This window comes from Ambystoma mexicanum, chromosome 5p (assembly GCF_040938575.1).
Source record: "Ambystoma mexicanum isolate Mex_15411 chromosome 5p, UKY_AmexF1_1, whole genome shotgun sequence".
In the NCBI taxonomy this organism is placed as follows: Eukaryota; Metazoa; Chordata; class Amphibia; order Caudata; family Ambystomatidae; genus Ambystoma; species Ambystoma mexicanum.
In genome coordinates, this window is record NC_090930.1 from 498962311 (window position 1) to 499034399 (window position 72089).

Genomic DNA, 72089 nt, shown 5'->3' on the forward strand with positions numbered 1-72089 from the left:
AAGGATCAGTTGTGCAGTCTAGAAGTGAATAATGCCAGAAACAAGGTGGGAATGTCTAATTTTGAAATTAGTTAAATGTGCCAGCAGGTAGGTTGCTGAGTGTGTCCTCAAATTAATCATAATGCGAGAAGAGAATGGGAAGTGTACTCGTATGCTCATTCATTGAACAAGATCTACAATGCTAGTCTGATAAAAGCACCAATGCAGCATAAGAGAATCCACACCCATTTGTTCGTCGAGTGTGTTTTAGTGAAGAAAATGTACATTGAGACAAGACCTGAGAAATACAGAATTATACTGTGAAAAATATTCTTGGCAATGTTTAGAAGTTAAAAGGAAATTGACCCAGTCATATAAGGACTGGTTAGAGAGGCACAAATATGAAATGGCACTCAAAGAAAGGCAGGTTATGTTACTAACCGTATTATTCTCTGTTCTGGAAGTTAATTGAGAGTGGGGAAAGGGTGAGTGAGGAGGTTGTGCCAAATCCTATACAGGAACAAAACTGGGTTGATGCCTACTCTGCAAAGTCCAATAATAGTTCTGTAGTAAGAAACTACATATATTGGCAAGATCTTCCAGACTGGGAGAGAAGGTTTTCAAGGGAGGACATAGAGGCAATTATAATGAAGGCAAAAAACTCAAGGGCTGCTGGACCAGATGGAATGTCCAATAGACTACTACAATAGACTACTAAAAGAAAAAACGGAAATGTGCGATGATATACTATTTAGGTTATTTCTGAGCATAATTAAGGAGAATAAGAGTCCAGGCTCATGGCATACTTCATAGTTAGTGCCAATCCATAAGAAAGGAGTTACGATTGACCCACTAAATTAGCGGCCAATTACTGGCCAATAGCACTGATGGGTGTACGCAGTAAAATCCTAGCATCAATTACAACACCGCTCGAAATGGGCAAGGGAGGCTGGATATGTTAGAAAGCAGCAAATAGGATTCAGATTAGGAATGGGTAGAATTCTAAATGACACTACTCCATGCAAGAGCCGCAAAGAAGGAGGCCCCTATTTAGCATCCTTAGATTTAAGTGTGTCATTTGATAAAGTGGTAAGTTCAACCCTTTCGTAACAGCATGGGCATGCAATTGGGATTACTCAAGATGATCATGATGCTGCGTGACAATTCAAAAATAAGGATAAGGCTGGGTAAGCAGGGGCTGCTGTCCATAGAGATTGATTCTAAGATAGGATTGAGATAAGGCTATGGATTAGCCCCAACACCTTTTCATTTTGTATCTATCACATTTGGGAGATAATTTTGAGCATGCACAATCTTTCCCTGTGAAACTGGGCAATTTCAATCTATCGTGGCTGTCCTATGAGGGTGACATTATCATCGTTGACTCAACCCAAATAGGACTACGGAGAAAATTGACAGCACTCACTAAATACTTAGAAGATAATCATCTGAAACTAAATGAGCACAAGTAAAAAAATTAAATTAAAAAAAGAATATTTAAAAATCAGAAGAAAAGAAGGAATTTCTCCTGGCATACAAATAAAGTACCACTAGAGCAGGCTCATTCCATCACATGCTTGAGCTTCTTAATAAAAGCGGTTACAGTGGGAAGAACTACTGATCAAAGCAAAATTACTGATAGCACATATGAAGATGATAAAGCACTCATTCTGCCAATTTAACTATTATAAAATGAAAGCCATGCCAAAATTAACTTATGGACTGGAACTTATGCAGCACAAGAAATGGAAGGCCTTAAAGAAATTGAACGTCTACTGTGGAGACCTTTGTTGAATGGTCCTTAATCCTTGTTGGTACTAATAATGAGAAATATGTTAGGTCTGGCCTCACTCTCTGCTCTGGTATGGTGGCGTAGGTTGAATTCAATGAGTATGATTCTCACACTGCCAAAAAACTCCATGTTTGAAGTCCTGAAAGAAGTATGTTGCATGAACAATGTAGTGGAGGAAGGCAGTTTTATGAAGGAGGGTATAGACTTTTTAAACCAAATAGGATCAAAAAAGGGCAAACTGACAGAGAGTCCGAATAAAGCACACGCACAGACATGTGTACTATGATTGGTCATTGAACAGGGATCAAATCGATAGATATAAATCCTATAAAGATTTCACAAACATACATAGTAAAAGGGTCAAATTCCCTTCAATTATTGTCAAATTTCCCTCAGCTAAGAATCAAACAACTCTTATTGGATTGCATCTAACTCTGATACCCACACTGGACAGGGTAGGATTAGTATCAGGTAATATTGTCCCCACAAATAATGTTGCCATTTATATAGTCACCAGGAAACAGCATAGGTGACATTATTTGTGGGGTCCATATATGGGGTAAATGGGAGAAGGGGTTGCGGCGGTGTCCCCTGCTCCCTTTAAAAAAATTTGGGCGTTGCAGGGGTGTCTCCCGCAGGTTCCATATGTTAATAACGGGGACATTAACAAATGGAACCATAGGATTGTGGTTGAACCTGAGAAAAGAACTCAGATTGTGTTGCTTCTGAGGGGAAAGTCGAACTGAATCAATTAAGCCTTTACTAACTGGATGTGGAGGAACACAAACTATGTGTTTTAAACACTCCCAAGGCGCTATGCAATATGACAGCATACTGAATGCAGAATGATTTATATTTCTAATATGTTTTTTAACCTTGATTGTAATAATTGGTGTCAATAATTGGAAAGGATCATATTATATTGTATGTTGTGATGATTTGAATATTGTATGGTTTGTAAAATAAATTGTGAAAGGTTTGTAATAAACCAAACACACACAAAGAATTATGCCAGATTTATATTTAATTCTAAAATTATTGTTGGCAGCGAAGTGGTTTATCGCAGGAGTATGGAAACCGAGTGAACCCCCTTCAACCCCATGAAAATTATGTGGATGTTGAGACTATGGGAAATGGTCACAATGGAACGGTTGTCATAGTTTTCAAGGCAAAGCACTACTTTTTCAAGGATGGTGGGCACCATTTATAAGGGAGTCAGTCAAGGACCAGCAAAATCGTATGTGCTCTGTCAGGATACGAATGTTAGGTCTGTTTGTTTTGCTTTGGTTTGGAGATGGAGAATAAAGGATGAGAGGAAACAGGCCAGGTGAGGGGCAGAGGGGAAACATGAGGTATACTGTTGTCTATTATTGTGCTGAGTTGCATAAAAAAAGAGAAAAACAACTCACATATTTCAATAAGAGAGCTTGAGGTGAAATGGGCCACCATCAATACATCTGCGGGACCCTGGGTTCGTTATTGCATCCTTCCCTCACCGCTAGTGCTGTCCTGGCCCACCACTATCAGTGAAGTCACAGGACACTGCACCCATGACCTGAGTGCAGCAGGCCTCAATATCCTCAGTGTAACACTTGGATCCTGAATCACTATTCGATGCCGCACTGCATTGGAAGGGACCGCTCTCGAGGTGCGCTGCAGGAGCAGCACACCCAGACCCTCCGGAACAACAAGCCACATCAAGGTAAACCCATCGGGGCTTTCTGCATCGAGCAACTGACTAATGCATTTGGTCGCTTTATCTCAGTTATTACACTGCATTCTATCCATTGATAACGTGATGATTTACACGTACTGCACAGATTTATATTGCATCTTTACATATTTATCGTTGTATGACCATCCTGAACCCCAGCCGTGACAGATGCCAAAGATGGCCGCACAAATTGTCTCCACGTCTGCGACTGCAACTAAGATCATCCCAGCTGCATGAGCCTATCAAGTAACAGCTACCTTTATTAGCCAGTGGGACCGACCGGCAGGCGTTAGCCGGCACCTTCCCAGAAGGCACCTCACAAAAGGCAACTGCCCTGGGCCTGTCCAGGGTCATACAGGTGTACTGGCACCACCCACTGGCTATCTGAAAATCTCATGATTGGGTTGCCCTTCCGGCGAATCGCAGTAAGAGCTCTAAGTTACCACAATAAAGTAATCTATGCGTACTATGCTGCACGTTGCTCCAATTAGTCATCCTGCATCTGGAACATTATTGACTGCCCATATTTCTTGGACTCGCACCCTGCGCCACTAACGTGCCAAAAACAGATCTAATTATTGATCTCTGTGATCATGAGCAACTAGTAACTACATGTCAGCAGTTCCCATCATCACCCACCCATTGCATTGCTACCTCAGTAGCCTCCTACATTGCCTGTCTTCTGTTCTTGACCCGGAGAAGACGCTGAACCTGCACGCACGATTCTCACCTCCTGCACTCCGAACATCCGACTTAGTGAGCATTATATGACCCTCTACTTTCCTTCAAACATGCTCTGAGCAATTATTCCTCTATGTTTCACCGTACCGGAGCGAACGTTCAGGTGAACCTGTACTAACTTTGTTACACACTTGCATCTATCGACATTATTGTTTAACCGCCATTGCTTTATTAGTTAACATAGGATCCTAGCACTATAGCTATCTGTAGCCTGTATGCTGACAAAACGATCTACCTGCTACCACGCTGCCTACATGTCTGCAATACTGTAACCATACTACCTGCATTGATTGTTATGACCACACTAGCCATAGCATACTTTATTGACTCTAGCTGAATAATCATCCAGTCATGGGAATACTTCCTAGACCTGTTATTGACCAACTACCTTTGAATGTGTAAAGTTCACCTTCTTACTACTGACCCATACTGCAGGTACTATAGAAACTGTTACACACTGCATTGACTCACCTATTACTGTGCCCACACTGCAGGTACTATAGGAACTGTTCGAATCTTCTTACTTTTGTGGCCACCTTTGTATATATGAGTTAAGGCCTCTGCTATGTCCACAATCTAAACTCCTACAGCTCACATCATCATCATCTCCTCCCTCCTTGCCCTAACCATCATGGCTTCAATTTGGAACAGGTCCCCGCTAGTAAGGGAAGTAAACACCTTCACTGTTCACGAGAAAGCTGCACCATTATCCACAAGAACAACACTACCCCCATCCAACCTAACCAAACCCACGTACTTCCTACCCCCCCAAATCCTTAGTCAAAGGACAACTGGCATCAGTAGGAACAATGCTCTAGACTCATCAGATTGCCAACAGATTTCACACTTAACTAATAAGCCCAACTCCAACCAACCATGTCCTACCAACTGGAGAAACCATAGACTTTGTTCCAGACTGCCTAGACTGCCATCCACCTACATAAATGGGCACTCTCAACCATTGCCAAATTACCTTAACCGCTCCAAATCACCACCATCCACAAATACTAAACCCTCAGCTAGCACGACCCGTGCCTCTTGAACGTCTGCCACTGCTAGCAAAGACATTACCAACAATACAATCAAGGAAACTCCTAAAATCAAGGGAGCCCTTATCAATGTCAGATCTCTTGCTGCCCATGCACCAGACATTTTGGATATCATTACCTGTAACAAACCTGACTTCTTAGTAGTCACTGACACATGGCTCCACAAAGTCGCTGGACATGCCTTGGCTCTAGCAGTCCCAGCCAACTATAACATCATTAGGAAAGATAGGGAAACCTCCAAAGGAGGTGGCCTAGCAATCATCTGTAAATCAAACCAAACTATCAAAGAGATAGAACCCATGATACTTCCGTCAGCAGAGTTACTCACAGAGAAAATGGGGCTAACCCCATAACGAACTATTACTCTATATGCAATCTACAGACCCCCTAGACCACTAGGAACATTTGAAGAAGATATAGCATCTCTCCTCAACACCAACGTTAAACCTGGAACCCAAATTCTCCTACTCAGAGACTTCAACCTGGGCCTCAATCAACCGAAAGATTCCAATGCCACTATTCTAGCAAACACCATTGCTGAAGCAGGCCTTACTATCAGGAACACTGAATCTACTCACTCTAAAGGCCGCACTTTGGATTGTGTCACAGATATTAACTGTATCTCATGCATCACTGCCACCGAACCTTATGTCTGGACAGACCATCACTTGATCTCGTTCACCATCCAAGACAACCCCCAACCCAATATAACGAAGCCTATAGCTCCACCAGCCCTAACAAGATGCAAAAAGAATATAACAATCACTAACCTCCTACCTCTGATTCAGCCCATTACCAACCCTACCCACCTCCCCACTTATCCCACTGAACTGGTTGATCTGTACAATAACACCATTCACACAGCTTTAGACATCATCGCTCCCATGAAACGGAGCAAAGAGAAACCCTTGGCTCATCTCAATTCCTGGTTTACGCCTAGCATAAAAACCTTGTGCAAAGAAAAAAGACAGGCAGAAACTAGATGGAGAAAGAACCCTTCGACCGAGAATAAAAACCTTTTTACCTCTCTCGCTGACAGATACAAAAAAGAACTCATACAAACAAAAAAAGAAACCTTTAACGAAAGAATAAAAAAAACCAGCTCAAGTACTAGAGAAATCTTCTCAATACTTAGAGAATTAGAATCCCCAATCGCTCCTACCGACTCATATACCAAAATAAAACCTGGTGTACGAACATACAAAATGCCCTATGCAACAAAATCAGCATGCTCCAAGATAAACTATCAGCCAAAAAAAAAACCCTTCACAAGATTGCGCTTGTGACTCAAGAAGCCATCTTGCAAGAACTTGATAACAACCAAGACAAGCCACACAAACAATCAAATTGAGGTCAATGGGCCTCATTATAGGTTTGGCAGTAGCCGTGCCTTTATTAAGGGCACGGCTACTGCCAAACTCGCAACCGGCCCGGCACCCGCGAATGGGCCATTACCGGCCCATTACGAGATGAATGGGCCAGTAACTGCCCATTTGCAGGTGCCGGTATGGCCAGCCTCCCGATCCCCATTCTGCTCCATAGGGCAGAATGGGGTTCGGGAGTATGGTTGCACCGGCACCGTTAATAATGGTGCTGGTGCAATCACGAGTTCTGCTCACGGGTGCCGATCTGCACGCATGGTCAGACCACGTGTGCAGTCTGGTACCGGAAAGCAGAACTCGTAATGTGGCAGAGAGGTAACAACACCGCCGGTAGCACTACCGGCGCCATTGTTGCCTTTCCGTCATATTCGTAATGAGACCCAATATCAACATTGGAGGCTGAAAATATCATTACATCACTCAAGCCTTCCAGGTGCCTGGGTGATACTTGCCCAGCACCCATCATTAAAGAAGCTGCAAACAACCTAGCCCCATTCGTCATGACCTTCATTAACTCCTCCTTCGAATCCTGCTCTGTCCCAACTAAGCTCAAAGATGCCTAGGTATTACCCCTATTTAAAAAAACCTGACCTAGACCCCAATGTCCCCACCAATTTTAGGCCAATTACAACAGTACCATTTCTCCTTAAAATCTTAGATAGAGATGCCTATTTACAGATTCTGGCCTATCTGGAGACCAACAATTTATTAGGCACCCGACAATCCGGATTCAGGCCAAGTCACGGAACTGAGGCGGCCCTTCTTGTTTCAAGAACCAACTGGATGACCATAAAGATAAAGGCAAAATCTCAATCCTGCTATTATTAGACTTGCCCGCTGCATTTGATTTGGTTGACCATAAAGTGTTATGCAATCACCTCAAATTGGCTGCCAACTTCTCCAAAGAGGCCACTACATGAATAAACAATTTTCTAGACAACAGAACCATTAGAGTCTTTTCACCTTCCTCAGCACCTGACCAGTACCTATCACCTGTGGCATACTTCAGGGGTCTTGTGTCTCCCACACTTTATATAATATTTTTACAAAGCCACTCTTTGATCTTTTGGACAATCTGGGTGTCTCATACACTAATTATACTGACGACATACGAGAAAGCTACAAATCTCATAAACAAAATTTACCAAATCATTCAAACCTGGATGGCCAACTGATCTACTAAGAGACTAAGCAAACTCCCCTATCAATATAAATCCTTCACCATTTATGGTATTAAAATCAAAGTTGCTAAGGAAGTTAAGACCTTAGGTTTCTACTTATATTCAGCTCTTAACCTTAACAAACAAGTAAATACTACAACATATGCAACTAGTTACATGTGCAAACTAATCTACGCATGTAGACTATTCCTGGATACTGAAATCTGCATCACGATTGCACAGGCGCTAATCCTCTCCAATTTGGATTACTGCAATGCACTCTATCTAGGCACCAGTAAACACAATACGAATAAACTTCAAACCGTCCAAAACAATGCCTTAAGAGCGGCCCTAGGGATCCCCAGAGGCCAGCATATTTCCGACCAAAGACAATCTGCCAATTGGCTAGCCATCAGGACAGATTTAAACTCAAAGCACTGAACCAGACATACAAATGCCTCAACAACAAATCCTCAATATACCTAACAGAGAGGTTTACCAAACATACCTCCGAATGCCCTATTAGAAGGGCTCAATCTAACAGTATCAGAATCCCTAGCTTTAAGCTAAAAAGAACTGGAAGATCCAGCTTTCCAGTCTTAGCAGCACAACTCCTTTAAGACCAGTACCAAACATTAGCTACACTCTAATGACCTATGATGTCCCTAGCCATGATTTGCATATATGTATATTACTGTACCTAGACTGTACCTGCATATATGACCTTTGACGTCACTAGCCATGTTTTGTACATATGTATATTACTGTACCTACCCTGTGCATGCATATATTCCAGTAACATATACTGCACTTTGCTTTATCCTGTTCACTTCTTCATTCTTATCTCGTACCTGTAACTGCAATATTTCTTTGCACCTTGTTTTATTCCGTACTTCTTTTGCTCATCTTGTAAGCGTAACCACAACTGTAACTGTAACCATAATCTTTGCAAGCGCCCAGAAGCATGGCAGCCCGGCGCGCTCTATAAATAAATCAAGAATACAACAATACAAACAATCCATCCTTTCAAGTGCATAATGAATTATGCTGTGCCCAACACTGGTGGTGCACCTTCTGAACCCTGGCTCCATTCTTGAGTGCTGTCCTGCCCCAACACAATCAGCATAGTAATGGAACTCTGAGTCTATCCCTGCACCCTGCCATAAACAGCAATAGAACTGCCCATGTAACCAGAGGCAACCCTTGCACATGCACCTTGAGTGCACCATGCATCAATTCAAAAAGTGCAGCCCTGTGATCCTGACTCCATCCTGGCACCCGTACTCTGAGTGACATACGGCTCCAACACCATCAGTACATCCCTGCTTACTGACTCCATACTGAACCCCAAACTCTGGTTGCCACAATACCGTAACACCATCAGCACAACCCATGACTCCAAGTTTATCCTTGCACCTGTGCCCTGAGTGTCAACCAGCTCCAAAGTTATCTGTGAAATCCTGAACTCTGAGTTTATCCTTGCATCCTCACCCTGAGTGCCATATTGCCCAAGCACCATCAATGCAACCCTGGCACATAGCCTAGTAGATGTACTCTGAGTGACGCCCTTCCCAACACTGAGTCCATTTTGGACCTGCACCATGAATGCTGCCTTGCCTCAACATCATCATTGTAGCCCCAGGAGTAAGAGGCCATCCTTGCACCCAGAACCTGAGTGTCACCTTGCCATAACACCATCATTACAGCCATGGGACCCTGGGTTTATCCTTGCACATGTATCCTGAATGCATCCTCCCTTAACATTATCAATGCAGAGATTGTGGCCCTTGGTCCAACTTTGGATGCACAACTTGAGTGCCAACCTGCCCAAACACCATCAGCAGAGCACTAGGACACTGAGTCCATTCTTAAACTCACACCGTGAGTGCAACCCTGATGAACAGTACAGACCCAAGACCCTGAGTCCATCCCTGCACCTGAACCTTGTTGGTCACACTGCCCCAAAACAAAGAGCATAGCTCCAGGACCCAGAGGATTACCTTGCATCTGCACTCTGGCTACAAACATGCCCCAACACCATCAGAGCAACCTGTCCCAACTATGTCAGTGCATCCCTTTGGCCCTGTGTTCATCCTTGCACATCCACTCTACGGTCACCCTGCCTAAACACCATAAGTAAAGCTCCTGCACCTTGAATATACCCTTGAAGCAGCACCCTGAGTACCATCCTGCCCGACCATCATTGCACTCACATCCTCACAGCTATACAGGCACAACACCATCAGATCAGGCCTGGGATACTGAGTACATTCTTACACATGCAAACTGAGTCCACCATGCAACAAGACTATCAGCACATACCTGGAACCACAAATGTATTCATGCAATTGCTACCTGCAGGCCACCCTGCCCAACACCATCAGTGCAGACCTGCGATTGATCCTGATTTCATACTTGTACACCCAGAGTGACCCATCTGCATTAACACCATCAGTGCGACCCCGGGACACTGGGTCCATCCTTTCATCCACATCCTTAGTGCTGTCCTCCCTCAATATCCATTAGTACAGTCCTGGAGCACAGTCCTTTGCCCCCAGATCCTGTGGATATCACCGTATGGGAAAATGTCAACTCCTTGATAAACAATTGAGGTAGTTGGCGTTCAGGAACGCTGGTTGGTCTTCACTGCATGGCCGTGGCTTTACCTACTGAGATTGAGGTAATCGATTATTTATCTGTGTTAGGCAGAATCCTGTGCAGTGCCCTTAGGGACCACTACACACAATTAAGACTACAAGTGGTAATACAAGTTCACCTTTGGTACAAACCTGTACTACTATGTTAAAGTGGTAGCAGTAGCGGAGCAGCCAGGATTATCTCAAGAGTATATGAGCAGTAGCAGAGATTACACAAAGGGACCACAATTACTGTGACTCAAGCAAACACTGACTCAAGGTTTCAGGTAAAAAATATAAGTACATTTACTTTTAAACCATCTGTAAAACACAACACTTCTATAAATTCAAAACCACACGTAAAATACACTACAAAACAACCAATTCTCTTGGCACAGAATAACTCAAGGTAAGTGCCTTATGTTGTGGCAGACCGGTGTTGTGAAACAAAAGGTGTTACCAGGAATACATATGCAATCACTTTTTGACAGCTCGGTCGTACTAAAGAAACTCGTATCCGCAGCAAGAAATGTTACCGGGGCAAAAACACACTTAGCACCTGGGCTACCCAGAGAGAGTTGGGGTCAAAAATCATAGGCAATACTTTTGTCAAGGCAGACAGAATCAGAGAACACTCGCTGACAGAAATACAAAAGTCAATAGGCCAGAGCCAGTGTCAAGTGGAACCGGGTTCCTGTTGTCGAGGATCACACAGTCAGACAGTTCAAGATTCAACGTTGCCAGGAGTACTTGGATATTGTCAACAGAGGAAGCAAAAGTTATAAGAGGCAAGGAAGACAAGGGCAAGACTTGGAGGAGGAGAAAAGGGATTCACCTTAGTTCCTCGAAGCAGAACACAGTACCTTATTCAAGGAAGAAGCTGGTGCCACGGCAGTTGTTCTTGGTAGTTTCCTGCAGACCCACGGTTCCTGGTGTTTTGTCGTGGAGACGAGAAGGAGGACGTCTGGAGGGGTCTGCACCACTCAGGGATGAGGCCAGCAGCAGCGACGGTGAATAAAAGGTGCGCTCCTTTAAAACAGGAGAGGCTCTTCAGATGGCTATCCGGACCACTACAGCAGGATGCAGCTATTTCGACCACGAAGGGGATCCTCTGGCTGTGGAAGATAAGCTGGTTGACCCCACCAGGCTCAAGGGAAGAAGAATCCCGACTGGATCTTCTCTGGTCGTCGAAGGGTAGATAGCTCAGGACTGAAACAGGACTTCACTGGGATGGGGTAGTTGCAGCAGCCGTCTTCTTCTCCACTTCTCTTTGGTTCCTTGTAGTTCCAGTGGCGACTCTGACTTCCAGCCCAAGAGTCCTGTCTTTTATGCCAAAATCCCCCATTCACACAGCCTGGCTGTCAATCACGCAGCAGGGGGGTTGTTGAGCCCAGACAACCACCTCAGTCAATCATGGCAAAGTGCGAATGGGTTTCCTAGGATACCCTGTGTAGGGGGTGACTAGTTAATGGCAACTTTACCTGTTTCTGGGGGACAGTAGTCAGCCCCAGAAAAAGGAGTCATTGGGAAGTCTTAGAGACAACCCTGTGTTACTGCACTGAAGGTGCTGTGTAACACACACAACAAGTTGGGCTCATGGAGTGGTGTGCTCCAGAGTCCACGATCACACAATAAGTAGAAATGCACATGACAAAACACAGGTAAGAGTGGGAAAAAGAGGCACACTCTTACCAAGTGGAAAAAATCTACTCCAGAAATCCAGCAAATCTGCTGGGGGACTCACTAGGTGAGGGAAATTAGCCGTAGAATGAGAATTCTCCGTAACAATATGGCCGATATTTTATGGGATCGACCCAGGTTTTAGACATTCTCATTGAATTTCTCATAAACGTAATTTCTTTTATATTCAGTTACAGATATTTACTGATCTAGATACATTTTTTAATATTACCAAGCAGAGCCTAATCTGTAGGTATACTCAAACATGATAGCACACATGAAAATACTTTGCTAATATAAAACATTGCAGACAAGGAAATACTACCAGGGAGGCCTTTGAAAATGTAAAGAAATCAGGCCTCATAGGTTAAGAATGTAGATGTTTCCTAAATACAATATACAAACAAGCATTGGAAATACCAATAGTATTGGCTTTTGTGTAGGCATAGGAAAGGCATTTACCAGGCACTGCATTAGTGGGCCATCGATGGCAGCAGCTGCAAAATGATGCATGTACCTGGACATATAATAGCAGTGCCTGGCAAATACCTAATTCCTATAAACACGCCCAAATTGTTGGCTTTGCCAAAGCTTGTTTTTAACAGGACTTCAATGTAGGACGCGCATTGTGCTTATAAATTGAGTGGCTAAAGCCAGACCTGGTTAAGAGGTTTTTATTCCACCATTATTGTGTTCACAGCTTCAATTAAGTCATTAACTTTGAGAAGACTGCTTTGAAGAAACAATGGAGTGAACTTTGAGCTCAAGGTTTGATGGTAAATATTGTGATGGGGACTCTAGCGAGTCCCAGGAACCCATAATAATAACCAGGTCAACTGTAGTCCTGACTGCACACAATTCATTGTTAGAGGATGACCAAAACGTTAGTGTTATTTCTCAAAGTGCTCAGGAGCTGAATGCTTCTATACCATCCATTATGATTGTTGAAAAGCATTGTGTGCATATTGCGATAGAAATGGATATCGACATCATTGAATCTAAAAAGAGGGAACTGTCCTGTCACAATGTCTAACCTGGCTGATGAAGTCTTGGGTAAAAATGTCAACACATAACTTTTTTGTTTTTAACGGGTTTACACAGACATCTTTGAATAAAGACGTATCATCATGTTCCACCCAGGCTCTGCATCGACGAGTTGCGTTGCATCCTGACCCGGTGTTTGGAAATCCAAGATACGCTCCTCACCTTGTTTCCTCACCCCTTGGTGTGTACTTTATTTTTGGTGGGTTTCCTATTTTGGGTGTTTGTGCCAGTATGTGGCACGCCCCTTATCTGTGGGTGGCAGCTCTAGATGGAAGGATGTTGGTTGTGGTGGAAGAATGCTGTGTGTGAATGCCATGTGGTTGACTGCAGTGGCTGTGTACCTGTGTGTGTTGGGTTGTGTCTTAGTGTGCATGTGCTCCTTTGTGCATGCTGATTTTGGTGTGCATGATCTTCAGTATGAAAGGGAGTTGTGGTGTATGACTGTTTGTAGGAAGAGAGATGTTATAATGTGAGTTATCGGAATACATGCTGATGGAATGTTGGTGTATGTAGGATTGACAGCTCAGGTGAATTTTGAGTGAGTGTTGTGTGTGTGTTTCATGAATGTCAGTTGGGGGCCTGAGCTGGATGTGAGAGGATGACCGGTGGGTCTGACCCTTGTCTATCCCTCAATATCCTATGGTGTCTGCCTGTCTACCTACTATGTTCATACATTCAAATAACTGAAGCAGTACATGTGGGTTGGGGTCTATTTGACCTAAAACATTTGACCTAAACACATTTGGTGTAATTTATTTGACCTTTTTTCAGATTAAAATGCAGGTGGACCCCCAGCAATCCCACCCCACTTCCCCTGAGCCTAATCTATACCCTTAGCCACCCCGTATATATTTAATTCAATGAAACAACTTTGTTAAAGGGACGTTATGGTTAAGTTGCACTAATAAAAACCTTTGAAATTCACTGAAAAAACTTTGTTAAAGGGACATTATGGTTAAGTTGGACTAATCAAAACCTACGAAATGTAATGAAAAAACTTTGTTAAAGGGGCATTATGGTTAAGTTGCACTAATAAAAACCTATCAAATTCAATGAAAGAACTTTGTTAAAGGGACATTATGGTTAAGTTGCACTGATAAAAACTTATGAAATTCACTGAAAAAATGTTGTTAAAGGGTCGTTATGGTTAAATTGGACTAATAAAAACCTATGAAATTCAATGAAAACACTTTGTTAAAGGGACGTTATGGTTACAAGTAAATGTCCGAGTCTATAATCAGTTTGCCAAATTAAGTGCAGATTCGTAAAATGGCACCTCATTTATAAGCCTTTACATTATTTTGGGACCCCCTATAATTTTGCCCCCTCTTAACAGAATCCCATCAAACTTTGTAGACTCATTTGGAAACAGGTCAGGAATATGAGTGCTGTTTCATTAAGTGGGGCCAAAGTTATAAGCCATCCAAGAACTGCTCTTCACCACCCTCTAATCCAGAGGTGTCTGTGAACTTCACAGGACTGTTCGCGAGCATCAGGACAGTTTGTGGACTTTTGCGGTGAAAAACACCTGTTTTTTTGCTTCTTGCAGCCATATCCCATCCTCATCACCCCTCACCTCCCCAGAGATTGTTTGCTAAGTTTGACGAATCCAAGATGGCGGGCGCATCGAGATAATGTGACGCACCTCACGCTTCACTCCAACCAGTCAGCTAACACGTCGTCTGTCCCCGGACATGACGTAAGCCAATTGGCCAATCGGTGTCCTGTCCGCTTAGCGAACAGGGAAGTGGGTCCGCGGAGCGGACATAGATATCACTAATTTTTTGTACTTACATTTTGCTTGTTTTAAAAAAAAACTACTGGACGGATTTACACCAAATTAACAAAACAAAAGCACGCTTTCGGGACCAACCCGCCGCTCCTTCCACAAATTTGGTGGAAATCCGTCCAGCGGTTTGGGCTGTAGGCATGAGCACATTTTTTTCCCATTATGCCTATGAAAAGAAAATGTGGGACCCCCCATAACTTTGCACCCTCTAGATGGAGCGAAGTTATAAGCTGTCCAAAAAGTGCTCTTCCTGCGTTTAGCAACTTAACCATAACTACATGGCCGCTACCGCAAGCCATGTAATACAATTTGACCGAAAAAAGGTTTTAAAAAAAATCAATCAAATGTTTTAGGTGAAATGTTTTTAGGTCGATTATGCTAATACCTACATATGTACGTATTTATAATAAAGTATCCTGGATCAACTCTGATGGCTCCACAGCGGGTCTTTATACTAATGGGCCAAGCACACAGGACTATCTGGAGGAAAGTACAGTCCAAAGCGTTTGCCCTAATCCACTGCTACTGCTTTATATCCGAAGCAGACCTATGATGTAAGGATCTATCCTCAAGGTCATTGTGAATTAAATTTTTAGTGATGTGGGATTAACATTTTTGAAGTGATGTGAAGTTCAATCTTTGGGGTTTAAGCCATGGTCGTGTTGTGTTGTGTTGTGTTGTGTGGTGTTTAAGTGTTCTGGCTCATCAATATTTGAATTACATTGTTGTCAGCTTATAACTACCACCTACATTTTTGTTGGTGATAGAAGGGTTAAAGGAAATTGTTTTATTTTAGATTTGGGTAATTTTTAAATGCACTTGTGGTTAGATTGCCAGGTGCAATGAGGATAGATCCTTACACTATAGTTCTGCACCATATATAAAGCAGCAGCAGTGGATTAGAGCAAACACTCTGGAATGTCCTCCAGATAGGTATAGTAGAAGGGACATTAAAAAGAGGTAAAGGGAAAAATAAAGAGGAAAGGGATTTATGCTGCTGGGACTGCCTCTTCATAGAGTAAATTGTGCAGTAGATATTGGGACTGCCTCTTCATGGTGTTGATTGTGCACTACAAGAAATGTTATGGATTGCCCGCCACATGGGCATTTGAAAAGGATTTAGGTGTGATGCATCTAGGATGTATGTATATATGTTGGCTAACCGGGTTTCATGTTGTTTTGTTCTCATTGATAATAATAAGTAAGAAAGTTCATACCACATATATAGTTTCATGGTGCTACCATTGTGAAAAGAGGTAAATAATATGAGGCCAGGGAACCCAAAGGAAACACACCAAACACTGGTTACAAAGGTACATACAAAGTACTTTATTTTAAGGTCAAGCAATGACAAAGTCAAATGACAGGTCAGATAGCTATTGGACCTCAGTGCAACACAACGAACTTCAACGGGGTTCGATGTATTCAGTGAGAGACTGTACATTGGGACATTCAGGCTTTTATACATTTCTCCAGCCTGTTGTCCAACCCCTTCACGGGTTAACCATTCCATGAATGTATAACAGGTCGAGGGTCTCTGCCAGGTCAACTCTAATTTATTCATTAGTATGCATTCAGATCAGTTCCGTTGATACAGGTAATCCATTTACATGCAGGTCAACAGAAGGACAAGGTCTCAGTTCACGACCCTAACAAGTGGCCTGCAGGCAAGTTGTATATTAGCTGTACGGAGGTCATGCCGACCAGGTTCTGTTCGGAATGGCATCACCCACCATTTTGATGTTCAGGGTGACTTTTACACAGCAAGAGAACCTAAAATGGCGGTTTGATTCAAGATGGCGACTTACATCAATTTTTAAGGTCAAGACCTTGCCGTAGAGAGTTATTTGCGTACAGTTTTATGCGACTTGGCGTAGGCCAATATACATACAATCGTTTACACTAGGAGGCATAATTTAATATCCAGTTTGACACCAGGGGCACCTCATCTGTGTGAATTTGTTATATGTTGTAGGGAAGATGAAACTGCTGACGTGGTGTGGTGTGTGTGTGGTTTTCTGTATGCTTAAGGGTTATGTGTGCATGCATGCGAGTGGGACTGCACCTGGGTGTATGTGGCACAGGTGGAGGATGAATGCACATGGTTTGCTTCCTGTGTTAACATGTTAGGTGTGACATGGCACCACCTGTGTGAGAGGTATGCATACATGTGTTTTATTGCTGCCTCGTTCTACCTATTCCGCTTGTGCAGATTTGAGTGTTGTTAATTCATGCAGAGAAGGTGTGCTGTGTGAGCGCATGTGTGTGTGTTTGGTGATGTTTAGTGATGGTTGCAAGTGCACGAGGATGGATGTGGTGTTGTGACGGCTGTGTGTATTGCAAGTGTTTTTTTTCCCTGCGGTTCATATTTTGTTGGGATTGACTGATAAGGGTAATGATTGGGAGCTGATTGCAAAGATTACCAAGATCAAATATGTATAGTATTCTGTGCGGGATTCTGGGAACAGGACCCTGTAAGTCCTAATGTAAAGTATATAGCATGTAATTAACCCAGGCCTAAAGTTTACAGCATTTTGAGAGGGGCTGTTGGTGGTCAGGAGACATCTGGCTTCAGTACTAAGTATTAAAGTGAGAGAGTGAACACTGAGAGAGTGTTCACAATTCCTGTTGTGTTGAATGGTAATGTTGTCCAGGCTTCTGTTAAACAAATGCCTGAAGTAAGGAACCCAACGCCACATGGCTCTGGAAAAAAGAAAATTGCACATTGTATCTTCCAGTAATAGGGGGAGCGAAAACAGGCTGCTGGTGGAAAGTCACTTTAAAGAGGGCAATGCTTTGTGTTTGAATAAATCTAACATGTTAACACAGGAACAGAGGTTCCCTATCTGAGATTTATATCCACAAAGAATATTGAGAGGATATTGACAGGGTATATTCTCCAGATCCTTTGCAAACAGACCGGGATAAGTGGGACATAAGCTCACGAATCGTGTATGAGACTATTTCAAGAGACGGCTTACCATTATGATAGCTGGGTTTTGACATATTAGAATATTCCGACACACAATCTGCATTAATTACTGACTTTATTGTTTCGGGGACGCAAGATATTGTGTTTTATTTAACAATGGGCAAAATAACAACTGGGAAGTCCTCTTTGGATGTGATAAGAAGGTGCTAAACCAGGACCCGAGGGACTGGCCATGGGTGACGACGACTCTCAACAGTTTAGGGAAGCAGCAAGGTTTGAGAGTCCAGACAAATCTTTAGACAAACAACTAAATTGATGATCCTTTCTTGGAACAAGCAGGGCAATACATCCTTGTTTACGAACTATGAGTTAGCTATGAAATCTCTTGATATGGTTATGTTTCAAGAGACTTGTTGGTTTATCAGCCTACCTATGACGGCTATGAGATTTTTATACAGTTACCTTGAAAGAGTAGTAGAGATCATCCTTCCCGTGGCCTGTAACCGCTATTAAGTCTGGAAGAGGCATGAAAGCCAGTAGTGTGTTGGATTCTCTATTTGGGGGGCTGCTTGTGGAAATCAGGTTGGGCGAAGAGGACAGTGTGAGGCATGTACTCTGTGTAAACTTTTACTGGCATAGTGGCATTAGCAGTGTTGATTGCTTCCTGGAGGATTTATCGTGGCATATTTTAACTCGGGAACAAAATCATATGGATGGATCAGTGCTGCTAGCTGAGTACCTTAACTTTCAATGTCCAATGTTGGGGGTTGAGGAGGACGAGTTTGGCTTCTCAATCCTTCCTGGAACATATTTGGTTAAGGACTTTAGTCAAGGTGAAATGGTCCTCCTGCCTTACTTCCATGGATTTGAAAATGTTAAATGGAGTTATACCGGGAGATATTCTGTGTCACTCAACTTAGCATAGAGGTTCAACTGAATACATTTGGATTGAATTTGTGTGGTGCAGCCATATGCAGGTGGTGCAAACATCCCTCAGTGACCATAATGTGCTGTGTGCTGGGTTTAAAATGTATATTGGAATATCGGATAAAGGGACTCCGGTGGAGCTTGTGGTTAACACCAGTAGAACAAGAACTACATGGAAAGATGGGCTCATTGGCCTCTTTAATAGGGAAGTTGCAGCGTTGTTGGGCCAGTGTACTTATGAGTGAAAACTAACATTTATCTCATGTAATTATGAGAGGTCTGTGGCTGACATGATAAATGGGAGTGTTTTAAAGACAAAAGGAAACCATGGGTTGCAGCCTACGGTAAAGACTCATTGTCATATTTACAATTCTGATATCGCATTGGCTAAAAAGGATATGAGATCTAAAATTAGGGACATCGATAGGCCTGGAATAAACTTACTAGCTAAAATTCCCTTAATCAAAAAGGTTAAGCTAGGATTTAAAAATTGGAAGAAGAAACTTCTTTCAGTCCTGCTTCAAAGGGACGCAGGATTTATGTTAGGGATCCTCAAAAGTAGGAAGGTCAGTGAGTTCTGGGAGGGAATTAATGCTCACAAGACCAGTCAGGCGATTTATCAGATTAATTGTGTGACTGGGGAGGATTTGGTTTCCTACTTTGAGGCCCTATGTTAGGCCAACTGTGTAGAAGGAGAGTCCCTACAGTGTGGACTCCCTGGGAATGCACCAAATTAGAATTGGAAGTGAATATAGAATTGATCCAGGAAGTAAAAAATCATATTAGTTATTCCAAGGCTCCCAGACCAAACTATTTGTCCACCAAGGTATTTAAAGGGGGGTCCTGCCTCTTGAGCTTCCATTTTGTATGTATTATTCAAAGAAATCATGGGTTTGCAGCGCTTCCCAGAAAGTTGGCGTACATCTTACGTAATTACTAAATATTAGACGGGTTCAAAGACCGAGCTTAGAAACTATCGTCCTATTTCATCATGGATGCTGATAGCAAGGTCTTTGCATCCCTCTTATTGATCCATCTTGAGAACTCGATCCTTAGTGTTGGTCGATTAAATAAATGTTAAACATGGTTCAGGAATGGCCACATTACCTTGATGAATGGCTTTGTGGTAAAAAAATCTACAAAAACTAAAGTGGTCTAAGCGGTACTCATCCATCTTTGTTGCCTTGATTGACCTTTCAGCAGCTTTTAATGGTTTATAGTGATAATATCGAATAGAAAAATGTCGAAAGTCATAATTTCGAAAAAATTATGTTGAAAAAAAAAATCGAATTTCTTTTTCACTACGTTTTTTACTCACGAAACCCCCAAAAAATATATAAATAAAAAATAAAGAATTTGCTTTTTTTTTCCCGCCATTATTTTTTCAAAATTATTGACTTTCAACTTTTTTTTCTCGATATTATGAATGAACACCGCTTTTGATAGGGTCAATCCGCCTCATATGTGGTCTATGTTGGTGCACTGGGGTATCCCAGATGGGTTATTAAGACTCATAATTGGTCGAATTAAAAACTCTACCATAAATGTTCGTCTGAGCAAAGAAGGGTTACTTTCGTTCAAAATAGAAACAAGGTCAGGCCTGAGGCAGGGATGTATTTTTGCTAATTTAATTTATATGTATAAGATGCAGGGGAGTATTTTTCACCGGCCTATTTCGTCCTTCCTAAGTTGGGCCAGATGAGTATTGTATTGTGAGCCTACACTGATGACTTCTTACTTTTCATTGCACCCCATTAGGTCTTCAGAAACTTCTTTGCACATTTCAGGGCTTTGCAAATTATAATTATTAACTCTATGAAGTCTAGGATTTTACAAATATTGAATGGTAGAAAGAAGATCTTTTGCCATCTGCAGAAAGCCAAGATTAGCACCATGTTGACGCTTAAAGCTCAAACCCTTGCAAATCAGATGATTAGACTGAAGTGTGAATATGGAAGATTCGCTTTGAAACCATTGATACATTTTATGAAGGTAAAGCGGTCCCTAAAATCAAAAAATATGTAGTAGAACTGTTACATTCTTGCGCATTGGAGTTGTTAGATAAGCTATAAGCGATGATTTAGCGCAAAGCCTTGAGAATTGCCAATACTGTCAGTCTAGAAAAATGGATACCTCTACTGTGTGACCGCAAACGTATTTTGATGGCCGTGGGCCAACCGTCTCATGCACGATATGACAGGATACATGTTTTCGAGTTTGCCAATGAACAGTCATTTTAATGTAACAAGAATCGCCATTTTGTTTTATAACCATGGCTCATTGCTTTCTGTTCTTATTGCTTCGCAGTATATTTTCTGCTTACACTGCTCGACTGTAAAACATTGTTGTCTGCACGTAAAAGGACAAGGCCGCAGGGCCGCGAGGATAACAAGAGTTTGTTGAAACACAACGTAGGCAGCGCCAGGAAGAATGCCCGTCTCCCTCCCGAATGTAGCCTTGAAGCAGAGCTGCAGGGCATTTAATCATTTCGCAGCTGCCAGTCAGTCTCGTTATATGGTAGAATATGTTAGAATAATACAGCTAAATGCTTGAATTATGCTCTTCTTACGGCCGCCCTTTGCTGAGCCCCGTTAGAGCGTGTCGGCTCCCAGGACACGAATAGCACCTCATAGATAGCAAGGTCTGGAATGCAACTCTTCCCCCCTGTATGTAGCTCACTTCCAAGAACAGAAGCGCTGTGTTCTGTTCAACAACTGAAAGATGCCTCCGCACTCACAAATTGCAAATTGTTACTAGAATAGATGTTTGAAGGTGTCATAGTTGTCGAAAATGTCCATCATCACACCAAGTTCAAAGAAACCCAATAAAGGGGGGTGTTAAACATGTCATAGCTGATTGTTTGATATGCATTTTGTATATATGTAACTGATGTACGTAATTCACTCTCTTGCGTCCCTCGCGGTCTAGAGATACACGTCGCGGGGCGTGAGACCGAGTTGGCCAACTGAGACTTTTGCTTTGCAATAAACCCTAGCTTTGGGAATACAATCTTGTGTCTGGCGTATCTATAGTGTGTGGTGACTCGCCTTTTTTCCATAGTCGTAAGGGACCCCTAGGGGCCCCTTTCAAGATGGCACCCGAATAGGGACCCTCCCCCACTTGTTCCATCGCATAACGTTGTAATTGAATAAGGTGGAGAACGGCAAAGACGGGACGATCGAGCCGGGATCAAGAGGTGTTCGGGGGCGCCCGGTAGAAGTGATGAGAGACTCCTTTGCAGATCTGCACACATCTGATCCCTGATTGACGTGCCTGGCTAGAGAACAAGGAGGCAAGGGTCCCGAAACGAGGCGGAAGCCAAGAAACGCAGACACAATGTCATTTGGTGCATCAGTATACGACGACTTGATTTATCAGTTGAGTCATTCCCCGATTCAAAGTAATTCTGATATTGGTTGAGAGTTGACTTTGCAAAATCAAACGCCCTAGGTAAGGTTGATTAACCAGGGGGAAGGTTGAAACATGCCTGGGGTATTGTCCACCCTAGCAGGGTTTTTCCGCTGTGGTAGACAATCTTTGGAAGATGGCCAAATTGTACCACCTGGGGGAACGCCGGCGTATGAGATGTATGTGAAGTACGGAGTGGGTGAGATAATATTCTGTGAGACTTGGCATAGGCAAACCAGAAAGCAACAAGACCATCAGTGGCCGATTAATGGTAGTTTTGAGATAGCGAGAATAGATAACTTGGAAAGGGTGTTGATAAGAAAGAAAGCATTTGAGACTATTAAAGACTGGAGAAGGAGAGCAATGCTCCGATTTAGAAGTAGAGCGAAGCATGCACGCAGGCATGAATCGAAGGTGAAGTAGCGGAAGAGAAAGAAGAGGAGGAGTGGACTGAGAGTCTAAGAAGGGCAGGTAGGCGCGACCAGTTTAATATAGAAAAAATATATCCACAACGAGAATTACACATAGCAGATGAATTGAGAGAAAACATATTGACCCATACAAAACAAGGCCCAAGATCAGAAGTGAGGCCAGACACGTCAGTAGCTATTGCCCAAACCCCGCCCGTAGCCCAAGCTCTCCCTGCGGTAGCTCAAGCCCTCCCACAGCCACAGACCGTGCACGTAACACTTCGTATTAGCCAACTAGGCCCGCAACAGCACTTCCTGTTCCCATTGTCCCATCCGCACCTCCCGCCTCAGACACAGACTCGGTACCGTCCGTTCCTCCCGGGTTGAAGTTGAAACCAAGGGTGCAAGAGGCAGGACTGAACAACGGGGATGCACAAGGGTAACTCGCAGCGCGATCAGCAAAGAAAGGAAGGTGGAATTGCAGCAACAGGCAGAGATGTATATAGACGGGAATGATGGGACGGCAGCATTGGCCTCGATGTACGACTTCCAAAGAAGCAACGAAAGACAGGTAGTGTTGGAATGCATGGGTGAATATTTGGTGGAGAAATGGAAACAGTTAATTGGGAAATTACCACCGCAGCGATTGTTAGATTTGAATGCATTAGCACACTGTAGGGAGAGGGATGAAGAAGTGAGAGAACATGTATATGGACTTTTTGAACTTAAAGATGAATTGAATAATGATTATGCCGAAATGTTTACTACACCTGGGTACAGGAGTAAGGATATCGGGAGACATCGGAAGGGGAAAAAGGGGTCACATAATAAACGGCAGCAGTTACCATCACTGGGGCAGAAGGAAATGGTGGACGAATTATCGATGCTAAACCAGATGGGGGCAGACTTGAAAGAATGTCTATTGAAAACACAGGTACTACTGGAGCAGGTAGTAGGACACAATAGAGGGAGAGGGAACGCACAAGGAAGGAGTAATTCGAATATGCATGGGGGTATAGTGGGACCAAATCAGTGTGCGTATTGTAAGGAGGAAGGACGTTGGCGAGCGCAATGTCTGCATCTGCAGAATAGAAATGGGTCTGGTCAGAGGAGACAGCATAGAGGGCACCAAGGAGCGAATGGACCAAATAGGAATAGTATACAGCAGCACCACAATAACGGAGGTAATCAAAACCAAGGCCAAAACCAAAATGCCCCTAACCAGAGTCAGGGACAGCAAAATCAACAGTATGGAAACCAGAGTGGGGGAAATAGAGGAAAGAGTGGGATAGTTTTCGATACACAGCCAAACACTTATTACTGTAACAGCAATGATTACACATCGGACGCTGTGTTATTTCTCCAATAGGACAGCCCAGGACAGGGGTCGGAACCAGTGTCTATTCCCGTGAATCAGAGAGGACCCTACGTAGAAATGAGAGTCGGGAATAAGGAGCACCGCTTTCTTGTAGACACAGGAGCGCAGAATTGTTTAATAGACCACCACTTGGTTCCGGATATACCACTGTCAGGGCAAAAGAATGTTTCTGTAGGGTTCGCAGGTACACCAGTCATAAACCCAGTGTCCAAACTATACCATTTACTGAATATTGTCCTTTCCTGTTAACAGAAAATTTTGGGGAGAACCTGTTGGGATTAAATTTGTTGAAAAAATTAGGTTCCGTTATACATTGCATGGCAGATGGGGTGTTCCTAACGATTTGGCCACACGATGCCACTGTGTCAGAATTCATGTCCGAAACTTTACCAGGAGAACTAAGTAAAGTGCCAACTTGTATATGGGCAATGCATGAGAATGATGTAGGATGCTTAAAGATAGAGCCAGTAAAGATCATTTTGAAAGAAGGTGTTACCCTACCGCGAATTCCCCAATACAGAATTTCGTCTGAAGGTGAGAAAGGATTGAAGAGTATTGTTACAGATTTGGTGAAACTAGGGGTAATTGAAGAAATTACAGGCAGTACATGCAACAGCCCGATTCTTCCAGTTTATAAAAAAGGAGGCAATGAAGTACCATACCATTTTATAATTGATTTGCGTGCATTAAACAAGGTAGTAGATCCACAATTTCCTTTAGTGCCAGATGTCACTACAATATTGACAATGATACCTGTTTCAGCAGAATATTTTAGTGTAGTGGATTTGAAAAACGCGTTCTTCAGCATTCCAGTGGACAAGGACAGCAGATATTTGTTTGCGTTCACATTAGGAGGACGATCATTTACATTCACGCAGATTCCGCAAGGTTACACGGAAAGTCCAAGTATTTACAGTAGAGCATTAAAAGAGCAGTTAGACATGCTAGAATTACCAGTGGGTTGTGTACTCTTGCAATACATAGACGATCTATTGTTAGCTGCAGACACAGAGGAGATTTGTAAAGAAAGCACTGTATTATTACTGTCACACCTAGCGGCACATGGCCATAAAGCTAGTTTGAAGACATTTCAATATAATCGAAAGGAGGTGGCCTATTTGGGCTACCTACTTTCGAAAGAAGGGAGAAGGCTAACGCCAGAACGCATAGAAAGTATTTCTTGTATGCCTATTCCAAAGACACAAAAAGGAGTCAGAGCCATAATAGGCATGGCTTCATATTGCCGACAATGGATTGGTAATTTTGCGTTAATTGTGAAAACGATGGTGAATTTGACAAAAAAAAATGCGGTTATGCCGTTACAGTGGGATGAGGAATGTCAGAAAGCATTTGGACAATTGAAAACTGCATTATGCTCAGCTCCAGTTTTGGGCACGCCAAATTATGAGAAGGTTTTTAGACTGTTTGTGTGTGAAAGTGAAGGATGTGCATTGGCGGTTTTGACACAGGAACAAGGTGGAAGAAATAGGCCATGCAGCTATTTTTCTTCTGCGCTCGATCCTGTAGCGCGCGCACTACCACGATGTTTGCGATCTGTCGCGTCGGCTGCTGCGTCAGTGAAACAAACGGAAGGGATGGTATTGGGCCACACTTTAATTCTGATGGTGCCACATGCCATAGACGTTCTATTAAATAGGACACAGACGCAACACCTCACCTCTGCTAGATTGACAAGATATGAGATTATCTTGTTTGCGCCCCATATCCAAATTATGAGGTGTAGCGCTTTGAATCCTGCAGAATTAATGCCACTACCCATAAAAGAAATTGGGGAGGATGAATCACCCCCCCACAATTGTTTAATGGTCACTGAGGAGGAAACCAAGGGGAGAGTTGATTTAAGTGATACCCCACAGAAAGAGCCGGATGGAGATTTATTTTGTGACGGCTCATGTTTTAAATTACCAGATGGCACGACAACTGTTGCATATGCTATCACTACCCTAGAGAGCGTTGTAGAAAGCAAAAGAGTCCCCTACTTTTCGGCACAAGCCGCAGAGATAATAGGATTAACCAGAGCCTGCGAGATTTCTGAAAATTTGAATGTGAATATATATACTGATAGCCAGTATGCTTTTGGGGTGGTTCATAACTTTGGTCGAATCTGGGCTGAGAGAGGTTTCTTGACATCACATGGTGCCAGAATTCAACATGGCCCTTTGATTGTACGATTACTGTCTGCACACACGCTTCCAAAATGCCTAGCAATAGTGAAATGCGAGGCACACAAAAAGGTAACATGCAAAGTAGTAGAGGGAAACGCGTTTGCAAACAGAATTGCGAAACAAACTGCCTCTGATTTAAATACCAAAATGATGACGGTTCAGACTGAGGAAGTACCCTGTATGATAGAAAATGGAGTTTCCACTGTCAAAGAAATGCAGGCCGAAGCTACGGCCGATGAAATACAAGGGTGAGCAGAGGGCTCTGCTGAGTTAGATCTGGAAGGTTGTTGGGTAGACAAGGGAACTAGAAACTGGATGTTGCCAAATTCCTATGTGACTGCAATGGTCACAATGGCCCGCAGCCCTACCCACATCTGTGTGAAAAAGATAATACAGCACCTATCCACAGTATGGCAGAATGTAAACATAAAGAAGAATGCAGAGAGGTTGATGCAGAACTGTATCACGTGTTTACAACACAATGTAGGAAAGGGAACAGTGACTCCAATAGGCAGTTTGGCCCGCCCTCTATGCCTTTTGAGGTGATCCATTTTGATTTCATAGAGATGGAGAGATGCCAAAACTTAAAATACGTCTTGGTGGTGATCTGTGCATTCAGTAAGTGAGTGGAGGCATATCCCTTGAAGGACTGCACAGCAATGAGCACGGCAAAAGTAATGCTTAAGGAATACTTTTCCAGATTTGGCTTGCTCCGTGTCCCATGGTCCGATAATGGACCACATTTTGTGGGCACAGTGGTGTTACAGATATGTGCGGGTCTTCAGATTGATAAGAGATTCCATAGTTCAAGGCATCCGAGTTCAGCCGATCTTGTGGAGAGGCACAACAGGATTCTCAAATCAAAAATTAGCAAAATATGTGCAGGAAGCAAGTTGAGTTGGGTGGATGCACTACCAATAGCACTATTATGCATGTGTACGTCTGTACAGGCTAAAACTGGGCACTCCCCGTACGAGATCGTAATGGGGAGGCCGGCATATGTATGGTGCGCACCACAGCCAAAACGACTTAGTGAGGTAGAACATCCTGTGCTTAGTACTTATTGTGGCCTTTTAATGCAGAAATTGCGTTTGATTCATCAGCAGGCGCAGGAGGCGCTACCAGTGAGAAACACCAGTCCGGGGCACGCGCTGGAGCCAGGAGACTGAGTGCTGCTAAAGAATTTTGAAAGAAAGTCATCGGTAGCACCCAGGTGGCGTGGGCCCTATCAAGTACTCTTGGCAATGCAGACGGCGATACGGGTGGATGGGAGGAAGTCGTGGATCCATGCCACCCATGCCAAAAAGATTCCAACTTCACTGTAAGTCTTGCCTGACCCAGATGACCGGAAAGAGACAGCGGTCCCAGAAACGAGGAGGGAAGAAACTGCTGACAGTAAGCAGCCACCAAATCTGTCCAAACGAGAAGTGAAACTCGAAACAAAGCCTGAGACAATTGCCAAAAAGGGGGAAGGGCAAAGAGTGCCCCCAGCGTTGCCCAGCAGAATCGACATCACTGTTGGCCGACACAAAATCTGCCTAACAAATACCAGCAGAAACAAACCGTGTACCCCTTTGGCGTCCACCAGCACTTGCCAGCACGCCAAAGACTGAATCTGCATCACTGGCGCGGTGCACACCAGCACCTGCAGTAGCCCCACAGGCTGACTTTGAGCCTGAATCTGGAAGTGCACCGGCACTGTTCACGGATCACACGATACCAGGAGCGAGGCGATACAATTTGCACCCTCAAAAGACAAAGTGATCCACAGTTCTTTGGTGTTTATGTCAACCTCTGGTTCTGCTCATGGACGTAGAAGGAACTAGAGGTGTAGAGGAGAGAAGCGTGAGAATCGTGCAAGTCGGACAATTCAAGACTCGCGGCTCCTCGGTGCTATCATAAAAAGTACATGTGCCAGGAACCAGAGCGGACAAGCTGGGCGCACATGGTACTAAGGCAATGAGATAACTGATCAAAGGTCCTCTGAGCAGTATGAGAAAGGACAAGTGATCTTGCCTAAAAATAAATAAGCAAATCCAGGCTATAAAGGACTGGCAGAACTGAACTGTGACAATTCCGTTGAATTTATTGACATCAGAGCAAGCGCGACGAAGAGAGATATCCACGACTAACTGTAATAAGGAAGATGAAGGACGATGAGAAAAATGTCGGAACCGGCTCCAGCCTCCTCCTGCACCACTGCTGAGAATGAGTCAATTATAAAGACTGTAAGCTTAAGAAAAATGCATGGTAAAACGAATTGTATACTGGCACTGACAATAATTATGAGCTTCATGAGCGTGGTAGCACCAATAACGACAGCCTTAATATTATGGTATGTGGAATCGATACACCCATTGGAAATGTTTTTACCGATAGTTAATATATCCACTACTGAAAGCCCGGTTCACGTGATTACTTATACCCTGCCCCCAATGGAAGAAAGACACAGTGAAGGTTTCGTGAATAACACGTTGTTATTAATCATGAACATGACACCTGCAATTCTGAAGAAAACAAATTCCTGGGTATGTGCCCTTTACCACAGCATGCTGGGAAAGGAATAGGGTGGTATGTACAGCCATTACCATTAATTAAGTTCTGCATGTAGTGCATCTTTAGGTGCAATGTTCTATGGGAAATGGAATGAGAGTAGAACGGGTCAATTAGACAGAACCAACATGACTGAGTTTGAGGAAGTAATAATGAAGCCTGTGGGTTGTTCCATGTTCCATAAAGCACAAGTAATGGCCCCAGAGCCCACGAGGAAAAGTACACGAAAGATAACATGACAAAATAGACAAGATAGATTGTCCCCACCAGAAAAGACATCTGTAATGACGTTTCGTGTAAGAACAGAAGGGGACAAAGATGCAATCCCCCCATCTTACACAGTGAATTATAGCCCAAGACTTGTCCCTTTTTGTCTAAAAAAGAAAGGCTCTTTTTCAGTTGGAACATATACTGGGTGCATGAATACAGTGGTATTGGAATGGGAAATAGAACCAGTATATGTGGGAGATCCAGTTTATTTTATATGTGGAGAGAAAGCATATCCTTGGTTGCCCAGAAACTGGGGAGGTACATGTTACCTAGGTCTACTGTTCCCAGGAGTATTCCTCTTAGAAACAGCAGACATGGCCAGACTATCCAGAACTAGAGTCAAAAGGACTGACGAGGTTGTTTTGATAGCAACTGATGTAGCAAATTCATTGATTCCAGGCTTAGGGCAGATAGTGAACTCCTATACTATAAGGCAGCTGCCCAGAATACTAAAAAATACCATAAACACAACGACAGATATACTATTTAATATGACGTTGGAACAAAGAGGAGTCAGGTTTATGATGCTGCAAAATAGAATGACTCTCGATGTAATCCTGGTTGATCGGGGGAGAATTTGCAAAATAGTGGGGTCAGCGTGTTGTGTATATGTCGATGACTATTCCCCTACGATCTTTGAAGCGATAAAGAAAATGCATGTCCTAAGCTCCGAACTCCCTACTGAAGAAGGAGGCTGGGGAATAGCGTCTTGGTTTTGGGGAATATTACGTTCTTGGGGATGGAAGTTGATTTCAATATTGGTAGTTGTGTTTGGAATATTCCTAACATGCTGTTGTTGCATACATTGCCTACCAATAGTTTGCGCTGAGGTAACTGGGGGATGTACGGAGGGATGTATGGATATGATGACAAAGAAAAAACAACCTCATGATCAAGCTGACCAAGACACAAATGAGATGAAAACAGTAAAAGAATTGATGGCTATAGATATTAATGAAGACAATGATGTTTACGATAGCATGCAAAATTCAGTCATAAGTACTTCAGACTCATCATCACTAGAGGAGGTTTCAATAAATAGATGAGACGTTTGGCATATGGCCAAAGGAGGGTTTGTCAGTCTAGAAAAATGGATACATCTACTCTGTGACCGCAAACGTATTTTGATGGCCGTGGGCCAACCGTCTCATGCACGATATGACAGAATATAGGTTTTCGAGTTTCTGTTCTTATTGCTTCGCATTATATTTTCTGCTTACACTGCTCGACTGTAAAACATTGTTGTCTGCACGTAAAAGGACAAGGCCGCAGGGCCGCGAGGATAACAAGAGTTTGTTGAAACACAACGTAGGCAGCGCCAGGAAGAATGCCTGGCTCCTTCCTGAATGTAGCCTTGAAGCAGAGCTGCAGGGCATTTAATCATTTCACAGCTGCCAGCCAGTCTCGTTATATGGTAGAATATGTTAGAATAATGCAGCTAAAGGCTTGAATTATGCTCTTCTTACGGCCCCCCTTTTCTGAGCCCCGTTAGAGCGTGTCGGCTCCCAGGACACGAATAGCACCACATAGATAGCAAGGTCTGGAATGCAACTCTTCCCCCCGTATGTAGCTCGCTTCCAAGAACAGAAGCGTTGTGTTCTGTTCAACAACTGAAAGATGCCTCTGCACTCACAAATTGCAAATTGTTACAAGAATAGATGTTTGAAGGTATCATAGTTGTCGAAAATGTCCATCATCAAAGAAACCCAATAAAGGGGGGTATTAAACATGTCATAGCTGATTGTTTGATATGCATTTTGTATATATGTAACTGATGTACGTAATTCACTCTCTTGCTTCCCTCGAGGTCTAGAGATACACGTCGCGGGGCGTGAGTCCGAGTTGGCCAACTGAGACTTTTGCTTTGCAATAAACCCTATCTTTGGGAATACAACCTTGTGTCTGGCGTATCTATCGTGTGTGGTGACTCGCCTTGTTTCCATAGACGTAAGGGACCCCTAGGGGCCCCTTTCAATACAGTTTCAGTGGCCACTCTTCATTATAAACTTGGACTTAAGTCCCTCCAAGTCAGAGTTAATCTGAGACTTTTAGCATTGTATCAGAGTTTTTTATTCCCTATTGACAATTCTATTCATGAAGATTTGGCTTGTGTTTGGAGTTTGAATCGAGTGCACTTTTAATCTATTTTTAAAGATCAATCTGACTGTTTACTTGCAGAATGTAGGAGAAAAATAAAAGGATCTTGGAGCGAACCCAGAAGGAGTGAAATCAGCTTTTTATCAATTAGATTGGTGTAACACTGTTGACAAATATCATGGGTATATCTCTTTAAACCATCTGAGTCATGAGCATAAAAGGCTTGGAGTAGTTGCACCATACCTGAGTATTTTTCCCAATCATCATTCTAGAGAGGACTTTGTACGCTTTAGGCAGAATCTCTTTCCTACAAGGGAAGGATTTCTTAGGCGCAAGCTGATGCTTCAGGAAAATGCCTCTTGATGGTTTTGTGATAATAGTGATGATCAGGAAACTGTGAAGCACCTGTTAGTCAACTGTAAAGCACTGACTGCACCATGCACTTTGTTTTTTAAACCTTTATTTAAGATGAAAGATTGATTGACTGTGAATCATTTTTATTAAGATGCCTTGGCGACAACTCTTTGTTTGTTTAGTGGTGCTTAAGTTCATTGAACGCTTGAACTTATCTAAGCCTGATGTTGAATGCAATTAACTCAAATAATAAGCTGTGGGAAGATTTTATTTGAAATTAATAATACATTTTTTTGCATTGTACATAGCCTGTATGTTTTAAATTGTAATATTTTAACATGTTTACTCATTATGAATTTAACATTGTTCTTAGCAATGTAATCTTATGATTTTATGAATTGTTGATTGAACTGTGTATCATGCATTGTAAAGGTTGAAATTGTTTTTAGTCAAAAACAATTAAAGAAATTATTGGTGACTTTTGCTCAGCTCATATATGTTCTCAATGACAATAAGGTAAATGATAACAAAAAAAATATAAAGTAGTATAGGATTGTATTAGTACATAAATAGTTGGAAAATAATTGCCAAGCTGTGTCTTCTTAGGGTAATGATGTGTGCCCTTGTCTCATTGTTCTACTGAGTATTAGAGTTATCCTTGATGATCAAGAAGCAAGACGTTACTGTACAAGGTCAAAACATATTGATGCCCAGATGCAAATATCAAGGTCTCCCTATATACAGTTTCACGATCATAGCAATAAGCAATATCTTGCACCCGTCTAGACACTAGTGGATGGTTATTCTTGCCCCAGGACATACAGTTCTCTGATGAGCCAGAACAAGCAGCAACCCAGTAAGCTTCCTACGTACAGAAGAAAACCTTGCGAGTACAGCCCAGCAATCCCACGGTTGGCATGGGTAACAGGTTCACGTTAAATATTTTACAAATAATTTCAAATATTTTAACCCAAAAGGGTAAGATACTTCTACATTGCCATGCTACATGATTAAAGTCTATGTAGTCCTACTGGCAGTGAATACATTGATGTGATATCTATGGACAAAACATGTGTAAGTGTAAAGGTGAATAGTAGAGTTGTGATTAACAAATTTAAAGCATATCATCTTGAATCTACTTTTAAATGGCACATATTTAGTTTGAGCAGATACAAATTCCCTCAACCCATCCACAATCCTAATCTGCAAACATCTATCCCATCTGCCCAAAGATAGGGATGCAAGAAAGAGGTCACATGCTACACTCTTTAGCTACAGTGAGGACACCAGATTGCAATCCCTCTCATCTAAAATAATATCATGCAATAGCTTGTAGTAGAAAGAAGCAAAACATTTGATATTTAGTAAAGAAACATTTTTAAGGGTGAGGTACATTGATCATTGAGAAACATGTTACCAGTCAATTTATCTGAAGTTTCTTCATAGTAACCCCAAAAAGTTCATTGGAGGTTAATTATACACCAGTCACTCTCACTATTGGGAGTATTAACAGTACATACAGGTGATACCCAGTCTTCTAGATAATCCAAAGGTAGATTTGCAGGTGGAGCCAACGATATTCAATTCCTCTTTTGGGCAAGATAGCCCCCAGAACACCACATAGCAGAAATATGATGGTGAGGTCAGAGCTCACTTCACATGAGGCATTTAGGCTGTTGCTCCACAAACCAGAACAGGTATTGCGCCTGACCACAAAAGACAATGGGCCTCATTACACGGTAGGCGGTAAGGGTTTACCGGTACCGGTAAGGGCACCGGTACCGGTAAACCCTTACCGCCTTACTACGAGTTCCCTTTGCGGGACCCGACCTTAACGGCTGGTTTTACCAGCCGTTAAAGTAGGGTGCCGCAAAGGGACCTCGGTGCTAATTACGGTACCGCAATTTGCTGTACCGTAATTAGCTCCTTCCCCATTCCCATTATGCCCTATGGGGGCAAAAATGGGAATGGCGAAGGGCCTTGGTGAATAGGGAATTACTGGCCCCTCTCAACTTGGAGTAGGCCGGTAATTCCGCCATCCACCAAGGCGGACACGCTAATAGCGCCATGGTTAGCGCACGACGTGTAATGAGGCCTAATGGGTTCACAGGCTGATAATGCCAGACCTCTCATCACCATAGGGGGAACCCATTTTGCTGAACCAATCCTAGCTTTACTCCCTGCTCAAATAAACTCTAGAATCAAGCATCTCAGTTTGGAGAATAAAGAACTGGGCAAGGACAATTCAGTGCTCCAGAAGACATACAGGAATATCGTGAGAACCACCATCTCGAGTAGTGAAATATGGCCTGACAAAGAGAGGGGGCGATGTTTTCATCTCACCACCTGAGCACTACATCAACCTAGAGCAGGGGTACACAACTGATTTTGCTGAAGGCTGAATGTACCTTATACACTGCCTCTAGTGGGCTGAAAAGTAAATGTGGGTAATGAGGGGCAGTAGTCAGGAGGCACTCGACGGGGGGATGCTAGAGGGTGTGGCAGGAGGGTTTTTTAACCCCCAGGTTTTATTAAACACATGGAAAAAGAATACATTTTTTGAGGTGTACCTGTTTTTGTTTGTATTTCAAACTTAAATTTCGTACTACACATTTTCCATTTGTACCCTTGATTTCTCTCATAAAGACATATTGGTAACATTCTGTCTTGCTTAGAAGTTAGGCAATAGTAGACAAAGTAGGCAAATCTTTTAGGAGAAACACTGCTCTCAAACATTTCACACATTATGTTGCTTTAAATTTACAAGGCACAGGTTCTGCCACTTACACAGCATCTAGGCATTGCTTTAAGTGAGCAATGAACCAAGAGGATTGGGAAATGCAGTTTCTTTATTTAAGTGGGAGATGAACTACTAAACTAGACATACTTGATCAGTGAGAAACATTGCAGCATTTCTCAGATGTCAGTTTCTGGATCTCAGGCTCCAGTGAAGTTGTGCCTACTCTTAGAATTACATTGTGGTGATGGTCAGTGAGTCTTATCCTTAGACTGTAGTTATGTAATTTCAACTGAGAGAAAACTTGCTCACAAATGTAGGTACTGCCGGGTGGTGCGTGGCCAGCAGACATCGGACGTGATCCTCTGGAGCTCCCACTGCTGCCTGAATAAATCCTGTAATTATCCCCCAAACTAGGAAGGTTCCAGGACGGAAGGCACATGCTAGTGCTCACAAGATGGCCACCGCCCACCTCTGCTGAAGACAGAGGCCATGCTGCAGCGGTGGAGTGATGAGTGACGGGGGCCCAGGTCTCGACCTGACGGAGGATCGCCACCAGCAAGGCAACAGAAATCCAAGATCTCGGGAGAGGGGGTACCTGCCCAGAACACCAACAACTGACGGCAGTCAGAGGGAGGAAGCTGGTGTCCTGGTGGGTAGATCGGCCCGTGGAGCGCTCTACACAGATTCAGGGAGCCTGCCCATGGTGGGCAGTTGTCTGTTGAAGGTTTGGAGAGCGGTCACCATGAGGGAAGTAGCATTAAGGAGCATGAAGAGCACTGGCACAGGGGGCACACCCCATGCAGGCTTGCCTCACTGGTTTCTGGGGACACACAAGGGACACATTAAAGATGGAGAGGACCTGTGGTGGCCAAGAGCGGGGACCAGAGCGCTGAGCACAGATCACAGGTGGACCTATGCACGGTTGGGCGCCATACTAAAAGGGAGGAGACTTCAGGCCTCAAGGTCACCCTGAGCCCCTGTGATGGCGCCCAGACAGTGGTGGTATGATATGATATGATAGTTTATTTGTATCGCGCTCATACACAAGTGTTTCAGAGCACGATGAAGCAAGGGAGGAGAACACAAGAGGACCAAAAGAAAAACAAGCGTTCTTACTAGGCCCAGTGATATTGAGAGCGTGCAAATGCAGGGGACAGGGAAGGGGAAAGTGCAAGGGAGAGGGGAGGAATGGAAAGTGCTGAGCAAGGGACAACAACAACAGGGTAGTGCAGCCACCAAGGTGGCAATTGCAGGATTAAAGGGCAGACAAGATATGTCTGATAAGTGCAGGTAAGGGGACTGTAGGGTTACAGATACAGACCCAAGTTCAAGGGTTGCCGGGAGGCAGTGCGGGTGTGAGGCTGGGAGGGCATGGACCTGGGACCGAAATCAGATGGTGATCCAGGTGCGCGGTGCCGAAGCAGAAAGATCAGTAGGAGCGAGGAAGAGCAAAAGCAGAAGCAGAGAGGAAGGTTTTAAGGTGCTTCCGGAACTGTAGATGGTTCTCCTCAAGTTTCAGAGTGGCAGGGAGGCTGTTCCAGAGGGAGGCCCCAGCCGAGGAACGAGATCTACCACCAACAGTATGGCTCAGTATGGCTCAGGACCTGTCACAGTGGCACAAGAACAGGAGGGCGCTGTGCACAATCTCGGCCTTGGATAGCTACACAGAAACAGACACACTTCTCCGACATACCCGGAACATGAGAGGATGAGAAGTCCACGAGCAAAGTGCATAACAGCACCTCTTTGGGATTGGCACTCATTCCAGACAGGGGACACAGACTGTGGCCAATGACTGCACAAATGGGGCCGACCTGAGGGACCTGGCTTGATCACACTTTTCCCCATGCAATCCATTGTTACCAGTGCCTCATTTCAAGAGTGAGCAACACGAAGCAAAGTGAACTGAGCGCCTCATTAGTCTTCTAAAAACACAACGCCCTCCTCTCTGGATAAGTAGCTCTCAGCACTCGAGGTCTCCTAAATGGAGTGACAAAGAGACATCTAGGTAAGGGGATCCCCCAGAGGATGAATAACCATACCCATCTCCACCCGATATTCTCATCTAAGAAGGAGGTTGCACACCATGATGAGGACCAAGGGATGGCAGCCAGGAATGGATAGATACACTCTGGCAAACATAGAATCACCCACATCAAAAATGGACCCCACTTCCAGCCTGTAGAACAAAATCACGGACATCCTGCTGATGGTGCAAAACTCTAGATCTGCCTTGGAACTGAAAATATGTTCTATTGGGGAAGAACTGAACTTTATTTGCCCAGACATACACAAAGCAGCAGAGAAACAGGAAGTGATTGATTGCAGGGTCACCAATGTTGAAGGTAAGGTACAAGTGCACACAAAGCAAGTTACAACACTGCTACAAATGACCAAAACTTTGGAAGCACAAGCGGAAGACGCAGAAGGCCAATCGAGGAGAAACAACCTGCACATTATTGGACTCCCAGAGAGAAAGCAGGGCAAATACATGGAATTATTTCTGGAATCTTGGTTGCAAGATAAGCTGGGCTTGAATGGCCTTTGACAGTGGTTCGCAGTGGAGCGGGCCCATAGAGTCCTTGCACATAAACCTCTGGGAACATGACCCAGGTCGGTATTGGCCAGAATCTTTAATCATCAGGATAGCGATGGACTTCTATAAATGACCAGATGACAGGGTCCGATACGAGTGGCCAATGGTTCAGTCTTGATTTTCCCAGATTACACAAAACATGTGCAACAACTACAAAAGAACTTTGAGGAAATAAAATGAACCTTGCAAGAAAACAAGCACAAAATACATGCTAGTGTACCCAGCTAGGAAAAAGATCATAAAAGACGGCAAGCACTGATTCAGCAACTCACCTGATGAAGCATGGAAGTGGTGGGAATCAGAGGGGAGCTGGTCTACCAACACATCTAAAAATCAACTGAGGCACAGGGCTTCAGAACAACAGAAATCAAGGGGCTGTACCGGATCCAAGACTGGGGAGACGTGAACCGGAAGTCCCCACCGCCTAACGGATCGAGGTGCTGGAGTGCAGCACGCTACAAGTAACGAAAAAGATGGGAGAGGTGGAGATGGATTGCAGATGGAGTAGCGGATTCAGTGACTCTTGCGGAAGACACACCGTGAACATAGTAGTCGAAGCAATCTAGATCCAAGCGACCGACTACAGGCTACAGCTGAATGGATCTAACGGGAACCTATACATTGGAGCATTGGCGGCGGCAGAGACACAGGAGGTCCACCATATGTTTGATGCCTATTTAAGTGTTGGACATGCAGGCCTCCCAAGAAAACTCTCGCCTGCGGGGGGGGGGCGCAAGCAACCATTAAGCACCCAAATTGTAGCTATTTATTTTGGAGCACCCTGCATTTTAAGGGTGGACAGCGAAGTTCAACATTGTTGGTTGGGGCATTGTTGGAAGGGTCAGTAGGTGCCATGCTGGGAGTAGGGAGTGGGGGAATGATTCCAACCTGAACAAGCATTGCCTGATGATGTATGTGATCCGGACCTTGGGGGAAGTCAGCGATACCCAAAAATGGGGAATTGTTATGATACTAATGTGGAATGTGAGGGGAATGGCCCAAGCTATCAAAAGGAGGGACATTTTATGGTTACTAAAAAGATGGGGTAAACATAGCATTTTTACAGGAGACACAGTTAACTATTTCCAAGCTGAAGACATTCTGAGCGAGCTGGGTGGGCTAGGTCCATGGCAACCACTTCTGTTTGTACTCCAGGGGAGTCCTGACATGGATAGCAAGGGTGGTTCCTTTTGAGATATCCAAAGTCATACATGATGGGGAAGGATGGACATTGATCCTACTGGGCACCATGGAGGGGAAAGATGTATGCCTAGTAAATTCATATGCTCCCAACATTGATACAGACAAATACTTTAGAGCAGTAGTACTAGGACATAGCTATAAGTAGGTGATATTGGGTGGGGACTTTAATCCACATCTAGACAGAGTTGCACCCACTAACACACACAAGGTGTCAGCCACGAAGTCACTGAATCAGTGCATGTTGGACCTCAACCTAACTGAACTATGGCAGGAGCATAGAGGGGACGAAAGGGGATACTTGTTTTATTCACAACCGCATGGCACACATTCCTGCATAGATTGTATCTGAGCAGTGATCAATTTCACAAGTTTAAGGATGCTACTTTTCTGACAAAGACACTATCTGACCATGTCCCACTGAAGGTGACTATGACATGTGGGAGGAAACAAGGGGCAATACCCACTTGGGAGGCTTAGAGCAGAGACACTGAAGGATGATCTCTACATAGAGGAATTAGGTCAAGCCATTGCAGAGTACTTCAAAGTTAATGAAACCTCAGTGGACAGCTTCAGAATAATCTGGAAGGCATTCAAGGTTACCATATGCGTGAAATGTCTGCCCATCACCCACTTGTTTAGATCCGAGCTTCAAGATAACTTGACCAACGCGGAGACCCGGGTGATGCACCTGGAGGGCAAAATGGCCAAGGAATCTGCGCATGTGGCAGAACTCGTACAGGAATTAGCTCTCCAGGCCCAGCACAGGAGCAGTTGGGGAAGCATGATTACACTTAATATGTGAACAAGAAACACGGAGAAGGTGACAAAGCATGCTGACTTCTAGCTTGGCTTCTCTGTAGGGAGGAGCTGAGGGATGCAATCACCCAGATCTGTTACGGGAGGGTAGAACTAGTCACAACACAAGAGGGTATTAATGTGGTCTTCTACGACTCCTTTGGGTCAAAGAGTACACCAGTCGGTAAGGCTTCCCGGTGGAATTCTACACGACCTACTCTAATCTATTGGTCCCTAAACTAAAAAGGCTCTTCAACTATGCCTTCAGAAGTGAAGCTGACAGTAGCCTCGCTAGACACAGTCAAAGCTTTAGACTCACTGGAATGGTCCTGGCTCTTACAGGTACTAGAGAGAGTCAGTTTGGTCCCGAACATGATGCAGTAGATTCAACTGTTATATAACACTCTGCTTGTGAAGGTGAAAACCGGCAAAGAGATATCACCCAGGAGGCAACTGGGATGGGGCACACGGCAAGGGTGTGCCACTGTTCCCCACCCCATATTGTTTGCTGTGTTGATGGAGCCCCTAGCCAATAATTTCAAGGACCAATTTAGGGATGCAGGAATAACAGTCACATTAATGATTTCTTTATATGCGTACAACACTCTTCTCTAAGTGCAGAATCCGGGCGTACATATCTTATACCAGTTATACGTTCCAGCATGTCTAGGTACCTTATCTGACTACAGGATCAACACAGAAAAGTCTGTAATCTTCCCATCGGGGACCCTTAGGCACAGCTATGTAGGGACCTGCCGGAGGTGGGCATACGATGGGAAACTGACTCCTTCGGATGCCTGGGTATACAGTTCCACCACACAATGGTGGACACCTTTCAATCTAATGTCGGTAGGCCAATAATGGGTCTAGAGAAGGTATTAACAATTTGGAATAAGCTACCCCTATCTCTAATGGGCAAAATAGTGATTTGCAAAATGGTGGTACTACTTCGGTTGATCTACCTGTTTACTAATATTCCATACATGACTAGACCCCCGTTTTTCAAACTCCTTGACAGCAGGTTGTCTGAGTTGCTGTGGGCCAGGGGAAGCTGCAAGGTGTTCATAAAAACACTTTGGAGAAGGTATGAGGAGGGTGGGTCTCACACTCCCAGACTTCGAGTTATATTTTTTGGCTTCTCAATTAAAACATAGGGCCAGATGGGATGTCAGGGGTGCTGGGGCAGACGGTTCATTATTGGGGCATACCCTGTGACATCATACAGTGGTGGAATTACTATACAAGGAAGCGGGATGTTTCCAGACCTCCTGCATCACACGTACAGTCAGGCAGATATGGCAGAGAATGAGAAACAAATTGAAACTAGGGTTGGGCTATCGTCCGCTCCTGCCTCTAAGAGCATATCCTAAGATAGCGGACATTATAAGGACTATTGGAACAGGCAGGTGTGCCCAAGTAGGGTGCCAGACGTTAGAACGTTAGGATACTTATTTGAAGGGGGGAAATTGCTACACATTACAGAAGGGGCATGCAAATTCCAGATGTCTGAAGGACAGTCCCTAAATTGTGCATGGTCAGTTAGAACACTAGTGAACAAATGGAGCTCCATACCCAAAGAACCCCAGATCACTCCAGTTCTTCAATCGATACTGACCATAGGGACCGAAAGACATGCAATATCACAACTATACATAGCACTAGAGGACATTATCAAATTACCCCAATTGAAGGTGAAGGAAAAATGGGAAAGGGACATGGGGGAGGCAATCGATGAAAAGTTGTTGAATAAGATCTGCTCACGAGTCTGTAAGGTATCAAGAAATGCTTCTTTTAAGTTAATTCAATTTAATATCCTGCACAGAGTTTGCATTACCCCCCGGAAACTACATATTATAAATAAGGATAACACAGACTCATGCCCAAGATGTGGGGGGATTCCGACGAGTTTTGGCATATGGTATGGGAGTGCCCGATAATAGGTATTTTCTGGCACAGGGTACTGGACAGAGTGAATGGGTTACTGAGCAGACAGTTGGAATACACCACCAGGATCTCTTTCTTGGGGGTTCTCCCAGGTGGCAAAAGAAGGAAGCATACTCACAAAATAGCCTTCCTCCTTTTGGTGTTGGCAAGACCCTGTATGGCCATTTCCTGGACGTGTCCCAAGAGACCCTTACAGTGGGCACAGGACCTACTGAAATGGGTGACTAAAGAAAAAGTAATTGTACATGAACAAAAAACAAGCGATGAATCGGACTCCAAGAAAATGTAGTGGGGTACTCGCCTCATGGACTTGAAAACATCCCTGGATGACTTACCTCCCTGAAGGAGGTAGACTGCACACCAGATATTTATCTATATACGTCATTGCATTCAACTGAAAGAATTAAAGATGACTTAATCATGGATCAAGGTTGGAATGAGGGGGGAGGGAATGAGGGCAAGAGAGGGGGGTTCATGAGGGGACTAGGGATTACAGTTGGGGCGAGGTAGGGGAAGGGGAGGGAGGGCAGTTGGGATGTTTGTTTACTATTTTGTTGATCGAAATGCTAATAAAAACATGTTTTTAAAATAAAATGCAGGTACTGCCAAACATGGACACTGGCCCTCATTACGACCCTGGCGGAAATCGAAAAACGATGGCGGAAATGCAATACCGCCATCGAATAGCGCTCGGTGCGATTATGACCCGTCACCGTAAAGTACGATGCCATTAGCGACACCGTAGTGAACGCCAACGCTAACTGCACCAAGTACACGCGCGCCAAGCGAAACCGTAATTACCACCATGGCGCAACGGTACGGGAATTCTGACCCTAGCGGACATGTACCTAACGCCATCAAGCATGGCGGAAAGTACCATTCCGCCATGGTGAGAAGTACGGCATCGCGAACCAACCGTAAAAGGCCCTACAGAGTGCCTGTACACCACTCCCTGGCCACATTGCACAACTCCTCGTAGGTTTAATGAAGTCACACAATGCAACCAGTGAAATGTACAAGTCACCCATGCATGCCAACGAACAAATGAATGTAGGGGCTCCAAGTGCCATGTGAGTGGCCATCCATATTCGCCATGGCACCATTGCCGTACTGATGCAGCACAGGCATGTGAAGCTTCAAGTACAGCAACATGAACTGAAAACTGAGACAAACAAAAACAGGCCCCCCATCGCTTGACACCAGTGTAAGGCAACATTCAGAGCAGTATCCTGAGTGAGACTGCACCAGCCCTGTACTCCTGCCAGTAAACAAACCAACCATCAGCATAAGCATGTACCACACAAGTTGGCAGAGTGACTGAGCAGCCAGGCTCATCTCAAGAGGGGCCAATGGGAGCTGCAGGGCACAGATGGCACGAATACAGAAGCTATTCCAATGGACATGACCTCAGTCTCCCTCCAAGAAACGCACGCAAACACAGGCACCTGTGACCAGCCATTTTCTGATAATCACATCATTCCACCAATCCACCTGGCTGACCGGCATCTGTTACACAAAAGCTAATCCCCCTCCCATGAGCATGACATCATTAAAATAGTCATAATGGCAGGCCCTATCCCTGACCTCACTGGGCTTCGTAGGCAAACACGCCCAGTACAGTACCACGCAACTATACTCAGAAGCCGGAACCCAAAGCAGATCTTCTCACAATACATCACTCCACAAATAGGAATATGCTACATTACTTGCAAAGAATAACGCTACACGGTCAATATCACAATCAAAATTTAATGCACAACAAAATCACCAGGCCCATACAGCCATTAGGTCATGAACTCCAAAATATATTTCATTATTGTGGGCTGCATCCGCAATAAATGACCAGCTTCTTCTTGTGTGACGCCCTGTTCCTTCATGGTACACAGGGGCTACATTCACGTTCAAAAAGGCAACATGGAAGCGCCTAGAACCACAGGGCCATCCCATTAGGTAGGCACTAGTCCAGCTGAAAGGTCGAAATGTTGCTCCTAGCCACTAGTACTGCGTAAGGGCATGTGGGCCATTGGCGATCGTCCCACAAGATCGTAATGGTGCTCCACTGATTAACACGAAGCAGCAGGTGTCGGGAGTAAAAGCCATCTGCAGGAGTGGCCTACAGATGGCAGCGGCAAAAGGGGAGGAGATACCTGTCACCCAAATGAAATGAAAAAGAATAGTATGGGCATCAGAACTCCATTTGAATTACTCACTTCAATGATCACACTAAATCCACAGCCATATGCATGCTAGCCCACTCAAAAGGATCAATCGCACCCAAAAATCACTTGCGAATCATAACTATATAAATCGAGGTGAAAACACTATTACAAACGAGTGTTTGTGTGCATGCGTCTGTTAAAACAGAATCCATTAGATGGGATTAGTAACATGCATAGACACAAGTGTCCGAAGGCGCGTCGAGACAGGGAGGGTTCAACAAGGGCAGATAGACGATGGTCCCACTATGGCAGCCCTGCATCACATAGCGCAGGGGAAGTGGATAGATTCCAAAAAGCCATGTACATGGCAGACTCTCTATTAAATCATCTGTCCATGCATCCATACATCATTCCCTCATCCCTGTATGAAAACGCCTGATTATTTACTCACATAACATGTGAAACTTCCATTGAGTCTGTGCGTAATGCAGTCTGCAAAATCCCCTGTGCTCCAGGCCGGAATTCTAGTGTTGTGAAGTAACATGTATTTGGGAACGTCCTGCCTTATCCTCCACTACGCTATTGCGCATCCCATACTATTCATATCAATCATTGCATTCTCGCCATGGCCCCTGTCCCAAGGACATTAAACAATAGAACTTTATATCTGCAGTCAGACCTGTGGGCGTCTCCTCGCCGCTAGCTGGAAACCGAAAGCGCTGTCCTTCGAATTCCTCATTTGCAACATCACGTCGAAAAAGCATCTGTGACCGCATGAAATCACAAATTCATCCATGTAGTGCGGCAGTGTGTGAAAATGGCAACTGGCTTCACTCACAAATGGGACGCCCCGCCCGTCGGTGAACCGCGGTACAGTGCTGCATGAGGGTCCACCGTTAATCGAGTACTACATTCCACTGACCCTTCACAAGTTTGTTCGCGACTGCAAAAATAGTATGTGAAACAATGGGACCATAGCATAATGAACATATGAACCAATATCTCACTTCCATCGGGATGAAATACATGATTGTAATAGCAAGATGCCATGCGTCGAATTGCAGCGTTGTGTGCGGGACGTGCTCGGCCAAAGGGGATTGCAGCTTGCACAGGTGGAATGAATCACCACAGGTGGAGGCTATACAGCTTGAAAACACATAAATTGCACACCCAACCCCCTCCCACAACCACACCCACGCCAACATGCTACCGGCAGGACTAGCGATGTTGGCCCTGGGGGACCTGATAGCACTGCAAGTACTCCAACTTCAAGAAGAAGACGAACACCAACTACTACAACAACCGGCCGCACAGAGGAGACGCAGGAGGAGGAGGAGGGCAAGGCAGGGCCAGCAAGGCCCACCAGCACAGCCACTACCACCACGCAGGCAGCCCGCAATCCCACGCCTCCGAGCACATCCGTTCAACCTCACTGATGAGCAGATCCACACCCTCTACCGTTTGGACCGGGACACCATAACCGCCATTGTGGACATGACACACGCTGACCTTGTCAGCATGATAGATAGCCCAACCGCCATCCCACCCCTACTGAAGGTGGTGTCTGTACTCCACTTCCTGGCCACAGGCACCTACCAGCACACAGTCGGACAGTTGCATGGCATTTCACAGCCACTGTTGTCACGGACACTATTGCAAGTGCTCGATGCCCTCCTGAAGCACGCAGACGACTACATCTCTTTACCACGCTCGGAGCAGGAGATTACAAACACAAAAGTGGGATTCCATGCACTTGGCGGCATACCGGGTTGCATTGGTGCCATCGACTGCACCCATGTGGAATTGGTTGTCCCACATGCCATGGAGGCCCAGTACCGCAACCGAAAACAATATCATTCTCTTAATGTACAAATGGTGTGTGACTCCAACAGGATCATTACACATTGTTGTGCCCGATTTCCTGGATCAACCATGATTCCATGGTCTTACGGAACTCTACAATACCACGCTACATGGAGCGACACGCAGGGAACAGGTCCTGGCTACTCGGTGAGTCTCATTTCATGCATGATAATGTGGGGTATGTGATGCGGCAATTACCTGGCAGGAAGGGGGGGGTGCTTACGTAGCAATGGCATTCCTCAAACATCCTTTATTGTCCACATACAGGTGATGCCGGGTATCCACTGAAGAGATGGCTCCTTACACCACTCCGGAACCCACAGAACCAGCATGAGGAGGACTACAACCATGCCCACTCACGTACCCGTGTAGTCATAGAACAGGCATTCGGCCTACTGAAGGGTCGTTTCCGGTGCCTCAGCAGGTCTGGCGGGGCACTCCTGTACCGCCATGAGAAGGTTGCAAAGATGGTCATGGCATGTGTCATGCTACACAACATGTGCGTACGTAGAAATGTGCCCATGCCCCCTGACGCAGAACTGCAAGCACCTGAATATGGTCATGATGATGGTGGGGATGTGGCAGCACCTCAAGGAGTCCGCGAGGCACAGGAGGGTGGTGAAATTCGTCAGATTATCATAGATTCATGCTTCTAGCACTCACGCCTGGTGGCTGATACATGGACACGGGACTTGTGGCACTGTGTGTGTCTGGAACATGCACAATATGGACTGTACGCCTATAATGGCCTCGTACACAAAGATCAATGTCCACACATCTCATTGGATGATAGTGAAATGTTTATCGCATATGTGAAATTATGTTACACACCCCATCGACCCGCCACCCAAGTAAGCCCAACACACCCCCTCCACCCTCCTACCTCCCCCGAACACCAGTGTCCAAAGATGCTCATTGTCAGTGGGCAGACGCTATTGCAAGCCCCCTCTCTGGGTATCAGGGGCACCCCTGCCTGTGGAGCGCAGGTTCCTCCCAGATCTACGTTGGGGGCTGCCCTGGACGGAACTTGCAACGGATGATGTCTCTGCCTGCTCACGTCCATGCATGTCCCTAAGGGTTTGTGAGAGCTCAGTGAGCACACGGCGCACAGCGGCAAGTTCAGCACATACGTCTTTGGACGTCGCATGCAGTTCCCCCCTCAGGCTCTCGGTGCTTCTCTCCATTTGTACTCTCAGGCTCTCGGTGCTTCTCTCCATTTGTACTCTCAGGCTCTCGGTGCTTCTCTCCATTTGTGCCCTTAGTGTCTCTGTACATGTTTCTATGGCTGCCTTAGTACCCCCACATTCATCAGCATGGTCCTTGAGGAGCGTGGCCAGTTGCTGCTGTTGAACGATCACCTGGTCGAGGGACTGTTGCCTCTGCTGGGCCATGGACATTTGCGGTGGTGTCACAGAGGGGCTGATCACGTCATGTTGCCTTGACACAGGGCTTGTGGGGGATGGCCAGTCGTCGTCTTGTGGGTGCCCCTGCGTGGTATCCTCATGGTGTACGGGATGAAACAAACAGAGGAATTGAGACAGGTCATGGATGGATCCTACATCGACATCACCGTTTTCTGTGTCGGAGCATGCTGCCATTAATGCAGTGTCACCTATGGTGCTGCTGCCACCAGAAGCAGTGCCTTCTGTGGCATCCATTGGGGAGGCCTGTGGTGGTGCTGTTGTGGCCATGCTGGGTGCTGGGGTGCCTGTTGAAGTCCCCTCCTGTGTGCTGCCACTTGATTTGTGCTGCTGCCGTGTCTTGATCCGTGCAGCTGAGGTGGAGGGTCTTTGGCCGTTGGTCTTGGCCCTCTTTGCAGGTGTGCTGGTAGGGGTGTCCTGGAGCTCGACGTTTGAATCGGACCCTGTGGTGGAGTAAAGGAGGGCGAGCGTTATTAATGGGTCTGTGGAAATTGGAATGGCAATGTATCACATGCATTGGGGTGGTACCTGAGGGTGATTTGGGGCAGGGCCTTGGAGGTGTTTACATTTTTGTGTGGATTGAGGATGCAGTTGTTTTGCAGCCTGCAGTTAGGGGGTGCCTGCTGCACGTGTAGAGGGTGTTTTTAGGAATTTTAATTATTCATTTATTTAATGTGACTTTTAATGTGCGCTATCAGGCCAATGTATGTGGACATTCTCCTGGACATGTGTTTCTGTTGCACTATGTGGACACATGGTACTTCACATGATTGGACATTGTGGTTTTAGCATTGTTTTATTTGGGACACCTACCTGATTCTTCAGATGTCTGCACTCCTTTCTCCATCCCTCCGACTCCCTCTATGGTCTCCATTCCAATGGTGGAGGCACAGATTTCTTCCCAGGGGGTCAACTTGATGGGTGATTCCGATCCTCCCCCGGTAGCTGTGGCAATGTTACGGTTGGCGGATAGTATGCTCCGTACGCGTATCCGCAAGTCGTCCCATCGCTTTCGGCATTGCTGTGGGTTGCGGGGTGCGGTCCCCACCGCACTTACCCGCTGTGCCACCAGGGCCCATATGGCCTTCTTGTTCGCAAGTGCCGTCCTGGTCATTTGCGTCGAGAAGACGACGGCAGCATTCTCCTGGAGGGTCTCTGTGAGCACCGTGAGTTCCTCACGGGAGAAGTGGACCTGCCGCTTGCGGTCGCACGCTTTTTTCGCTACTTTTCCCATTGTTTTTGGTTTCACTAGGGTGGATGACGGGTTGGGATGTGTCTCAGGGTAGCATTTCTAATGGTTGTGTGGAAATTCTGATTTTATAGGTGTACGGCGTGCTGTTTCCCGTTCCGGGACCATGTTTTTGCTTCCGTTTCCGTATATTTACGGTCACCGTATTTTCCGATTGCCGCTCATTACGGTGACCGCTATGATCGGTGGCGGAATTGCACCTAGGTCGCCGTACGACGGCGGTGAGGGGCGTTTTGGGGACATTTCCGCCATCGCGGACTTTGCACTTCCGCCATGGCGTAGTGCTTGTGCCCGATGGGTCAGAATTAGCCGCACTTTACTCCGTCGTGCAATGGCGGAAACGCTATTTACGCTATGGCGGTCAGGTCAGTTGCTTTCCGCCAGGGTCGTAATGAGGGCCACTGTCTTTAATGCTTCCCAGCACAGGTTAGGAAACTGAAGCGTGTTCAGGGACTGGCAAAAGGCTGATAAATGCATAAATATCCTTTTTAAACATTGGGGATGTTATTGCCTTTTCTCCCCATGTCTCATCACCCAGAATGCTGCATCTTACTGTCTTGCATATTCTGTGTTATTTCTATACGGGTGGGTTTTTGTAGTTTTTTTCTATTTAGTTATTATTGCATATGGTTTGTTTAGTTAAAGTATATATATATATTTTATAGACCCTTGATTGGACATTCTGTTATTTTGGACTGCAATAATTTTTGGGTTAGTTTTGAATCACAATCCCCCTTGAGAGCATGGCCTTCGTTGGGCTAGGATTCCACAAATGGCGAAGGAGGTACATCTCTTAACTGTGTCTGTTATAGCTTTATGATTGGGTTCAATTTTGGAGAGTGAGGGCTAAGTAGGCATTTCTACCTGAACTCATCCTTGTACTTGTGCAGAGTACAAGTCAATTTGTCACAATGGCCGCAAGTCCCAGAATTCTATGAAAACAAACTGAATTTGAGACACATCTCCTGACTGACATGGGGTATGCAGCATGTATGAATTTCTAAAACATACATGTCAAAACTCCATATTATCCATGAGGGTGACCCCTTGACCTACCTTGTGAGGGGAATATTTAAGTAAAAGTAAATAATATATATGAAATGAGGCAATTCTTTTTGCAAATCTTTCAGGTGCCGCTTCCCAAAAACACATCAGTTGGCATGTATGCTTATTAGAGCCTGCAGAGGCATATGGTTCCAGCACTGACTCCAGCCCTGACCCTCTCAATGAGTTGTGTCTCTACCCAACACAAGTCTCCTTCAACTCATGAGAGTCTTCCGGAATAGGAAACCGACCTCCATGGCCCCCACCCCAAACAAATGCCATGACTGACCCACCCACCCCAACCAAACACCATGCTCCTTTACCCCCACCCCTAACCAAACACCATGCCCCATGACCCCCAGCCCCAAACAAACACCATGCCCCATGACCCCCACACCCAACCAAACACCATGCCCCATGGTCCCCCACACCCCAACCAAATGCCATGCCCCGTGACCCCCACCCCAGCCAAAAACCATGCCCCATGACACCCCAATTCTCAACCAAATTACATGCCCATGATCCCTCCACCCACAACCAAATGCCATGCCCCATAACCCCCCAGCACTATCCAAATGCAATCCCCACATCCCCTAACCCCAATAAAATACCATCTGCATGCCCCCTCACCCCACAACAAAACTCCATCCCCATGTCCCAAGCACCCAACAAAATGCCATTCCCAAAGCCCTACCCCAACAAAACACCCCCAGGAAGGCGGGTGGACTAGAAGGAAGGAAGGAAAGCATGCAGCCAGGTGGGTGGGTGGTTTCAGGCTGGCTGTCTGGGAACAGGCAGGCAGGTGGGTGGGCCTCTTCCAAACGTGTACTGCGTCTGCCGTGGCAAGACTGAAATTCCTTCCGGCAACAAGCCTAATTAGCCATGCCAGCCGCAGTATTGGCCCTCTATTGGTCCAGTACACGCACTACGTGACTCGTAAGAGCTGTGTAGTGAATGCACTGAACCAACAGAGGGTCAGTATTTTTCCCGGACTGGCAAACAAAGACTTTCCTAACGGAGGGCAACTGTTGTTGCATTAGGAAAGTCTTTAAGCCTGGCGGGCAGGAAAACACAGCATGCCAGGTCACACTTGGCCCGCAGTTCGTATATGGTGCACCAGTGACCTAGAGACTTACAGAAGTTGAGCTGGAACAACATCATGGGATCACTGGCGACTGTGCGGTTGCTTTCATGGAAGGGAACATCACTGACTTAGTATTGTTTATATTAAGCTCAGAGAAATCACCAAACTGGTGTACTTCCTACATAAATCGATCCAGGCTATCTTTGGGATTTTTAACAAAGAAAAGCATGTCATCGGCATATAGGGAAATAATTAACCTATGCAAGTCCAATTGGAGCCTGCGCTGTAGAGCCTTCAACTGTAAACAGTTGCCCTAGGAATTGATAGACTATTTATAGTACCTATTGCCCCTATTGCACTGCAACCCATAGAATACAGCTGAGTCAGACAACAAATCTGGTCCAGCTGATTTTTATAATGTTTTGAACTAGTCATATGTGCTGTTAAGGATTTTAAAGATGGGCACAATCCAGGCCAGGACTCTTTCTACTGGCCAGGGATGTGGCGCACAATAAAAACACTTTTAGGTTTATTACATTCAGATCACATTTTTGAGAAGGCAGCCAACCCGTCTCACACCCCCCTTAACGTACACCCCCTATCTCAATTGACCATTGTGATGCTGGAAATGCATCAGAGGGACAGGGCTTCTGAATCCTTGTCCTTTATTGCCTTATCACGTATGTTCTGACTTGTTTTCCGGGCAGGACTTCATGTAGGATTTCTGGCAGTGCTGCTCTTCCTGTATTTGGTTTGGTGAACAGACCCTTGGGATACCCTTATGGCACCCATGGGTGGGAGTACGACCCTGTACTCTTAGTGTATGTTTCTGGGCACCTGTGTGTGGCCCACAGATCAGGGTACAGGCTGGTGGCAGCTCCGTGCTGAATTGACAGGTGCCCTGAGCATCCTCCATTTTGGGATGCCCCGGCCCTGACATTGGAATCAGTGGATTCCTGATGGAGACAAGATGGCTCCTGTGGACTCTTGCTTTCTATCACCTGTTAACTTACTTTTCCCGAAGTCCCGGGAAACCCTGACTCTGTCCCTTCCCCCTGACTGGCTGTTGCGTGGAAGATCCATATATGGTGTTGTGGGGAAGTCCCGGCCAGACTGGCTGGAGCCTTCCCAATGACTGTACGTTGTGGGTACGCCCATGGGGTGGGACCTGGGTGAATGGAGTGTCTGATGAATATGCATTCTGTGTTATGGGTGTCTAGTATCTAGTATCTGGTGTTTGACACAATGACTGAGACAGCCCTGCCTGAAACTGGTATGAATGCAGTGTGTAGTGCTGAATGGAAGAGTGCTTGTCCGAATCCACATTCTGTGTTGTGAGTGTCTGGATGGAGAAGACTGGCCTGAATGCATGGTGCGCCTGATTGGCTGACTGACTGCCTGAATGCCCTTCTGAGTGATTGGTTGCCTGAGTGTGACCCAGCAGAGTGAATGGGAGATCAACAGTATATCTGGGGGCCTCTCACTGCTAGAAATCGTTCAGAAGCTGAAGTAGAAACTGACGCTTAACTTTGAAGCCCACTGGAAGAAGAACTGCTGCTGCTGTCCTTCGCTAATCTGAAAGATGCTGTGCCTTCAAGGAACTGATCCAAGAGAGGACCTGGCTAAGAGACCTCTCCCCTGAGCTACGAGGTACCATCGTGCACCAGCTGATATTTGCCAAAGCTCCCTGGTGGACAGACCTACCAAAGGCTGCCGACCGGAGAAGGGGGCCACAGAGGAGAACGAAGAGAAGCACTGGACAGCAGCCATCCCCGACCGGAGCCGCAGTGCTCCCTCTGCCTAAGAACATTTTGATCCAAGGACTCCCTTGTTCATCCTCGTTGATTGCTTTCATCCTGCCAGAGAAAGTCAAGGCAGACGCCGACGACTCAACGCCCTTGCTGGGACAAAGTTCTTCACTAACTATTTGCGGCAAGGAACCATCATCTTCAAGGTGCAACGCATGCCTCCCCTGTTGCAGGACGTTTTCGATCATTCGTCTACAAGCACTGCAAGGACCGAAGCTGCTGCCGCAATGACAACGTTCACCTTTTCTTCATCTCGGAAGTTGGACGACCCGTGGCTCCTGCTTGAAAAGGAGTGCACTCAAGAAGGGCCCGTTGATTCCCCGGCAAAGAAGTCTACAACAGCAGGTACATTGGGGTTGCAGAACTATGAGAATGACCCGCGATTATATTAAGTATAATTGGACTGGGCTTGTCAAATACGCTTTATTCACAGGTTGCGCAGCTGGGGGGATCCTCACACAGAACGGTCTCTTAAACGTGGGATAGACTGTTCTGCCATTGCTTGATTTAACCTTGCCTTCTTTCTGTGTCTATCATTGATTCATCTTGACATCTGATTCGTAAGTCATTTTAACTGTTAGCAGTTGATGCATTTTAAAGGAATCGATAGCTAAGAGTGGGACCACGTAGACCTGTGTATATTTGCTATTATAGTATTGCCAGAGTACAAAGTGTGTTATTGTGATTGTGTATATAATGTGAACCTTATTTATATAAAGACTGTGTTTTAACTAACACAGTGTGTGGACATTCCTTTGTGGGTGCTTGGGGACCACACTGTACTTAAGAACCAGCCCGCATCACCTCCTGCGAGCTGAAGCCTTTAATTGCTCGACTTCGCTACTGCATAGAGAATCTTGGCTGGGTCCCCTGTGCTTCCCCTCTGCCATATAAAGAGCAGGAGTAGCAACACCCCCCTCCGGTTTGTTTATAACCATGAACCAGGCCGGTGTGTAATAATAAAATATTTATTTATTTTTAATTTTGAATAAAAATCAAACACATTCAATATAGGGCAGCAATCACCAGTGTGGTGATAATAACATAGTAAAATGATAGGGTACACATAGTTTAACCTTCTAACATCAGATACACAATGCACAAATGAATGAAAGCAAGATTACTTTTCGGGTAGTATTTTCAAATACCACCACAGTTAGGTATTCCCCCTGCAACACTCCCTCAAACCCCTGTTAACCAAGTTTTGTGTGTGTGGAGAGGAGTAGCAAGGAGTCAGCTATACTAGGCAAAAATCACAATTAAAATCCGACCTACCACCCCTGAATGGGATGCCAAAATCAGATTGAGCTCCCTTGAAAAATGAGCAAAACTGCACTCGGAATTACTGAATAGTTATTTTACATGTGCGGTTAAATGAATAAGGCAAGAATTTGTGTGGCTGTAATATAAAGGCAAGAAAACCTACAAGCTACAAGGCAATGTACTAAACAACAAGGTTAGAAAATTGACTTTGGGAGGAAAAAACTGCAGAAATAATCACAGGTGGCAAAATTGCATTTTCTTGATTTTCACGGGTTCAAAACAAGCAAACAACTTATAATTGGGTTAAACAATCAAAATCGGAAGTAGATTTTAATGCTATGGTACAAAGGCACATAACAGGTTTGATACTAAATTAAAAGGGTGACTCTGGATGGGTGACAGTATGGGATTCTTTAAGGAAAGGAAAAATCAGATTTTTACACGGGAAACACTCTCACATGCAACACGGTTTTGTTAAAATGGATTTATTCTACTGCTACTATATTTTAGTGGCTAGGTATTTAAAGAAAGACACAGTACGAAAGGAGATTACTTACAAGTTTAACCTATCCATGCCCCGTTCATCTCTATGGGAAATGAATTAAATTATTCAAAATAGTGCTAAGGACTTACACAAGGACTAAAATTACTAGAAACGAATTGTGCTAACACATGAAGACTAACTCAGATTGTTCTAAGGACAGGATACAAAGAGGATTCTAACAATTTAAGAAGTTACTAGGATACCTTTAGGATTTCTTATGGGGTTTCTTATAGGGTTTGACAAATAGCAAGGTAACAAAGCAAAGGATGCATTTTTTTGATATTGGGAGAGGGGTGATACTTACAAGAAGCACTCGGATTGGGTAGTTTGGACAGATAACCGGGTCGCTGGACAGCAGGACAAGGGCCTGGTCACTGCGCAGTGGCGGCTGTCCTCTAAGAAAACAGCGAAACAACCAGGGTTTGGTCACAGTGGACAGCGGGGTGCATCAGCTGAACAAGGACAGGTCCGGATTTTCTTAAAGGGGTCAGCAGCCGTTCCTCCTTTCTTCCTGAATTATTGGAATTTTTGTAGGGTTTAATTCTGGAAAAATGGTTCTGCCTGGATATGAGGTTCTGGATCAGCTACCCCTGGTCTGGCACTGGAGTCTTGCAGAGTCAATGCGGAATGTCTGGATCTCTGGATGTTGATTTGTTAATGAATGATTCTTAAATGTCTGTTTCTGGAAAGTCTGTCTCTTGAATGTCCTGACTCTCCCTAAGCTTCCTCCTTTTATAAACCGAATGACATAAGAGGATTTTTACTATGTGGGCAGAACTAAGCTAGACCTACCTCTAAGAACGGATAGGTCAGCCTGTGGATGTCGCCCCCTCCCTGTAAGCAGATTGGACCCAGGGAAGTGACATCAATTTTAGTGTGGGTGTTTTTATGAGGTGCTTTGTTATACCATAGTTACTTTTGCCAAAATCAGTTATGAGACAAAACTCTTATATTTACAATTGTTATTCTCTTGAAAATCAAATATGCAGACCCTATATTTTACAAGGAATATGCTGTTCCAACTCCCAAGTTTGTACGATGCTGTTTTGTCCTTTTGGCACTTTTCTCACAATTTCTATAGAAAATATTTCCCCTAAAATTCTAAAAATGGATACACCAAAGCCTATTAATGGCAGGCATATTTTCATTTAACTTTCATAACTGTGTCATGTACGCTTTTTCCAGAAATTCCCCTTTAATGCTATTTGCGCCCCCACATGCTAGGATAACCCACATAGTCTTGTTTTAATGGTACACAATTTACATTAAAACGGTCATAATTTCACAATACTGCTTCTTAAGGTCACTGGAATAAATGATTTAATATAAAAAGTCTTTTAAAACAAATGGATGGCATCTGTCACTGAGGGCGGCCCTTAAAATGTCCACAGCCAGTCGGCCTCTTCTGTGTCAGTTCTGGGCAGCAAGGTTACCATAGCACCCTTTCATTCTTGCAGATGCAGCTGAAGAGAGGTGTCACAAGGAATTCACATGTGCCTATGACAAGGCCAGTTCCCCTTGATCCATTGTTCCTGGCTGCAGAAATGCCAGTCAGTCTGAGGAAGTCGCAAATTCTCACACCTTGGCCTTTTCATAGTTTGTGGGGGAGATTCCTGTCCCACGAAGATTTAGTGCCTTTGAATTTCCTGCCCAGGCCCCTTTGTTCTGCTGTTTTCAAACACACATTTTGTTTCTTCCTTACTTTCTTTCACCGAAACCAAGTCTTTAGTACATAAGTATAATATATACTTAAACCACACCAGTTCCACCCATAACATACTGTTTCTGTGCAAGTATCTGGGATGATTTCACATTTTCAGCTTTAAAAAGTATTATTTCACCACCTTTGCAAAACAGATTTACACATGCTTATTTTACATGGGGATTTCACAAGATGCGGTTTCTTTAACACACATTTCAGAAACGCCTTGCCAGATCATATCAGTTTCAGAAAGATGCTGGAAATATTGTTCTTTGTAATTAACACACGTCCAGGGAGAAAAAGCTTTCTTTTTGAAGTCTTCTACATGGGTTATTTTGTTGCAAGAGTGGATGCAGGTCGTACAGCCTTAAATGGATTTCTCTGCTCTTCACAGATTTTGCTTGACACAACATGCCATTCAGCGAGGAATGCCACCATTTGCTGGTGCGCAACCTGAATATGGATGAACATGGCTGTGTTTTACTAAAACCCAAGCTGGGTGATGTCCAAAAAGTAAGATAGCACCAGTGCAAAGTCGTTTTACATAGATATGATGTATGATATGATATGTGTAACGCTCACCTGATTCCCGCAGAGGCGCCGGTCTTGACTGGGTGAATGCCGTATCTTCAAAGGTGATGTGTAACACACGGTTGGCTCTTTGGGCTGGACCTCTGTGCACTGTATGTCTGACTCGAAGAGTAAGATGTCTGCAGATAGAAAATATGGGATTAATGAACTGGGGTTATTGGGTGCCTCTCTCCTCTTCCCTTTCTCTTCTCCTGTAGAACCCCAAAGGTTAACGCCCTCACCTTAGGTAAGTGAACACCGAGCTCTCCATCTGCCTCGGGGCAGGGTGCCGTAACCAGTTTCTTCACTGGATAAGGGTGCAGGCCTCTTGACCTCAGAGGACTGCTGTCCATCGTTAACTGCACGAACGGTAAATTCTGGGCACTTCAAATGTCTTAAAAGTCTTTTGTAATGATATCTCTTGTTTTGAAGGGTTCTGGCGATGGCGGATGGCGGGCTGATGAGAGTTGAGGATCGAACCCGCGTGAGGAATAGAAGCGCCTGGAAGCACGTAAGTAAGCGCTTGTAGCCTGCTTCACGATGCGCACTAACTGTCCCTTTTATCTTGCAGGTACAAGTTCGGAGCTTTAGAGAAGCTGAAGGGTGCTGGAATACCCACTGGATTCGGAGTGGGAAGGAGTAATGGCACGTGAGTAATAGAGTTGCCCAATGTCTTTAAACGCACCTTCTTTTGTCTTTCAGATGCGGGATGCAGCGCCGAAGGCCTCCGGAGCGTGCAAAGAGCTGGTAAGCTTTTGTCTTTCAGATGCTGGAATGCAGTGCAAAGACCTCCGGAGCATGCAAAGAGTAGGTAAGCCTTTGTCTTTCAGATGCCGGAATGCAGCGCGAGGCGTTGGTGACAGCCGATGGACCAGGTAAGAGATGCGCTGCCACTGAAGACCGTAGTGCTAACCTGTTCTTTCTTTGTCTTTACAGGTGCTGCTGAAGACTGGATTCCAGGATGGTAAGCCTTTGTTCCCTTAGGCCCAGGATCAGAAGCAGAAGACACGATGAGCAGTCTGCTGCAGAGAATGCAGAATAACGCAAAGCAAGATTCATCCATCGGGTGTGGTTTAAATAGCCTCCTGTAGTGCTTAGGTGTCTCCTTCCACAGCCACGCCTAGGTAAGAAAAGAGTTCCTGCTTTCCAGAAGAGTTCCAGTGTTCTGAACCTAGGGAGTGGCTCCTGCCCCACCCAACAGGAAAAGTAGTCCCAAACAGAAGAGGATCAGGGGTTCAACTGGCAGGTAAGTAAGCAGCATGGTCTGCTGCAGGTAAATCCACCCAAGCATTATGAGCCCGGCACTTTCAGCGTTGGGACTGGGCATCTTTATGAGCCTGGTGCCACTGGCGCCAGGACAGGGTCCAAAAGGTCCCAATTGGGACTGGCTGGCACTCGGAACCGGGGTTATGGGTCTGCTTCCAAGGGAGTCGGGCAAGTCCTGATCTTTTGGAAGCAGAGATCATGACAGCACCCCCCCTCAAGGCCCCTCCCAAACCGTGCTTCTCCGGGGGTTTGGGCTTGTTAGGAAATGTTTGATGAAATCTTTTGATTAGACGAGGCGCGTGGACATATTCTGCAGGTTCCCAGGATCTTTCTTGGGGACCGTAGCCTTTCCAGTCAATCAGGTAAAATAGTTTAGATTTGGAGATCTTGGAATCCAGGATGCTTTTGACTTCAAAATCGAGTTCTCCATCAACTAGAATAGGTTTTGGAGATGTAGTTAGTCGGGTTTGAGGTTGCATGGGTTTTAATAGAGAGACGTGGAAGACCGGATGTATCTTCATGTGAGGGGGCAAGTCCAACTTGACCGCTACTGGATTTACTATGGTAGTGATGGAATAGGGACCAAGGTATCTTGGGTTGAATGTGCGTGGTCCTTTTAGAGGTAGATATTTGGTGGATAACCAGACTTGATCTCCTACTTGATATTGGGGGGCTTCCTTCCGATGTTGGTCTGCTCCTTTCTTGTATTGTGCTTTAGCCCTTTGAAGGTGAGAAACGGCTTCCTTAAAGGCTTGGGTGATTGTAGAATGCAGGTGGTCTACTGCTGGTGTTCCAAGATCTTGGAGTGGATCCAACTCCGAGGTTCGAGGGTGACTACCGTATAAAAGAAAAAATGGGCTCTTCCCAGTTCCCGAGTGGACAGAGTTATTGTAGGCATATTCGGCTATCCAAAGGATATCTTTCCAAGTTTTTTCAGTCTGTTGTAGCATGCAGCGCAAATACTGTTCCAGAGTTTGATTGGTCCTCTCGATTTGTCCGTCGGTTTGAGGGTGGTGGCTGGTCGCAAGTCTCACATCAATTTGAGCCGACCGACAGCAACTTCGCCAAAAATGAGAAATAAATTGACTACCTCGATCCGAAATTAGAACTGAAGGAAAACCGTGCAGTTGGACGATGTTTTCGAGAAATTCTCGGGCCAGAGTTGCTGCTGTTGGTAAGCCTTTGAGTGGAATGAAATGTGCCATCTTGGAGAATAGGTCCACGATTACTAGGATGGTATTGTATCCGGAGCATGGAGGTAGATCGGTGATGAAGTCCATAGAAAGCGTATGCCAAGGGCGAGGAGGGTTGTCAATAGGGCGTAAGAGGCCGGCTGGTTTTTCCTTTTGACTCTTGTTTTGGGCGCATACTCCACAGGACATTATAAAGTCTCTGATATCTTTTTTCCAAGACGGCCACCAGAAGTAGCGCTTGATCTTTTCCGAGGTCTTGGTCATACCGGGATGTCCTTCCATTAAAGAATCGTGATAACAAGAGATTACCTTTTTCTGTAAATCTATGCTGGGCAGGTATAACCGTTCTTGGAAATATAATAGGTTGTCCTTCACCGTAAAGTCCTTTCCCTGCAGATGCCAATTCTGTATGTCTGCTGGAGTTACCAGTAGCCTGGCTTTATCCTTAACTTCCTCTATGGATTGTGTGGCGATTACACCTAGAATTCTTTGTTCGGGAATGATAGATACAGGTTTAGGATTGATCAAATGTTCTTCCACTCCCATTCGAGAAAGGGCATCAGCTTTACCGTTTTTTGTACCAGGTCGATAGGTAATTATGAAGTCAAACTCGGCAAAGAATAGTGCCCAACGGAGTTGCCTAGAGGATTGAGCTTTTGCGGTTTTCAAATATTGCAGGTTTCGGTGATCTGTAATCACAGTAACGGTGTGTCGGGCCCTCAGAAGATAATGCCGCCAAGCCTTAAAGGCGGACTTGATAGCTAGAAGTTCCTTATCAGTAATAGTGTAATTGATTTCAGGAGGCGAGAGTTTGCGGGACTAAAATGCCACGGGATGCAACTGATTGGTTACTGGGTCCTTTTGTGATAGAACTGCCCCCATGGCAAGGCTCGAAGCATCAGTTTCAACGATGTAGGGGAGTTCTGGGCGAGGATGTTTTAAGATCGGTGCAGAGATAAATCTAGTCTTCAAATTCTGGAAAGCTTGTTCCGCCTCGGTAGACCATTCAAAACGTTTGTTTTTCTTTAACAAGGCGGTGTTGGGCTGGACTATTCGAGAGAATTCAGGGATACACCTGCGGTAAAAGTTAGCTAAGCCTAACATGCTTTGAACACCTTTTACGGAGGATGGCGATGGCCATTTGAGAATTGCATCGACCTTCTTTGAATCCATACGCACTCCGCTAGGTGATAATATGAATCCCAAGAATTCAACTTCAGTCACGTTGAAAACACATTTTTCCAATTTAGCGAAAAGTTTGTGTTGACGCAATCTCTCGAGGACCATTTTCACGTGTTTCCGATGTTCAGTTTCCGATGAAGAATAAACGAGGATGTCGTCAATGTAAACAACAACACACACATCTATGAGCTCTCTGAGGACATCGTTCATAAAATATTGAAAGGCGGCCGGGGCATTGCAAAGTCCGAAGGGCATGACCTGATATTCAAATAGCCCATACTTGATGCGGAAGGCCGTCTTCCATTCATCGCCCTCTTTTACTCGTACCAAGTGGTAGGCTTCTCTAAGATCCAGCTTTGTATATATGCATGCTTTTCTGACTTGGTCCAGGAGTTCAGGGATCAAAGTTAACAGATATCTATTCTTAACAGTGATCTGGTTCAGGGCGCGATAATCTATACAAGTTCTAAGGTCCCCTTCTTTTTTTGGAATGAAGAACAAAGCTGAGGAAGCAGGGGACTTGGAAGGACGAATAAACCCATTTGCTAGGTATTGATCCAGGTATTGTCGGAGGTGAAGATTCTCAGGCTCGGTGAGGGCATACATTCTACTACAAGGAGGAGTAGATCCAGGTATCAGGTCTATCTGTCAGTCATAAGACCTATGAGGAGGTAGAGAGTTAGCCTGATCCTTCCGGAAAACATCTTGGAATTCTAGGTATTCAGGAGGTAACTGGGGAGCCTCAGAGGAAATTGCTGCCAGTGCAACACCAGGTCGAGGGTGACAAGTAGAGACACATTCTGGAAACTGAACCGTTCTTGCTCGCCAATCGATCTGAGGATTGTGCTTCTCTAACCAAGGAATTCCTAGAATAATCTGGAACTGAGGGGCCTTGATCACATCGAACACGATCTTCTCATGGTGTCCATCTTGACTTACTAGCGTCACTTCTTGGGTGGTATGCGTTACTGGTCCGGAGGCTATCTCCGTACCATCCACCGTAGTAATGACGTCCTTTACAGCCTTTGGACAAAGAGTCAGATTCATCCTCAAAACCATTTCATGATCCACATAATTGCCGATGGCACCGCTGTCGACTTAAGCTTCAATCGCATGTAATCGATCCGGATGTTCACGGCTAATGAGGACCATAGGTATCACGAAATGCGAGGTCACGGAACTGGTTTTAACGCTCGGCAAGAGGACCTCTATTCCTGTCGGGCGAGGTCGTTTCCCTGCTCAGAGTTTGTGACCCTGGTAACTGCAGCTCCTACTGCCTTCTTGGCTGGTTTCACCGGACAGTCTCGAAGAAAGTGCCCCGAGTTTCCGCAATAGAGGCATAATTGCAGCTGTTTTCTCCTTTCCCGCTCCTTTTGTGTTAGTGGTCCTTTCAAGCCCCCTATTTGCATGGGTTCCCCAGAGTCTACTCCTTTGGTAGGAGTTGGTGGTTTGGAAAATACTCGAGCATCAAACTTGGAACGATCGGCCTTCCTGTTCTGCAGTCTGTGGTCAATTTGAAAGACTAAGTCAATATAGTCCGAACAGTCTTGCGGGGGATTCACTACTTGGGCTAACACATCTTTGAGCTCTCCACGTAGACCTCTATAAAACAGCGTAATCCATTTGTCCTCAGGCCATCGAGTTTCCACTATCAGTCTGTTGAAAGACTCAATATAAGCCAAAAGGTCTTGATTACCCTGTCGCAATGAAAGGAGCTCATTGTCCAAGGCCTGCCCCTGTGAATGTCTTGCAAACAGTTTTTCCATACTGAGCTGAAAAGCTTGAAAATCATGGAGAACCGGATCATCTTGATTAACTAGAGGGATCGACCAGTCTGCCGCATTGCCACTAAGGTACGAAAGCACAAAAGCTACCTTAGCTTGATCAGTTGGAAAGGCTGCTGGCCGGCATAAGAAGTGCAACCGGCACTGATTAATAAATACTGCAAACCTCTTTGGGTCACCAGAAATCGTTCGGGCGGAGCCAGAGGTACATTCCCAGGTAGGTTGATCTGCACTGGGTTCGTAGAGGATGTTGAAGGAAGATTTGCCCCTGATGCGGGTAACGGAATTTGTCTGGCTTGTGACTGTAGCAATTGTCTAGCGAGATCGTCTGTTCGCTCCTTGGAAATAATCAGTTCCCTTCTTAGAGCATTCGTTTTCTGATGGGCTGCATGCACTTCTGCTCTTAGTTCCCCAAGTAACTGGGCTAGCTGGTCGGTATCCGAGGTTTCCATAGCGCCTGGGTGGGAGTTTTGCGGTAGGCTTTGCGTTCTGTAACGCTCACCTGATTCCCACAGAGGCGCCGGTCTTGACTGGGTGAATGCCGTTTCTTCAAAGGTGATGTGTAACACACGGTTGGCTCTTTGGGCTCGACCTCTGTGCACTGTATGTCTGACTCGAAGAGTAAGATGTCTGCAGATAGAAAATATGGGATTAATGAACTGGGGTTATTGGGTGCCTCTCTCCTCTTCCCTTTCTCTTCTCCTGTAGAACCCCAAAGGTTAACGCCCTCACCTTAGGTAAGTGAACGCCGAGCTCTCCATCTGCCTCGGGGCAGGGTGCCGTAACCAGTTTCTTCACTGGATAAGGGTGCAGGCCTCTTGACCTCAGAGGACTGCTGTCCGTCGTTAACTGCACGAACGGTAAATTCTGGGCACTTCAAATGTCTTAAAAGTCTTTTGTAATGATATCTCTTGTTTTGCAGGGTTCCGGCGATGGCGGATGGCGGGCTGATGAGAGTTGAGGATCGAACCCGCGTGAGGAATAGAAGCGCCTGGAAGCACATAAGTAAGCGCTTGTAGCCTGCTTCACGATGCGCACTAACTGTCCCTTTTATCTTGCAGGTACAAGTTCGGAGCTTTAGAGAAGCTGAAGGGTGCTGGAATACCCACTGGATTCAGCGTGGGAAGGAGTAATGGCACGTGAGTAATAAAGTTGCCCAATGTCTTTAAACGCACCTTCTTTTGTCTTTCAGATGCGGGATGCAGCGCCGAAGGCCTCCGGAGCGTGAGAAGAGCTGGTAAGCTTTTGTCTTTCAGATGCCGGAATGCAGTGCGAAGACCTCCGGAGCATGCGAAGAGTAGGTAAGCCTTTGTCTTTCAGATGCCGGAATGCAGCGTGAGGCGTTGGTGACAGCCGATGGACCAGGTAAGAGATGCGCTGCCACTGAAGACCGTAGTGCTAACCTGTTCTTTCTTTGTCTTTACAGGTGCTGCTGAAGACTGGATTCCAGGATGGTAAGCCTTTGTTCCCTTAGGCCCAGGATCAGAAGCAGAAGACACGATGAGCGTTCTGCTGCAGAGAATGCAGAATAACGCAAAGCAAGATTCATCCATCGGGTGTGGTTTAAATAGCCTCCTGTAGTGCTTAGGTGTCTCCTTCCACAGCCAGGCCTAGGTAAGAAAAGAGTTCCTGCTTTCCAGAAGAGTTCCAGTGTTCTGAACCTAGGGAGTGGCTCCTGCCCCACCCAACAGGAAAAGTAGTCCCAAACAGAAGAGGATCAGGGGTTTAACTGGCAGGTAAGTAAGTAGCATGGTCTGCTGCAGGTAAGTCCACCCAAGCATTATGAGCCCGGAGCCTCCAGCGCTGGGACTGGGCATCTTTATGAGCCTGGTGCCACTGGTGCCAGGACAGGGTCCAAAAGGTCCCAGTTGGGACTGGCTGGCACTCGGAACCGGGGTTATGGGTCTGCTTCCAAGGGAGTCGGGCAAGTCCTGATCTTTTGGAAGCAGAGATCATGACAATTTGGCATTTGTAACACGCCTATACACAAGTGTTTCAAGGTGTGACGAGGCAAGGGGGGGGGAAAGGGAGACAGGCAGCGATCCTACTAGGCCAGGTGTCATTCAGATCGCGCAAGTGCAAGGGTGGAGGGGAAAGGGAGAAGTGCAAGGGGGAAAGGGAGAGGGGAAAGTGCATTACAGGATCAATAGCATACAGGAAATAATAAGGACCAACTAGTGGCAGTGCGAGTAAGTGCAGATAAGTGCTGGGAAGGGGGGGCTGTGGGATACAGAGACAGTCCCGTAGTGCAGGGAGTGCCAGGGAGGCAGTGCAGGGGAGAGTGGCTGGGCCAAGGACCGAGAACGGCGAGTGGCCCAGTTGCAGATTCAGTGCAGTTTCAGTAACTTTAGCAGGGGAGAGGGTGAGAGAAAGCGGAGGCAAAGAGGAAGGTTTTGAGGTGCTTCCGGAACCGGAGATGGTTCTCCTCAAGTTTCAGGGAGGCAGGAAGGCTGTTCCAGAGGGAGGCCCCTGCAGCGGAGAGAGATCTGCCACCAACTCGTTGTTTGGAGAAGCGGCTGACCCTGAGGGAGTTGGAGGCGGATGAGCGAAGAGCTCGAGAAGGAAGATATTTAGGAAGAGAGAGTTGAAGGTATTTTGGCCCAAGGCCCCAGAAGGCCTTGTGGACAATGCAGAGGGTTTTGAACTTGATCCTCGCAGTCACTGGGAGCTAGTGTAGTGATTTCAGTCCTGGAGAGATACGGTCTCTGGGCTTGAGGCCAAGGACAAGTCTCGCAGTCCTGTTCTGGATGAGTTGCAAAGGGCGGAGAGTAGAGGCAGGCAGATTTAGATAGAGGCTGTTACAGTAGTCCAGCTTCGAGAGAACCAGGGCTCTAGAGACAGTGAGCTTCTGGGTGAAGGAGAGGAAAGGAAGGATACCTCTGAGGAGGTGTAGCTGGTAGTGTGACTTCTTAGAGACGTCAGATATGTGAGTAGAGAAGGAGAGTGTGGAGTCGAAGATGACCCTGAGGTTTTTTGCCTTGCAGGTAGGAGCAGGAAGAGGGCCATGAGAGGCCGGCCAGAGAGCTGCAGGCAAGGAGGGAGTGGGTGTGCCGATGAGTAGAATCTCAGTCTTATTAGCATTAAGGCAGAGGTCATTGGCGGCACACCAGTCCTGGATAGCAGAAAGACAATCAGAGATGAGGGAAGGAGAAGAGGAGGCCGAGGGTAGCCTGAAAATGAGCTGGGTATCATCCGCATAGCACTGAAAGTAGGGGCAGAGAGCGGCGATGCGGTGGGAGAGAAGTGCCAGATACTGGTTGAAGAGCCAGGGGGAGAGGTTAGAAGCCTGGGGGACACCACAGGTAGAGAAAACGATGTCAGAAAGGAAAGACCCCAGTTGGACCTGGGAGGGTCGATTGGAGAGGAAAGAGGTCAGCCACGCCAGAGCCTGACCAGTGATACCCAGGTTATCACGGAGACGGTTGAGCAGGATGGTATGGTTGACAGTATCAAAGGCAGAAGAGAGATCAAGCAATATGAGAACATAAGGAATGTTAGAATCAAGGTTCGAGAGCAGGTCCTCACGGATGTTCAGGAGAGCAGTTTCCGTGCTTCTGGCAGCTCTGAAGCCAGACTGATGGTCATGAAGACTGCCAACAGATTCAGCATGGAGATTAAGCTTGGAGATGGCCACTTTCTCCAGGAGCTTGCCCAGGAAGGGAGTGATAGAGATTGGGCGGTAGTTAGCTGGGCAGGTGGGGTCGGAAGAGGGCTTCCTAAGAAGGGGGCGCACAAGGGAGTGCTTGAGAGGGGATGGGAAGGCTCCAGAGGCGAAAGAGTGATTGCAGATGACAGCATGGGCAGGGGCCAAGGAGTCGATGTGGTCCTTGATAGTTTTGGAGGAGCAGGGGTGGACCTGTTTTGATGAGACTTTCATAGATCGGACTTGTCTCGAAACCTCGTCAGCCGAAAAAAGGGGAAAGGCAGAGAACACCTTTTTTAGCAGTTTGAAGTTTATGCAAATCCCAGCACTGCAGTGCTGAGCCAGGCTGCCTTTGAATTCCTCTTTTTGGATTCCCATGAAGAAAATAAGTGCAGCCATTTGCAGGGAGTCTGTGCGCCATCTCGCCGCGTATGTGCACAGCAGACACAGCACAACCATGGTTTCTGTAACTGTTTTAATGCAATGGAACATGTTCTCCACCCTCACAGCGCAGCCATTATTTCTGTAACTGCTCAAATGCAGTTTTGTGAGGCAGGGATTTCTGTTGGGCTGTTAAATGTACCCCACAGTACTAGTAATTACTCACCAAATTCTAATTACTATTTGTATGCAATGTAACGCTCTTTTTATTTTCATGTTTGCACAGACTAGATTTTTTTCAGAAGGGCCTTCATCCACCAAAGCGCTTCAAAGCCATAACAATGGCAGTAGGTGCTATACAAATATCAGATAACATAACATAATGTATGTTGTTATCTAAATGGCTTAAAGTGAACAGCCAGCTTGTCCATCTGGCAGTTGATGGATAAGAGGACTTCGACTTCCTTCTAAATACATATTCCCCTCATAAAGGATTTGAAGGTTTCCCATACGACTTCATAGAAAGAAACTGAAACCTCATTGCTCTAAAAAAAATTGCTATTTCCCTAAATGATTACCCAGCACAACACTGATTCTAGCAGATATTGGGGTTTAAATCACCAGCCCTTGCAAGAGAGCCCAGATAAGGGGATCACCAAATCGTTCTTGACTGGTGAATGATCAGAGAGGGTGTGGGCCAAGATTTCTCAATCGTATACATGATCTATTCATGCACATGCCACCTCGTTGAACTCGTATGGCATTGCCATCGTCCTCTAACACAGCTACCTTTGCCAAACACATTTATTAACCGATGTGAACCTATAGCAGAATTTCAATTTAACACCTTGTAATTAGGTGAGGGGGAGCACCTGGCACCAGCTTCAGCATTAGGGAACAATAAGATCTCTCGACCGTGAACAAGGGGAGAGATGGTAGGAGTCCATCATTTCCTAGGAACGATTTCCACAAACAGGTCAATCTACAGTCATTTTTATTCTCTTGCACTTGTTATGGGAATAAATTATTTCGAGATCTACTTTCCATGTCCTCACACTTTATGACAGTCAACCTCAGACAGGCTTCCATGTCTGCAACCTCAGCAAAAAGAGAGCGAGATGAATCTTGAACTTCTGAAATGTTTCCTTCAGCAGCATCCAACTAAATCCGTGTTTATCCAGCCTAGCATGTAGCTGGTCCACCTTGCAGGTGAGCCTGCCCATTTTGGTATCATGAGAATGAGGGACCCCTTTAACATTTCTTTAATTCTCGGGTCGTGCTGTGATGAGATATCTGTTGGAGTCATCACCGGTGAACAAGGTTGCTGAGGATGTGAATCCTCTTTGTATTTAGTAGAGCCTGACCCAGACTCAAAAAGACTTTAACAGGTATTTATTCAATTTATCCTTGACTGAAGCACTGTACCACTTGATCTGAACTGCCAACACTGATGGTCAAGATGTAGGTCTGTAAGGTAAGCATCACATATGCGGATACATAAATAGGCAGTCAAAACAATAGCTCCCTGTATAAGGTTTGCTGTTTTAGAAGAACCTGTGCGGTGCGACCACTGAGTGACCAGGCTGTTTCCAATACTTTGAGTCGGGTAGCAGAAAAAGACTCGGGTAAATCTCAGCAGACCATCTACTCCAGCCCTGCCAGGTCAGAGAGCACTTGCGGCACATCAAAATCAGCCCAGCCAGGCCACGCCACCACACCAATGGCTGTATAGGTGGATCACAGCCCCCATCCCTTCCACAAGAACAGGACACAATCAGTCTGGGTGAGAGCAAGAGCCTTCCTTCCTAACAGTGTGTCCAAGCCTCGAGGCTATTCATACTCCCCAGAACCCAGAGTGTCAGACAGGATGCAGGGCCACCCGCGTACTCCCAAAGACTCAAGGAGCCACCTTCAGCATGTCCTCCAGCCGGAGATACAATCTGTCCACTACATGAAGAATCCATTGACTGGGCTTGAATGGAGTTCAAAGAGTCACCACCCTATTAGTTTGGGCTTGGGAGTGCCCTCCAAATCAAAAAGGTGTATTAACACCCCTATTTAAAACAAATGGAAATATCTCATACATGGTAAGCTCTTTAATATCAGTATAAAATATTTTTTTCTGCATAAACTGGTGACCAACAACCTATATCTCTGACTATTTAAGTAAATGATATGACACCTGTAACCATCACAACAGATCTTCATGTCCTATGTCTGGAAGTATAGTCACTGTCACTTGTGCTGCAGCCAGATCAATCGCAGGGATTCTATATCCGAGTCATTCAAAGATGTTTGTTCCACTTTGCTGTCCTCCACAGTGGAGGTGCAAGTTGGTGATCTCCACATTGCTGATTGAATGTTATACCGCTGCAGTGTCTTGGAAACATGATATTGTTTTTGTTTCTCAACCTCCTGCCAATGTTTCAAGTTCTGTGCCTCCATCAAAGTGATCACCTAAGCAAGAGTCTCAAATGAATGCACCTGTCCTGTATACAGATTTTCATCTTCGCAGGATACATTAGCATATATTTCACATTGCACTTACGCAATGCTTTCTTAACTTCCTGATCCGAGTTCCTTGTTTTCTGAACAGCCCAGGTGTAGTCAGGGTAGAAAGACAGTTAGACATTCCCCAAGTGAAAGACCAATGTTTCCAGTAATTTTGAAAATGAAATACTTTCGCTCCAAGCCCTCTTCACCCTCCAGGAATCCTGGGATTTTTAGATTACAGCTTTGAGATCTTTCTTCTGAGGCTTCAGCTCGCTTCACTAAAATCACAATTCATCCCAAGACCTCCTGCATTTGCCACCACAATTTACTGGCCATATCATCCAGTTCTTTAACATTATACCCATTATAGGTCACTAGTTCAGAGACTTTCGGTATAAAAGAAGCATCCACTGCAACTTTTCTGATTTGCCTTTCTAGGGTTTCCTTTGAGGCTCTTATGACTTGTAGCATCTCTGGCTTCGCTTTGGATCCTATAACGGGGGTCTAATTTCCTTCTGTAGAAGGAATGGAACCATCTCAGCTAATTCCTGCAGTGTAAATTGATCTAATTGTGTTTGTTTATTCACTCTGGTTTGTTTGTCCCCTGTCATCTTTGTAATAGGGAAATGCCAGTCAGCACACTTGCTTGTTTGGTGTATTGTCATCTCCGTTATGAATATTGCCCCACTGCGTTGGTCAAGTCTTTATCACAGAGCAGTAGGACTGCTGTTGCATCATGACCTATGCCACGACCTTCTGGGGGTATATCAAGCCTCTGATGTTGTGCAAGGGTGTGTTGTCTTTGGACAGTATCAGGTGGCAGGGACGTCGTTTGGGGGTCGCCAGGGGTCTCCCTTGCCACCCCTAAAAAACAAATTGTTTTGTTTTGTTTCAAATTGACCTTGGATGTCTGCTTGCATTCACAGTAATTTGGTAATGTGAGCCTATACACACTTCTATTAATGATACATATGTTGATCCATTCTTGTATGAAATGTATATCACATTACAGTGATATTGTAACCATGTTTCGTAGGGTACTTAGGAACAATGCTATGTTATGCCACTTACTGTTTTGTCAACGGGTGAAAGGTCGTGTTCCAACGCTTCCAGTAATGTCACTTTGTGGTGGGGTCAAATGGCATTACTTTCTGTGATGTCATCAGTGGTCAACGGTTGTGTGATGTCACTTCCACTACCCCTGGCGTTTTGGTGAAATGATGTCCCTGTCAGGGAGTAAGAAGAGGATGAGGTTCTACTTGTTGATCGTCTGGGCCCTGGGATTATGCGCTACTCAGGTTATGTCTCAGGAGCAGTTTGTGCACTGTCTAGAGCCTCCCTGCTCTGCAAACTCATTAAGCTGTGCCATGCGCTGAGTGGCACCCTCTCTCTCCACTGCACCACAGTCTCTTGGACTCCTCTTGCGTCTACTTTGAGACAAGCAAACAAACCCCATCCTGGGCCGAACCTTGACTCGTGACTCTTCCGCCATTCCAAGCTCAGCTATCAGGCCACCTTGCCCGTACATAAGGGACTGGCAGAAGGAACTGGTGGCAGAGGCTCCAGATCAGCTTCATGGGCCCATTGCCACCTGCCTCTGCAGGACACACGAGTTCTTGTGCCTGCTCCAATCTTTGGGCGATGGAACCATGGATCTATCTGCGTCCAGGGGAGTTCAAAGGTCAAATTGTGCCAAACCCTTGTTTCAATGGGGAATCCTCCCTCCCCCACTTTTTTCAGCTGACAAAGCGGTTCCGTTGCAAGTGGGACTGCTTTTGAATGTGCTGTGGTGCCTGCATGGGCTTCCTGTGATGTCATCCGTGGTCAAGGGTTGTGTGATGTCACTTCCACTACCCCTGGCGTGTTGGTGAAATGATGTCCCTGTCAGGTAGTAAGAAGAGGATGAGGTTCTACTTGTTGATCGTCTGGGCCCTGGGATTATGCGCTACTCAGGTTATGTCTCAGGAGCAGTTTGTGCACTGTCTAGAGCCTCCCTGCTCTGCAAACTCATTAAGCTGTGCCATGTGCTGAGTGGCACCCTCTCTCTCCACTGCACCACAGTCTCTTGGACTCCTCTTGCGTCTACTTTGAGACAAGCAAACTAACCCCATCCAGGGCCGAACCTTGACTCGTGACTCTTCCGCCATTCCAAGCTCAGCTATCAGGCCACCTTGCCCGTACATAAGGGACTGGCAGAAGGAACTGGTGGCAGTGGCTCCAGATCAGCTTCATGGGCCCATTGCCACCTGCCTCTGCAGGACACACGAGTTCTTGTGCCTGCTCCAATCCGTGGGCGATGGAACCATGGATCTATCTGCGGCCAGGGGAGCTCAAAGGTCAAATTGTGCCAAACCCTTGTTTCAATGGGGAATCCACCCCCCCCCCCCCCAACCATTGTCGGCTGACAAAGCGGTTCCTTTGCAAGTGGGACTGCTTTTGAATGTGCTGTGGTGCCTGCATGGGCATCTTACAAATCATCAAAGGGCTGTCTTTCCAGAGCGCGGCCTTCACTCATCTTCATAGGTCTCTGGCAAACCAAGCCCTCAAGGAAGATATATATACACATTTGTGGTCACGAGGTTAGAAAACTGGCAAGAGCATTTGTATAATCAATTGACAATATTGATCGAAATCTGACACTTGGTGATTTAGCTACGGTAACAAATATTACTTCATGGCGGGTCAGAGCAGATCTCACAACAGAATTGCCTGAAAAAGGAATAATGTTTTCAGTCCCTCGTGAAATTTAATTTCAGGTTAGAAGCATTGCCAATTAATCTTAGCTGTTGATGACAAAGAGTGAAAACTCAGTTTAGAGAGATGAATAGGAGCTGTTCTATGCTCTCATTCCAGGGGACACGCTGAAGCGGAGATCGGATCCAAAGGCTGATAAAAAATACAGACTTTCCTCTTCAAAGGGCACATGTTTTTCCAGACTCTAAAACTAAAGATCAAACCGACCTCAGGCATTGCAAGGAAAGGGCTGGAAATTTAAATCAAACCATTAATCAAAGAACAGGCGGGTGACAATGCCAATGAAATATACATGTGAGACCAACCGTTTCTGTAAATCGGTCATTTATTATTAAAACAATCTGTGGGCTTTCCTAATCGAAATACGCTTTTTAAAATCAGGCCCAGTGTTTTTAACTGTATGCAAAGGCACTTTAGAGAGTATAATGTTCAGAAAAGACGATGTAGCTAATATAATTTTAAATAACATGTAACATAATAATATTAATATTAATGATACTGCTAACATCACGTTGTTGTATTGCTATTAATGCTGGATTCCATCATTTTCACTGTAATAAATACTGCTTACATCACCCAATTTAACGATACTCAATTTTGCAGCATAACAGGGCTAATCATGCGCTGCTGGGATTGCACTGTGCTAAGTTTGTTTGTTTGTTTGTTTGCTTGTTTGTTTATTTGTTTGGTAATGCGCATCAAGCCCTTGGGAAGACGGGCGCAACAGAAACAAGAAATCTTAAAACTTAGTTACTGTGCAAAGGTAGCAATACATAGAGCAGTGATTGCAATAGGAACACGATACAAGGTACAAGATACATTAAATACAAAGCAATAATCTTGGTAAGTCAAGGAAACATTGTCAAGAGTATCAGTATATGCACACCTGCATATATGCTGCGTGCACAGTTAACCAAGCTACAGTGTAGTTTGGTGGAAACAAAGGGTTGTGTGGGGGCTGGAGAGGTAGAAGTGTAGTTCGTCAGTTAGGTGTCATTGGTGTGCAGCCAATTGATTATTTTATGTCTGAATTTAGGGTAGGGTTGTACTAGTCTGAGGTCAACTGGTAATTTGTTCCAACATTGTGCAGCTATAACAGGGAAACTGGTTCCTCCTGGTGTCGAGCGTTTGAACCTAGGAATCGCCAACATAAATGAGTTAGCAGATCTCGTAGGACGGGTAGCTGTTCTCCTAGTAATTTTATCCATTAGGTATGGAGGAGCTAGGTTATTCAGGCTTTTGGAGGTGAGGGATGCTGTTTTGAGAATTCTGTCCGTTATTTTCAGCCAGTTAACATCTTTCCTGAATTTTGTAATATGCTCTCTGTTGGGGATGTTCAATGCTGCCCGCAGGGCGTTATTCTGCAGTCTTTGAATTTTGTCTGTAATATATTTGTTGGCTCCTGAGTACAGGGCATTACAGTAATCTAATCTTGACATAATGAGAGCATTGGCTAGTATTGTGCAGCTCGCTCTCGAAGTGGGAGTTTGTCCCATGTGAGGGGTGAGCGCCTAACCCCTGAGTTATCCACCCTGCTAGCAGCACAAAAGTTTTTTTGTGTTTGTCTTCCATTTGAAGCCATTAACATTTGCTGTCAATACCCTTTTTTTGTACATTGATTCCATTGAAGCCACTCAGCACATACATTCCTACTGAGAAGTAATAACTCCCTGGAGTGAAGCCACTGCAGAGGATTATGAAAGCAGTAGTCCTCTGTGGTGACGTCACTCGCACCCCTCACAGAAGGTTGCGCTACTCTCAGGCTGTATTGTAAATTTTATGCTGACCTGCCGCCTCGATCTTTCTCAAAACAGAAACCATGGAAGGCTGTGGCGCTTCATTCACTTATGGAGTAACGGAATACTACCCCTCTGGTACACCAACAATAAACAAGCATTGGCAATGCCAACAGTTTTGGCTTTTTGTG